General features: G+C 45.4%; 4 protein-coding genes across 8 annotated transcripts in view; 2 read left to right on the forward strand and 2 right to left on the reverse strand.

Moving 5' to 3' along the window:
* LOC109903315 (Y+L amino acid transporter 2) overlaps positions 1-15,279 on the reverse strand; it is a 21,311-nt gene extending 6,032 nt beyond the window's left edge. The window contains exons 1-5 of one of the 4 annotated variants that reach the window (XM_020499945.2): positions 15,157-15,275; positions 9,564-9,676; positions 3,249-3,586; positions 2,913-3,055; positions 177-302 (exon numbers count right to left, since the gene is read on the reverse strand). In XM_020499945.2, coding sequence (XP_020355534.1) covers positions 177-302; positions 2,913-3,055; positions 3,249-3,556 — 577 coding nt within the window. In that variant the 5' untranslated portion in view covers positions 3,557-3,586; positions 9,564-9,676; positions 15,157-15,275. Of the gene's footprint in view, positions 1-176; positions 303-2,912; positions 3,056-3,248; positions 3,698-9,563; positions 9,677-15,156 lie in introns of all 4 variants that reach the window. The other 3 variants (XM_020499946.2, XM_020499947.2, XM_020499944.1) reach the window with 3 other exon arrangements.
* Positions 15,280-17,820: 2,541 nt separating this feature from the next.
* LOC109903264 (stathmin-2-like) lies at positions 17,821-32,205 on the forward strand. Of its 2 annotated transcripts, none has more exons than XM_031788995.1 (5): positions 17,821-18,180; positions 28,463-28,558; positions 28,704-28,882; positions 29,429-29,620; positions 29,867-32,205. In XM_031788995.1, exons 1-5 carry the CDS (start codon positions 18,162-18,164, stop codon positions 29,924-29,926), a joined length of 546 nt encoding a protein of 181 aa, XP_031644855.1. In that variant the 5' UTR covers positions 17,821-18,161; the 3' UTR covers positions 29,927-32,205. The 2 variants fall into 2 exon arrangements, with proteins under 2 accessions (XP_031644855.1, XP_031644856.1); XM_031788996.1 differs by having other exon boundaries at positions 17,827-18,180; positions 28,707-28,882.
* Positions 32,206-38,436: 6,231 nt separating this feature from the next.
* On the reverse strand, positions 38,437-41,420 carry LOC109904645 (hairy/enhancer-of-split related with YRPW motif protein 1-like). The gene is made up of 5 exons (XM_020501826.2): positions 40,992-41,420; positions 40,525-40,600; positions 40,313-40,396; positions 40,006-40,087; positions 38,437-39,596 (listed from the first exon to the last, which is right to left on the reverse strand). Exons 1-5 carry the CDS (start codon positions 41,075-41,077, stop codon positions 38,872-38,874), a joined length of 1,053 nt encoding a protein of 350 aa, XP_020357415.1. The 5' UTR covers positions 41,078-41,420; the 3' UTR covers positions 38,437-38,871.
* A 6,459-nt stretch (positions 41,421-47,879) lies between these two features.
* On the forward strand, positions 47,880-52,685 carry LOC116353483 (putative proline-rich protein 21). The gene is made up of 5 exons (XM_031789267.1): positions 47,880-47,906; positions 49,913-50,206; positions 50,434-50,553; positions 51,023-51,352; positions 52,155-52,685. The coding sequence occupies exons 1-5, from the start codon at positions 47,880-47,882 to the stop codon at positions 52,683-52,685; spliced, it is 1,302 nt and encodes a 433-aa protein (XP_031645127.1).
* Positions 52,686-71,724: the final 19,039 nt, after the last annotated feature.

A 71,724-nucleotide genomic window follows, 5' to 3' on the forward strand; every position in this document is an offset into this window, starting at 1 on the left:
ACCGGTTGGCAATATGGCACACCCACACCCATATGACCGGTTGGCAATATGGCACACCCACATGACCGATTAGCAATATGGCACAACCCATATAGCCGATTAGCAAGTAAAGCTCCATCTTGACAATGCATCAGGACATTATCATGGTTACATTGGTGCATCCCCAGGGAACATACCTTGTCCCAGCTTGACCATCCCAGCGATGATGATGACGATGAGAGCCAGGACCTTAGCTACTGTAGAGACCACCTGGAGAATGGCCCCCCATTTCACCTTCATACAGTTCACACATGTCAGGAGACCTAGGAGGAGGAGAGATCAGTGTGTGTTCGACAGCGGAGTCCTCCGGTATAGAGAAGACCTGAAATTGACCGTGGCAATCCTGGTTAAAAAATCAGTTAGCCATGAGTACAACAACTGGCGGACTCACCAAGCTAGTGGAACTAGAAATGGATAGAGATTCAGATCTGATAAAACCGGCCTTGATAGTGGAACTAGAAATGCTACCAATAAAGCAGAGTACAAGTCTGATAAGGCTAATGGCTTAGGAATGAGTCCAGATAGAGTGTCTGATAAACCCATCTCTATCCACCACTACAGAGAGAGTTGATAACATTACAGTCCAGGAGGACAGGCTGCTCTCCATCATGTAAAGTCATCTGCAGGACAGTGTGCACCTGCAGGCAGAGAGAGAGTGATTTGACTCCATTTCCTCTCCACTGGTATGTACCCTGGTCCCAGAGGAGAGGTGTATGGGTTTGCATGGTCATGACAGAAAGGAAAATAAGCCTGAAGCCTCTTACTGTATTTTCAAGTTTTGAATAGCCATCCTTATTATGTTGGTCTAGGGTTTCTCAAACTTCATTGTTTCCCACTAAATCAGGGACTGATTTAGACCTGGGACACCAGGTGTGGGTAATTAATTATCATCAGGTAGACCAGAAAAGCAGCAGGCTCCGGAGCCCGTAGGGTCAGAGTTGAATACCCCTGTTCTATGATAATAGATGAATGCACACGCGAAGCAGGAATGTGGCCTGGGCCACACCACATCCAAGGTTAATGGAAGGATAGTGTAAAGAGAACATTTGCAAATTCGATGTGGAGAGAGGCTGTTCTTACTCATGTTAAGACGGCTTACAGCACAGGAGGTTGGTGGTACCTTAATTGGGGAGGACGGTCTGGTGGTAATAGGTGGAATGGTATGAAATACGTTATGGTTTCCAGGTGTTTGATACCATTCCAGTTGTGCCATTCTCCCCTCAGCAGCCTCCTGTGGCCTACAGTGTACTATGATCAAGAGATTACCGGTTGTGTGTGAATAGTTACATCGAAAATTAATCAAGGGTTTGAACAAGGACCTAATGTCGCTGGTCAGCGTTTTTATGCTTCAGGGAGAATTTCTACAGTGGTTTCACACAACAACCAAATGCTTCCATGACAAGACGATCCTGCTGTTGTTATGGCCTGTGGCATTTATGTACCAAGTCCTGTGTTTTGGCAACATGGATTCTTTGACATATAGGGTACTGTTATACACAGGCCTTCTCTGAAACCTGTCACCAATGCCTAGCATATACCATTACAATATACACTCAATCACAAAAACTAAATCTAACCTTTAGTATAGCAACTATATTTCCCTAAAACTCCAAGGATAAATACAGAAACGTAGGTTTTCCGTTCACTATAATAGGATGTCAGGTTGCCTCAGCATAGACCTCAGCCTCTTACACTAACCAGAGAATCACTTCTTTTTTACTCACACATCATTGATGAAGGAAGGAACACGTTTGAATGTGAATGTCTCCCCGGTGCCCATAGAGAGAAAGAGAACTGACAATATGGCTGAATTCCTGAGGGGATTCAACTAAACGCCACTTCAGGCTGCTTTAGTTTGTTCTGTTCCATCTGTCTGACTCAACAGAATACCTTCTCTGAGCTTTCTCCATGTTTGTTCTGTTCCATCTGTCTGACTCAACAGAATACCTTCTCTGAGCTTTCTCCATGTTTGTTCTGTTCCATCTGTCTGACTCAACAGAATAACTTCTCTGAGCTTTCTCCATGTTTGTTCTGTTCCATCTGTCTGACTCAACAGAATACCTTCTCTGAGCTTTCTCCATGTTTGTTCTGTTCCATCTGTCTGACTCAACAGAATAACTTCTCTGAGCTTTCTCCATGTTTGTTCTGTTCCATCTGTCTGACTCAACAGAATACCTTCTCTGAGCTTTCTCCATGTTTGTTCTGTTCCATCTGTCTGACTCAACAGAATAACTTCTCTGAGCTTTCTCCATGTTTGTTCTGTTCCATCTGTCTGACTCAACAGAATACCTTCTCTGAGCTTTCTCCATGTTTGTTCTGTTCCATCTGTCTGACTCAACAGAATAACTTCTCTGAGCTTTCTCCATGTTTGTTCTGTTCCATCTGTCTGACTCAACAGAATACCTTCTCTGAGCTTTCTCCATGTTTGTTCTGTTCCATCTGTCTGACTCAACAGAATAACTTCTCTGAGCTTTCTCCATGTTTGTTCTGTTCCATCTGTCTGACTCAACAGAATACCTTCTGAGCTTTCTCCATGTTTGTCAGACAAACTCATATCGGACCTTGAGGGGCTCCAACTGAACACAAACACATTTATATCCCCCTTTCAACCATAGAGATGATGCAGGATATGAAAGCAACTACTAAGTAAACACACAGGGGCACCTGCAAGGCATGTAAGCCTTAGGAGGACAGACATCAAAATAAACAGAGTAGTGATATCAAACTTCTGGGTTGAGTTCAGTAGCACGAAGTAGAAAAACATTTCGCAACAGAGAACGTAAATCTGTGTTCTTATTGGACAAGTTCAGGTAGTATGTCTGTATTTCAAAACAGGCAGAGGGAAGAAAAGTAGTGAGCTCAGCTCATCTTACCGATGATGGCTGCTGCTATGAGTCTCACAGCATCGTAAGGGGCTGTGCAGGTGGGGTAGAAGGGCTGCACCAGGTAGTTAGAGAAGGTGAGGGCTATGACAGCCTGGCAGGCTGGCTCCACGATCATCAGGGACGTCCACAGCCTGGTAATTAAAAACAAGAACTAATTCAGATTGGAGCATAAACAAGGATTTGTATAGAACTTATAGTTGCTCAAATCACTTTCCATGTAATAGTTGCTCAAATCACTTTCCATGTAATAGATTATCTCAATGAGATTCTCAATGAGAGAAACCTATATAAAAATATAAAAAGTGGAATAAGGGGGAACCTGACCTAATAAAAGCCAGAAAGCCTCCAAAGGACTCCAGGATATATGCGTAACTGGCCCCAGACTTGTGGATGGTGGTTCCCAGCTCGGCGTAGCACAGAGCCCCGAACACGGAGAAGACCCCGCCGATGGCCCACACCACGAGAGACAGGCCGAAGGAGCCGGTGTAGAGGAGAACCCCTTTGGGAGACACGAAGATGCCCGAGCCGATCATGTTGCCCACGATGAGACAGACCCCGTGGAGCAGGGAGATCTCCTGCTTCAAACGCATGGAGCCAGTCGACAAGGTGTCGGCGTCTTTCTTAATCCCCATGGTGATGGTTCGGTTTGGGTGGAGGCAGGGCTGGAGACAGGGACAGAGGGAGCAGCACGTCACCAAGCAAGGCCACGATGTCTATCGCTCTCAACGGATGGTCATCATGTTGTCTTTAAAAATCAGCTGGACACAACAAGGCTGTAGGGAAATTAAGACAGTAAAATGTTAGCGCAGGAGGCAAGACAATATAAAATGCAATGCGAAACTGTTAGGCTTCAGGCAACAACTGATTGTATTAGGTAAGTAAACTGCAGCATTTGAGGGAGACACTGGAATACCTAGGTAAACCTATGTAGGTGATAACTATTTCATTTAACTAGGCAAGTCAGCTAACAACAAATTCTTATTTACAATGACGGCCTACAAAAAGGCCTCCTGGGGACGGGGATTCAAAAACATACATCACGACAAGAGAAACAACGCTACATAAAGAGAGACCTAAGATAACACAGCAACGCAACATGGTAGCAACAACACGGTAGCAGCACAAAACATGTTACAAACATTGGGCACAGACAACAGCACAAAGGCAAGAAGGTAGAGACAACTATACATCACGCAAAGCAGCCACAACTGTCAGTAAGAGTGTTTGTTGCAGCTCGTTCCAGTCGCTAGCTGCAGCGAACTGAAAAGATGAGCGACCCAGGGATGTGTGTGCTTTGGGGACCTTTAACAGAATGTGACTGGCAGAACGGGTGTTGTATGTGGAGGATGAGGGCTGCAGTAGATATCGCAGATAACTAGGGTTGCATATTTTTGGGGAATATTCAGAGGTGGAAACTTTGTGGGAATTAACGGAAATATGCAAATGAATACAATTTAAAATGTAGATGTTTTTTTGCATTGGATTTAAACTCAGCAAAAAAAAACATCCCCTTTTCAGGACCCTGTCTTTCAAAGACAACTCGTAAAAATCCAAATAACTTCACAGATCTTCATTGTAAAGGGTTTAAACACTGTTTCCCATGCTTGTTCAATGAACAATAATTAATGAACATGCACCTGTGGAACGGTCGTTAAGACAGTAACAGCGTACAGTAGGCAATTATGGTCAGTTATGAAAACTTAGGACACCAGAGGACTTTCTACTGACTCTGAAAAACACCAAAAGAAAGATACCCAAGGTCCCTGCTCATCTGTGTGAACGTGCCTTAGGCATGAGGACTGCAGATGTGGCCAGGGGAATAAATTGCAATGTCCGTACTGTGAGACGCCTAAGACAGAGCTACAGGGAGACAGGACGGACAGCTGATCGTCCTCGCAGTGGCAGACCACGTGTAACACCTGCACAGCATCGGTACATCCGAACATCACACCTATGGGACAGGATGGCAAGAACTTCCCGAGTTACACCAGGAACGCACAATCCCCCCATCAGTGCTCAGACTCTCAGCCTATTGCTGACAGAGGCTGGACTGATGGCTTGTTGTAAGGCAGGTCCTCACCAGACATCACCGGCAACAACGTCACCTATGGGAAGAAACCCACCGTCGCAGGACCAGACTGACAAGTGCTCATCACTGACGAGTCACAGTTTTGTCTCGTGTGATGGTCGGATTCGCATTTTTCACCGAAGAAATGAGCGTTATACCGAGGCCTGTACTCTGGAGCGGGATCGATTTGGAGGTGGAGGGTCCGTCATGTTCTGGGGTGGTGTGTCACAGCATCATCGGACTGAGCTTGTTGTCATTGCAGGAAATCTCAACGCTGTGTGGTACAGGGAAGAAATCCTCCTCCCTCATGTGGTATCCTTCCTGCAGGCTCAGCCTGACATGACCCTACAGTATGACAATGCCACCAGCCATACTGCTCGTTCTGTGCGTGATTTCCTGCAAGACAGGAATATCAGTGTTCTGCCATGGCCAGTGAAGAGCCCAGATCTCATTCCCATTGAGCACGTCTGGGACCTGTTGGATCGGAGGGTGAGGGCTAGGGCCATTCTCCCCCAGAAATGTCTGGGAACTTGCAGGTGCCTTGGTGGAAGAGTGGGGTAACATCTCACAGCAAGAACTGGCAAATCTGGTGCAGTCCATGAGGAGGAGATGTACTGCAGTACTTAATGCAGCTGGTGGCCACACCAGATACTGACTGTTACTTTTGTTCAGGGACACATTCAATTTATGTTAGTCAAATGTCTATGGAACCTGTTCAGTTTGTCTCAGGTTGTTGAATATTGTTATGTTCATACATATATATTTGTATGCATGTTAAATTTGATGAAAATAAACAGTTGAACATAAATCACTCTACTATTATTCTGACATTTCACATTCTTAAAATAAAGTGGTGATCCTAACTGACCCAAGACAGGGAATTTTAACTAGGATTAAATGTCAGGAATTTTGAAAAACTGGGTTTAAATATATTTGGCTAAATTGTATGTTAACCTCCGACTTCAACTGTAAATAGTTAAGCAATTAGATTAAACATCTTTGTAAGAAATGTTTTAAAATTAAACATGTATGGAAACAGGTGACATGGTAGCAAAAACAAACGAGCATAACCTGTTAACAAGTTAAATTATTTAAACCCACTGTGGTAGGATACCATTTACTAGTTAACAAAAAACATAACATATGTCATAAAATATATTCACCCCACCCAGTAACTTACCAGAAAGCATGTAGTCCTTGGCTCAGTGTAGTAGTGTGGGCTCAATAGCATCTCATTTAGTGGGCAAGATCTTGAGAATCAGCTGCACATGTGATGGAAGAATGCACTGTGCATGCAAAGGGTTGCAATTCCATTGAATTGGGGATAGTTTAACCAAAATATTCCAAAAGGCCTAGAATTGGCTTATGTGTATCCCACAAAAAAAAAAGTTAACTTTTTTGATGAATTTAAGCAACATTTCCGGGTTTAAACTTCCCATGGAAAATGTCTGACCCTTTGCAACTCTACAGATAACATGTATGAAGTCTACAGTCGGTCTGCACCACAAGCAACAGAGGAGGAGTTCAATCATTATGCATTTCTGGGTATTTGTATGTATTATGGATCCCCATTAGCCAAGGTAGCAGCTACTTTTCCTGGGGTCCAGCAAAATTAAGGCAGTTATACAATTTAAGATATTACAATACGTTCACAACACATTAAGTGTGTGACCTCAGGACTCTACTACAACAAAATCCATGTGTACGTGTGTGTATAGTGTGTATTATATAGTGTGTTTGTATGCGTCGGTCTGTGCCTGTTCGTGTTGTGTCACAGTCCCTGCTGTACGGTGCATATTTAATCTAATTCTACTGCTTGCGTGAGCTACTTGATGTGGAATAGAGTTGCATGTAGTCATGACTACGTAGTACTGTGCTCCTCCCGTAGTCTGTTCTGGACCTGGGGACTATGAAGAGATCTCTGGTGGCAGGTCTTGTGGGGCGGGGCATGCATGCGTGTCTGAGCGATGTGCCAATAGTTCAAAAACAGACTAACTCTGTGCATTCAACATGTCAATACCTCTCACAAACACAACTAGTGATGAAGTCAATCTCTCCTCCACTTTGAGCCTGGAGAAATTGACATGCATATTATTAGTGTTCTGCTCGTTGTGGCACCTGACCACATGACTGAACAGTAGTCCAGGTGTGACAAAACTAGGGCCTGTAGGACCTGCCTTGTTGATAGTGTTGTTAAGAAGGCAGAACAACGCTTTATTATGGACAGACTTGTCCACAACTTAGCTACCGTTGTATCAATAGGATTTTGACCATGACCGTTTACAATCCAGGGTTACTCCAAGTAGTTTAGTCATCTCAACTTGCTCAATTGCCACATTATTTATTACAAGGATTTAGTTGAGGTATAGGGTTTAGTGAATTGTCCCAAATACAATGCTTTTATTTATTTTTTAATATTTAGGACAAATGTATTCCTTGCCACCCATTCTGAAACTAACTGCAGCTCTTAAGTGTTGCAGTCATTTCACTCGCTGTAGTAGCTGACGTGTAATGTGGTGTTGTGTCAACCGCATACATAGACACACTGACTTTACTCAAGGCCAGTGGCATGTCATTAGTAAAGATTGAAAAATGTAAGTGGCCTAGACAGCTGCCCTGGGGAATTCCTGATTCTACATGGATTACATTGGAGAGGCTTCCATTAAAGAACACCCTCTATGTTCTGTTAGACAGGTAACTCTTTATCCACAATATAAAGCCATAACAAGTTTCCAGCAGCAGACTATGATAGATAATGTCAAACGCCGCACTGGATTCCAACAAAACAGCTTCCATACACAATCGTTTTAATAAATTTCACTCGGGGGGCCTGTAGGACCTGCCAATCAGTCAATTGGCAGGTCCTACAGTCAATTGTGTAAGTGCTGTGCTTGTTGAATGTCCTTCCCTATAAATGTGCTGACGGTCTGTGGTCAATTTGTTTACTATAAAATAGCATTGTATCTGGTCAAACACCATTTTTCCCCTAAGTCTACTCAGGGTTGGTAACAGGCTGATTGGTCGGCTATTTGAGCCAGTAAAGGGGCTTTACTATTCTTAGGTAGGGGAATAAGGTTTGCTTCCCTCCAGGCCTGAGGCACACACTTTCTAGTAGGCTTAAAATTGAAGATATGGCAAATAGGAGTGGCAATATCGTTCGCCATTATCCTCAGTAACTTTCCATCCAAGTTGTCAGACCCCAGTGGCTTGATTGTCCTTCATAATTTAGTCAGATATACTTGGATGTGTAGTGTCAGCGTTTGTTGCTGGCATGTCATGCCCAAGTTTGCTAATCTTGCCAATTAAAACAATCATTAAAGTAGTTGGCAATATCAGTGGGTTTTGTGGTGAACGAGCCATCAGTCAATGGAGTTTTCCTTTTTGCCCAAAATGTAATTTAAGGTGCATCAAAGCGTTTTAATATAATTTCTCTTTGTTTCAGTAGTCACATGACTTCTCAATTTGCAGTACTTTTGCCCTCTCAACAATAACATTTTTCAATTCCTCATCAGACCGCAGGGATTGAACAGTTTTTACAGTTATTTTCTTAATGGGTTCGTGCTTATTAGTAACTCGGGTAAGCAATTTCATAAAATGCGTCAAGTGCAGCGCAGCGTCTGGTTGCTTCTCATTACATTTTTTAAACCTTTATTTAACTAGGCAAGTCAGTTAAGAACAAATTCTTATTTTCAATGACAGTGGGTTAACTGCCTGTTCAGGGGCAGAACGACAGATTTGTACCTTGTCAGCTCGGGGGTTTGAACTTGCAACCTTCCGGTTACTAGTCCAACGCTCTAACCACTAGGCTACCCTGCCGCCCCATACATACTAACAAATATTCTTTGCATCAACATGGGAATCACTACTAAATGTATTGTGTGACCTCTTATGCACTATATTAGGCCCAGCCTTTGGAACTTTGGTTTTCCTAGATATGGCTACAATACCAAGTTAATTTCTGAAGCAATAGTAAAGATGTGATCAATACATGATGATTTCATTCCTGTGCTGTTTGTAACTACCCTGGTACAAGTAGGTTGACTGAACCTGAACCAGGATGCAGGCACTACTTAGTTTGAAGCTCTTGAGTGAGCAGCCTGATGCTTGATAACGAATGTGATATGATGTCACATGTTATCCAGATACTGACTGTTAACACCTGGTGGTCTATAGCAGCTTCCCACCAGAATGGGCTTTTAGGTGAGGCAGATGAACCTGTAGCCATATTAACTTCAACAGTATTTAACATTAGATCCTCAAAGCTTTATAGGAATGTGGTTCTGAATATAAAAAAGACCAGACCAGCTTTGGCATATCTGTCTTTTCTTTAGACCAGCAGTTACAGTGGAGTAGTGCTGGTGAACGCTCCAGCACGGTCTGTTTTCCCACTAACAGGCATTGTGCCTGGCTAGTGGAACAAAGTAGTGGGTGCCTTAGCAAAAGCCCTGTTCTGCATTCCAGTGGAACAAAGTAGTGGGTGCCTTAGTAAAAGCCCTGTTCTGCATTCCAGTGGAACAAAGTAGTGGGTGCCTTAGCAAAAGCCTTGTTCTGCATTCTATTGGAACACTCACCTCACTGATTCTAATCTCTTCTTCTCCGCTCTCTGAAGTGTAAACAAAATGACGTAGAGGAGAGGCCCAGCTCAACTCGCTTGAGATTCAAGTCGCTGTTCTTTACTCGACCTCTGGAGCAAAGAAAGAACAAGGCGTGAATTTTTATTTTAATCTTAGTTCAAATACCTGGTATTGCTATGGGAGGATTTCCCATGGCTGCGTTTGGTTTGTTTACCGACTAGAATATCAACGTGACTGTGGAAGATTTTGCATTTCAAGGTAGATAGATGGTTATTAGAATGCAGTAATGGCGCACTATAGCTTGAACATGCACCTGCAGGATATAGCCTAATTTGTTTTTTTATCCAAGGAAAAATACATTTGTTCTCTTCAAACTTTCCCTAAATGTCTGGCCTAAAAACACTCACAGTTTAGACAAGCTCGATTTCACTGAAAATGTGCTTTGCATTTATCAACCATGTCATCAAGTTAGGACATTCTACACAGCCGAGCAAGACCTCCAAAACAGCAAGGGGGGAAGCATTTACCTGCTCCAGAACATCGTCGGTCTCCGTTTAGCTCTGTTCTTGAGCGAAGAACAGAGAAGCTTAATTTATTGTAGGACATCACATGGACTCCTATGGTTGCAGTCTACTCCAGCACAAACAACTATGGGACCAGGCTACCCTTATCAAGGAAATCCCTTATCAAACAGACATAATGGTCATGTTGCGTTTGTAATGCCTCTGTGTGTGTGTGTGTATATATTTATAATAACTGAGTGTAAGGCCTTTCTCCATTTGTGTTTGCAATACCACCGTTTGTGTGTCTTTATAATACCTCTGTTTGTAAAGCCTGTGTGTTTAATGCCTCAGGCGTTACGAACACAAACAGCCTCTCAGGAAGAGGCTTCCTCTTCTCCTTTACTAGTTCCTCTCTCATCTCCATTAATATGAAATCAGAGGGATGCCAGTCATGCAGACATGCCTATTAGATTCCAACAGCATCTGGTCTGATGGTCTGCCTTTATGCTCTGAAATACACTGCCTTCAATTAAAAAAGTATTCAGAATGCCTGGCAGTACAACATTAGGCTACGGCATGCATATGGGTTATAGGAATGACTCCTAGCATAGACTACTCACTGATTCAACAAGAATATATCAGTAGTGCCACAGCACAAGGAAGGCCATGTGGGAATTGCTTTTCCACACCTGTCAACATCAGCTTGTAGCAAGGGATGCAATAGTTTAATTAATCTGGCTTTAATATACAATTAAAAACAGGTAAATAAAGCCTAAAACTAGGCCAGAATGTTTAATAAAATTATATTTAAACTTGCTCTACCTGTCGTCTTTGCGCTTTGTCCTTCAGCTGCTCTAATTTTTTAAAATGTAATATCCAGAAGAGAGTAATGTTTACCCGACTTTTGGTTCAGTACCAAAGTCAAGTTAGTCCAATATAACTCTCGTCAATAGCTTTTGAACCAACCATGCCATGAAAATTGTATATTCTACACACAATACCCCCATAATGACGAGGCAACAACAGGCTTATACCCCGACTACACTGCTCGTGTCGCAAAATAAATGTAGGAGTCTATGTTATTCAATTATTGCGTGTGCCAACGAGCGTCTGTGTTGCCAAGGGCTAAAATAGAAGTCATTCCTATTTCTGACACAGATCACGCTGCAAGTCCTGCCTCTCCCATCTCCTCATTGGTTTATAGAAGCAGGGAGCCACGTGCCATCTCCTCATTGGTTATACCCACGTGGGTGATTGAAAGACGAACTATTGCCGGTTGTCATGGTAATACTATGAACGTTTAGATGCCAATCGCCATATAAGTTAAACGATGAAAAGGCCTGGAAGGAGGAGAGATGACTAGAAATGATTCGGTTGACCATTTTTATGTGTGGATTAATTGTTGGAGAACATCGTGCATTTCAGGTAAAATAACAACCTAATGTTTACATTAGAGGTCGACCGATTAGGATTTTCAGCGCCGATACCGATTATTGGAGGACCAAAAAAAAGCAGATACCGATTAATTGTACGATTTTTATTAATTTATAATAATGACAATTACAACAATACTGAATGAACACTTACTTTAACTTAATATAATACATCAATAAAATCAATTTAGCCTCAAATAAATAATGAAACGTGTTCAATTTGGTTTAAATAATGCAAAAACAAAGTGTTGGAGAAGAAAGTTTAAGTGCCATGTAAGAAAGCGAACGTTTAAGTTCCTTGTTCAGAACATGAGAACATATGAAAGCTGGTGGTTCCTTTTAACATGATTCTTCAATATTCCCAGGTAAGAAGTTTTAGGTTGTAGTTAATATAGGAATTATAGGACTATTTCCCCCTATACCATTTGTATTTCATTAACCTTTGACTATTGGATGTTCTTATAGGCACTTTAGTATTGCCAGTGTAACAGTATAGCTTCCGTCCCTCTCCTCGCTCCTCCCTGGGTTCGAACCTTGAAAACAATGACAACACTCACCCTCGAAGCAGCGTTACCCATGCAGAGCAAGGGAAACAACCACAGGCTCAGAGCGAGTGACATTTGAAATGCTATTAGCGCGCGCTAACTAGCTAGCCATTTCACATCGGTTACACCAACCTAATCTCGGGAGTTGATAGGCTTGAAGTCCTAAACAGCACAATGCTTGACGCACAATGAAGAGCTGCTGGCAAAACGCACGAAAGTGCTGTTTGAGTGGTTAGAGCATTGGGACAGTAACCGAAAGGTTGCTAGATCGAATCCCCGAGCGGACAAGATTATATGCACCTGCTTCTGCCTACCACTGCTCAGTCAGATACTTAGATACTTGTATGCTCAGTCAGATTATATGCAATGCAGGACACGCTAGATAATATCTAGTAATATCATCAACCATGTGTAGTTAACTAGTGATTATGATTGATTGATTGTTTTTATAAGATAAGTTTAATGCTAGCTAGCAACTTACCTTGGCTTACTGCATTCGCATAACAGGCAGTCTCCTTGTGGAGTGCACAAGGACTAGTTAACTGTAAGGTTGCAAGATTATATCCCCAGAACTGACCAGGTGAAAATCTGTCATTCTGCCCCTGAACGAGGCAGTTAACCCACCGTTCCTAGGCCGTCATTGAAAATAAGAATGTTTTAAGCTAACTGTTCTGTTGCATGGGGAATAACTATTTTTTATGTAACCTAGGCCTACTGGTTGTATGAATTTTGGATGCATCGTTCCACAACTGTCCCAGAGTCTGTTTGGACCATTTCTTTCTCAACAAGGTAAACTTTCTGGGGGCGGCCCGTCAGAGTCCAGGACCCAGTTGCACAGGGCGGGGTTGAGACCCAGGGCCTCCAGTTTGATGCTGGGCTTGGAGAGTACAATGGTGTTGCATGCTGAGCTGTTTTTTGTACAGATGGGATAAGGCAGTGTGCAGTGTAATGGCGATTGCGTCATCTGTGGACCTGTTTGGGCAGTATGCAAACTGAAGTGAGTCTAGGGTGACATGATCCTTGACTAGCCTCTCAAAGCTATTCATGATGACAGAAGTGAGTGTTATGGTAATTTAGTTCAGCCTACTTTTGTCTATACAGAATTTTTTTATTTTATTTAACTAGGCAAGTCAGTTAAGAACAAATGATTATTTACAATGACGGCCTAACCCGGACGACGCTGGGCCAATTGTGCACCACCCTATGGGACTCCCAATCACGGCTGGATGCAATACACCCATGTTTCGAACCATCGACTGTAGTGACGCATCTTGCACTGACGCATCAAGCAGTTCGTATTATTCTGTACCAGGGTTTCCTCTATGAAAATGTGGTACTGGACATTTGACTAGCAGCATTTAATTAAAACATGATTTGGTCACAGAGGATCATTAGCTTCCCCTAGCCTTAAAAAAATAATAATTGTGCATTGCCTACAGTCGGAAGGAAAGGCAACACGTACTGCAAATGCCAAATACAGGAGGACAGAAACTAGCTGTCTTCACATGGTGCTTCCCTACAGACTGCTGCAGAGGCTACTGTAGAACATTGCAAAATTGTGTGTTTTAATCAAGTATTTGGTGACATTAATCTGTGGTATAGTTTTAATTTTTAAATAAAGCTAACTTTTAAAATGTTTCACAATTTTTTTTAATGAAATTCACTGAGGATGGTCCTCCCCTTCCTCCTCTGAGGAGACTTCACTGATGCATATGGGTCCGGTACATTTCTCCAATGTCAGATCAATTAAAATACTGCCAGTCAAATGTCCAGTGCCACATGTTTATAAAGGAAACCCTGGTACAGAATAATAGGAACTGCTCTGAGACCAGGTTTTCCACAAGGACAACAGGTAGAGTAAGTTTAAAGGTAATGCAATTAAACATTCTGGCTTGTGAGGAACAGTAACACGATTTTTTGAAGGGGTAGCATTAGTTTCAAGCTGTATATAGGATACCAATTAATTGTGTAGTACAGCATGATCACATGAAGTAATTTTACTTGCTTGAAAGTCAGATATCACTGACCGTATGTTCTGGATAGATAAACTGGGAAAACGTGCGCAGGTTACATTCTTTATGCAACAATTCTCCACCACCGTTTGCGTATTTTTTGTGACAATTTTGGATGTTGGGACCCCCCATGTCTTAACGCGGTGTGTAACATCCTAAATTGTCCGAAAGTACGAAAACGGTGGTGGAAAATTGTGTTTAATTTTAAATTACGCATATTTTCCACACAATTATATTTAGTTAAGGAGGAAAATGGCCTTTGCAGTCTGAATGGAGGACACTATGTACGAGCCGGTCCACGGGTGACACGAGTGCATTAGTCGGAAATGCACTTCAAGCCTTAGTGGACTAAACTCGCCATGGAGTGGATTTTAGTCCGCCAATCAAGCCATGTGGATGGATCGGAACTATCGGCTGCCTATAAACAAGACCTACGTTTCAAGGGAAACGAATATACTTTTTTTTTTTGCCCACATCGGTCCAAAGTGCAAAACATTTCGCCCACGTCCCCAAAGTACCATACTAGGCAGTCAAGCAACAAAACGTGGACAGAGTCGCACAAGCTGGCATGCGCAAAAATTGACAAGCATATTGTCAGCCGTTTTTTGTTTTGTTTGATGCTTTATTTAGCCACACAGACTCCAGTCCGTTGAGCTGAAACTAGCTAAATAATTGACTGTAAACTGTATTGTTTTGCTAACGTTAGTAGTCACGGCAAAAGTTAGCTAGCTAGTTATAGTAGCTAAAGCTAGCAACGCTATCGTTTTTTCGGTAGCTATCTAAATATAATAATACTTGCAGCTAGAGAACTCTCAACGTACAAATGATACATTTTCCAGGTAGTTCGAGTAAATACCATAAAGTACCAGATAGTAGCTAGTTAGATGAAACTAACCACGTTTGGACCCTGTCCAACCACGACACATGCTGATGATGCTGAACTGCCGCATGTGCGTGGCAGTTAAACCCAGAAACGTTTAGCTAGCTAGCAAGTTGAGCTAAACAACTGACTAGTCAAACATCTGAAAGTGAATAAAAATGTAGGTAAGAAGCAAAAATCTAATTTTCTCTCAAAATACTTAGATATAAAGCCTTACCTTGAGAACTTCTTTCAATGAGACTGAAACACCATGTGCAAGCTTACTCAATGCTGGATGTTTGATTATCGTTGCTGGTTGCCTCTTCGTCATCACTTACTTTTCCCCGCTCCTCCTTCACTTGGAGGAGGAGGTGATTTTATTTGTATTTTATTAATGCGATACCCTGTGATGAAAATAGATGCTTCATCCTCCTATCTAAAGTCAGGTTGAGGTCAGTTGTTGAGTTTAGTTAGGATGAAATGCTTTAACTACACTGAACAAAAATATAAACGCAACATGTAAAGTGTTGGTCCATGTTTCATGAGCTGAAATAAAAGATTTCAGAAATTTTCCATACACACAAAAAGCTTATTTCTCTCAAATGTTGTGCACAAATTTGTTTACATCCCTGTTAGTGAGCATTTCTCCTTTGCCAACATAATCCATGCAGCTTACATATGCGGCATAGCAAGAATATCAAGAAGCTGATTAAACTGCATGATCATTACAAAGGTGCACTTTGTGCTGGGGACAATAAAAGGCCACTTTAAAATGTGCAGTTTTGTCACACAACACAAGGCCACAGATGGCTCAAGTTTTGAGGGAGCATGAAATGTTCATGCTGACTGCAGCAATGTCCACCAGAGCTGTTGCCAGATAATTGTTTGTTAATTTCTCTACCATAAGCCGCCTCTAACATCATTTTAGAGAATTTGGCAGTACGTCCAACCAGCCTCACAACCACAGACACGTGTAGGGCGTTGTGTGGACGAGCAGTTTGCTTATGTCAACGCGAGCAGAATTCCCCATGGTGGTGGTGGGGTTATAGTATGGGCAGGCATAAGCTACGAACAACAAACACAATTGCATTTTATCGATGGCAATTTTAATGCACAGAGACACCATGACGAGATTCTGAGGCCCATTGTCGTGCCATTAATCTGCCGTCATCACCTCATGTTTCAGCATGATAATGCACAGCCCCATGTCGCAAGGACTTGTACACAATCCCTGGAAGCTGAAAATATCCCAGTTCTTCCATGGTCTGCATACTCACCAGGCATGTCACTCGTTGAGCATGTTTGGGATGCTCTGGATCGACATGTGCAACAGCATGTTCTAGTTCCCACCATTATCCAGTAACTTCTCACAGCCATTGAAGAGAAGTGAGACAACATTTCACAGGCCACAATCAACATGCTGATCAACTCTATGCGAATGAGATGTGTTGTGCTGCTTGAGGCAAATGGTGGCCACATCAGATACTGACTGGTTTTCGGATCCACGCCTTTTTTTAAGGTACCTGTGGCCAACAGATGCATATCTGTATTACCACTCATGTGAAATCCATACATTAGGGCCTAATTAATTTATTTAAATTGACTGATTTCCTTAGGGTAGCCTAGTGGTTAGAGTGTTGGACTAGTAACTGAAAGGTTGCAAGTTCATATCCCTGAGCTGACAAGCTACAAATCTGTAATTCTGCCCCTGAACAGGCAGTTAACCCACTGTTCCTAGGCTGTCATTGAAAATAAGAATTTGTTCTTAACTGACTTGCCTAGTTAAATAAAGGTCAAATAAAAAACTCAGTAAAATCTTCGAAATTGTTCTATTGCATTTATATTTGTGTTCAATATATTCAACCATCTAACAAGGGAACCTTAGCTCATTGATTCCCTTTTCTGTGAGAAGGGGAAACCTGTGTTCCTGTGAACACTTCTGAAAATTGCCATTTCAAAAGTTTAGTTCACAATCTCACTGGATGATGATGAGGTATGAGACCAGAGTGTGTGAACTGTGAAGTGCATCTACTTCAGTTCCCCTAAATGAGTGTGTGATGCTCATTCAGACAGTCCTAAAGAGGCACATTATGGTTAATCAGTACCTCTTGGGTTGAACCAGTATCTGGGCAAAGGAGAATATGATGAGCCTTTGCCCAGATACTGGTTCACTCTTGGGTGTGATGTGGCTGGGTCTTTCTTGTTATTTTGTTGATTATTAACTTGAGATAGTAGTGCCATAGCCTCTTTAATGGGAATACCAACACTTTTTCATCAAATACTTTTTTAATATTTGGAAAAGTCACACTAATGTCTTATGTGAAATGAATGTGATCCCATGTGATCACACATGAAATAGAGTGTACCCATTCATTATAACGGTTTATTTGTCTAATAACCCACTCTGGTCGATGGCTGAAAATCTAGTAAAGAAGATCTGGGAACTAGTAATGTAACGAACTACTGCCATCTACTGGTTGGAGTGGGAACATTGTAGAGAGAGCATTCATAGTAAGATTTTTGCAGATACCATTTCAGGTTTAAATGTTGGGTAGGCTATATTTTCAGCCAGCCTTTTATCATGCAAACGTATGAATAAATTAAGTTAAAGGCCATTTAGTGCTTTACCATTTAAATAAATAATTGTATACAAATGAAATATGCTATAGACTAGAGAGGGTATTTGTCTGCATTGATACATCAATTTTAAGATTTCACTGCAGTCCTATTTGTTACTTTGTGGTAACAAGCCTTATATATTGTGGTCAAATGATGTTTAATTTACTTTCAACTTTTATTTCCATTAAGTTGAGCCTATTATTAGCCTGCCTGTCTCCCTGATGCCTTTTCAGCACCATGGACAAGAGCCATTAGGAGCGGTTCAGCTCTGCCAAGCCTTTTTCGCGGGCGTCACCCTAAAAACAACAGAGGGGCAACAGCCACCTCGTCTCCTTTAATAGGGGTGACTGAACACTCCAATACAAAGGGACATTAGAGGGAAAAGCGACCGTCTCTTGCTTTGGGGATGCGCGTCAGGGGACCACGGTAGCCAATCTGCTTGAGCACGTAGATGCTCGTAATTCACGACCCCCCTTTGCTGTCTCGCGCAGTGTTCTTGCTGACTCAGTGCCTTACAGCAGTGCTCCCTGTTCTCTCCACGCATCGACCAGAAACTGCGACGCAGGCTCCCTCCAGTAGCCTAGCCCACTTCTTTCACCACCAACGCCGCACAAACTGACAGACATGGCTAAAACAGCAATTGGTAAGCTAACGGTTTACCGTTATTTGTCTGTGTTTTTGGGACGGGTTGATAGCCGTGGTGGTTTTTGTGGTTTTGCTTGACTGTGTGTGAGGATGCTGCCTGTGTGAGATAACAGCGGCGACACCTTGGCACAAAAGACTGCCAAGCATTGAATCAGGGGAGCGGTCAAAGTCTGTCGCATGTCAAACAATATTCTTGTTTTCTACTTGTGAGTGGTGCAATCATCTTGCTTTTGTCTTCCTTGAGCCTGAACTGCATGCATTCGTTTTTGTTTTATTCCTATATCAACAGGGTTGGATGATGATTGTGGGCTACACTTTATGATTAAATAGCCTAGCCCAATAATATTGTATTATATATGATTCAATCTCCAATGTTACAGTGTGCATAAAGCGAATAAATAGCCTAGATTGAAGAAATCCAATGGCACATTAGAGATAGGTTATTCGAACGCGATAGGGAATCCATGGATGGATGTTGGATGCCGCACCTGCCGCTCTAGCCCCCGACACATGCTCATACAGCAACATAATGCAGACAGAGCGACCGCACCCAACATCCCGGTCTCTCTCCCTCTCATCATGAGCGCAGAGCAGCTCTTCAAGGTTCTAAATTAATCTAACCCGTTACAAATCCTATTATAGAGACTGGACTAGCGTTTATTAGAATGTTATGCTCAATCCATTTGAATGATGAGAGGAATTGTTGAGAATAAATTCATCTTTGTTCGTGCACTTTATATCCAAGCTAAAGCTGTCAGGTGAAGAATTACGAATTGCAATGAAAATTAATGGATGGAAGTTGAAATGTGGCATCATATTCCAGCAATTTCATGCCTGGTCTTGATATCATTTTTATTGCATGGGATGGGCCTGATTTGCTTATACAGTATGTGCATCTATTATATTGCTGCGTCAGTCACAATAAATGTTTAAAGACATGTTCGAGTTTAAAGTGTAAAAGCCTATCCAATATTCGGTAATGCGTAATGGAGCACATTCGTGCGCATTTAGGGCCCTTTTGAGTGAGGCCCGTCTCTATGGTGACGGTCAAGCGTTTACTTTTATTCTGGATGAATATGTCTGTGATGCGCCGGCAGACAGACAGCAATAAATGGAAGTGTGTCAGGTCCTGAAGTCTGTCTGCATCAGCAGCGGGCTTGTTCATCATGACCCGGCCTGGCCGCATCGCTGTTATGTTTTTATTTATTATTGAGTTGTAGACCTACACAGGGCGAGTGGGGTGGGCCAAACACCCCGGGGTACATCATCGTCATAGACGTTGTCAGTGGGTGCAAGGGCAGGTAGGTCGGCAGGCAGGATCAGCTGTGGGTTGGTTGTGTACCAAATAAATAACAATGACTGGAATAGAAATGGACATTAATATGAGAATGTGTACAGTCTGAGATCAATGCACTTTTTGCAAGGGGGCAAGCAAACAGACAGGCAGGAAGACAGACAGACAGGAAGACAGACAGACAGGAAGACAGACAGGCAGGAAGACAGACAGACAGGAAGACAGACAGGCAGGAAGACAGATTGCCAGGAAGACAGATAGGCAGGAAGACAGATTGACATGCAGGCAGACAGGAAGACAGATAGGCAGGAAGACAGACAGACAGACAGGAAGACAGATAGGCAGACAGACAGACAGACAGACAGATAGACATGCAGGAAGACAGATAGACATGCAGGCAGACAGGAAGACAGATAGACATGCAGGCAGACAAGAAGACAGATAGACATGCAGGAAGACAGGAAGACAGATAGACATGCAGGCAGACAGGAAGGCATACAGACAGGCATGATATTTGAGAGATGTGGCATACACAGCCTTCTCCCAATTGCATATAGCTGCAGGCCTATTGACCACAAGCCAAAATGCATGTTCTCGGCCCACTTGGCTTCTGATTTGTCTATTGACATCAAACATGCTTCCATTAACGTACAGATCCTCAGATCTGTTAACATAACACATCCATTAACATAACAGATCCTCATTCATTTATAATATATATTATAGGGATTGAATACATTTTCTCAGATCCTGATTATTAGGTTGTATGTGTAGGGTACAGCCTACGGTCTGATCTCTCAGGCAAGCCCATTAGTTAGGTGTGGCCACCAGATTTCTCCTCTCCAGTCTTTGTGTTCAGGGGCCAAAGCTTTCTGGGAGAATGGCGCCACCCAGAGTTCGTCATGCACAGCCTCTGCAGTGTCACTGAGTGCATCCCTGAACCAGTTCTGCCAGACTCATTCTTGTGCCTGTTGTTGCCATAGAGCTGTATTCATCACTTCTCAAGACCAATCGATAGTTGGAGAAGAAAATGTATACGACTGAAGCAAAAGATGAAATCCAATATCCCAGCCAGAGAGGAGAGGCTATCGTTAGGAACCTGATGAATGCACCTTGGTTAAACTAGTCATTATACCTTAATATATGTCCAGGTCTATGACATAACACCAAAAGGGAACATTAGTCTTTGGGTGTGGTATGAAACATAGAAACCGTTTGGGATTAGGCGTGTAAGGCCTCTTGTCTGCATTTCAGTGTTCAACAATGCATACTAATGTCTGAAACCTCCCTTGTTGGTAATATTCTCCACCTACCATCCCACTCAGTAGCCCATTTTCACTCTAACCCCTCATGAATGCTGTAATTACACTACTGATTATATTGTAGAGTAAAGGCTGGGTTGTAAACTAACTGATGAGCTTTATCCACCACACGCACACACACACACACACACACACACACACACACACACACACACACACACACACACACACACACACACACACACACACACACACACACACACACACACACACACACACACACACACACTCATGCAAATGCACACACACTCATGCACACACACAAACACACACACACACACACACACACACACACACACACACACACACACACACACACACACACACACACACACACACACACACACACACACACACACACACACACACACACACACACACACACACACACACACTCATGCAAATGCACACACACTCATGCACACACACAAACACACACACACACACACACATGCAAATGCACACACACTCATGCACACACACAAACACACACACACAGACACACGCACACACACACACACATACACACGCACACACAGTGCACTCAGGCTGCTGTTTGGGCTTATTGGGCTCTGGAAACCTGTAAGGCCCCAGTATTGACGGGAACAACAGGACAGTATTGGGTTGGGTTGGCAGGACGGGAACAACAGGACAGTATTGAGTTGGGGTGGAGGGACAGGGGACAACAGGACAGTATTGATTTGGGGTGGAGGGAGGGACAGGGGACAACAGGACAGTATTGGGTTGGGGTGGAGGGATAGGTGACAACAGGACAGTATTGGGTTGGGGTGGAGGGACGGGGGACAACAGGACAGTATTGGGTTGGGGTGGAGGGACAGGAGACAACAGGACAGTATTGGGTTTGTGTGGAGGGACAGGGGACAACAGGACAGTATTGGGTTGGGGTGGAGGGACAGGGGACAACAGGACAGTATTGGGTTTGGGTGGAGGGACAGGTGACAACAGGACAGTATTGAGTTGGGGTGGAGGGACGGGGGACAACAGGATAGTATTGGGTTGGGGTGGAGGGACAGGGGACAACAGGACAGTATTGGGTTTGGGTGGAGGGACAGGGGACAACAGGACAGTATTGGGTTTGGGTGGAGGGACAGGTGACAACAGGACAGTATTGGGTTGGGGTGGAGGGACAGCTGACAACAGGATAGTGTTGGGGTGGAGGGACAGGGGACAACAGGACAGTATTGAGTTGGGGTGGAGGGAGGGACAGGTGACAACAGGATAGTATTGGGTTGGGGTGGAGGGACGGGGAACAACAGGACAGTATTGAGTTGGGGTGGAGGGACGGGGGACAACAGGACAGTATTGAGTTGGGGTGGAGTGATAGGTAACAACAGGACAGTATTGAGTTGGGGTGGAGGGACAGGAGACAACAGGACAGTATTGGGGTGGAGGGACGGGGGACAACAGGACAGTATTGAGTTGAGGTGGAGTGATAGGTAACAACAGGACAGTATTGAGTTGGGGAGGAGGGACAGGGGACAACAGGACAGTTTTGGGTTGGGGTGGAGGGATGGGGAACAACAGCATAGGACCGGAGGGGTTATTGATTATCTGTGGTCTCATGCTAAAGGATTACAGCAGGAAGCACGCTAACTGCCTCTGTTTCCGTGGTGAGGAGGAGATCTCCATGGGAATGGAAGAGGATGCTCAGTGTAAAACTTGCTGAAAAGATGAATAAATGATTTCTCTTCGCACAGTAGAATTGTGTGTTTTTAGTGCACCCTAATAGAATAACATGTTGTTTAGAATTGGGTCAAACCGTTGAACAAATTAATTTAATATACATATCTTTTCCAGTATAAATCTGTTGACAACATTCCCTAAATACCAAAACACACAGCTGGCCAGGGCGAGAACAGGCTGACAGCTACCAGCCGCAGTCTGACCTGCTCAATAAGCACTTAACCTGCATGATCTGCTCCACTGAACCACCAATTGTTCACATCACTGACATCACTGACAAGCTGAGTTGTCCTGAAGGGAAAATGGCTGCTGCCTGTGGTTCCCAGGCACTCACAGGTCTGTTAGTGTGGTGTGTGTGTGTGAATCTACTCACACCACACACATGCATGCACTTGTATGCACACACACACACACCCACACACACACACACACACACACACACACACACACACACACACACACACACACACACACACACACACACACACACACACACACACACACACACTCACACGCCTACACACACTTCCACCACCCACCAGTAGAGATGGTCTGGTCCGGTAATTACAACTTAAAATCCCCTCCACCGCTCCACTGAACGCAGCAGCCTCCATTTGCCTTCCCTGAGGACCCTCGATCACCTGTGGGAGTTAGCCAGCCCAAATCAGCCTCCTCCTCTTCACATCCCCCTTTTCCCCTTTCTTTTTCTCCTCTATGGGAGGAGTTAACCCAGTCCCCCCTTTCTCCTCTATGGGAGGAGTTAACCCAGTCCCCCCTTTCTCCTCTATGGGAGGAGTTAACCCAGTCCCCCTTTTCTCCTCTATGGGAGGAGTTAACCCAGTCCCCCCTTTCTCCTCTATGGGAGGAGTTAACCCAGTCTCCATTTTCTCCTCTATGGGAGGGGTTAACCCAGTCCCCCTTTTCTCCTCTATGGGAGGGCTTAACCCAGTCCCCATTTTCTCCTCTATGGGAGGAGTTAACCCAGTCCCCCCTTTCTCCTCTATGGGAGGGCTTAACCCAGTCCCCATTTTCTCCTCTATGGGAGGAGTTAACCCAGTCCCCCTTTTCTCCTCTATGGGAGGGGTTAACCCAGTCCCCCTTTTCTCCTCCACATCTTCTGGAAAGGAGTTGTTAAAACGCCTATCATAGAGAGCTAACCCAGTCCTCCTCTCTGCTCTCTGCTCTCTCCTCACATTCTCTTCCCTCTCTTCTAGGAGGGGTTAACAAGCCCATCGGAGAGTCAGAGAGACAACGCTACATGTGAGAGTTCATCTGATGCACCGTGGCGTCTGCTAGGCTGAGAGCTGGCTGTTGTGGCAGACAGATAGAGACAGGGAGAGGAGAGGGGTAGTCTGGTGGTGCAGCACCACTGCTGTAGGTGCTAGAATACACTTCATTCGAACAGACAGAAAGACAGGGAGATGGTTTTGTCGGGTGTGCAACAGCAGAACGTCCATGGACACTAGCTACACTTCTCTCCTCCATGTCGAACTGTAAATCTTAGAGCTTTACTTTTCTCAGTGTTGACTCCCAGCCAGGGACATCAGTGTAGCACATTTCAGCCCTGCAGCCCACAGCGTGTGATCATATAAACTGGGTTCTACTTGGCACGTCGAGGTGCCCAGACGGTACACTGTGCCTTCAGACACTGTACTGTACACTATAAACAGCAGCCAGGAGAGGTAGAGGACATAGCCAGACTGTCTGTGGCAGTACAATATGATGGAATAGATGTCTTCTTTCTGCCGGCTCCCTGATGGGATGCTACAGTAGGTTCATATCCCACTTTGGGTGCCAGTACAGCTATGTAACATTCTAACCTGGAATCACTATTGATTCACTTAACAGTCATGATGGCACTGTTGGTCCCCTACCTTATGGAGGTACTTAAAAAAGCCGGGGAAGACAACTGCTTTCCAGAGTCTTTCTCTCAAGCAGTGATTACTGTAATCCACAAGAAAGGGAAAAACCCGCTAAAGTGCGCCTCCTATAAACCAATCTCTCTCCTTAACACCGATTGTAAACTGGTCACCAAGATGCTATCTAAGAGACTGGAGTCATGTCCCTGTTGGTCAACCCAGATCAGACTGGCTTCATAATTAATAGATTGTCCTCCAATAATCTCAGAAGGGTCTTTGATATAATTCACCTTGCTAACAAAAACAAAATACCTAGTGTTGCAGTCTCCCTCGACGCTGAAAAGGCCTTTGATAGGGTTGAATAGCCATACCTCTTTCGCGTCTTGGAAAAGTTTGGTTGAGGTAACGTGTTTGTAAACTTGATTGGAGGATTGCTACCAATGGGATTACTTCCTCTCTCTATAGGGGGAACAGACAAGGTTGCCCAATTAGCCCCCACCTCTTCGCCCTCGCCATCAAACTGTTGGCTGAGGCTATTAGAACGCGCCCTGACATACATGGCTTCGAGGTGGGCCCCCATACCCATAAGTTATCACTCTTTGCGGATGACCTTATCTTATTTCTAACAAACCCAGAACATTCCCTCTCTCTCTCACTTGCAGAACCTATTACAGTGTTATAGTTCTTTCTCTGAATATAAGGTCAATTTACCGTTGTCTGTCTTTGACCATCATACCATCAAGCACAAGTTTCCTTTTAGATGGTTGCCTATGGGCTTCACATATTTGGGCATAATGGTGGATGGTAATCTGAACAACCTCTATAAACTCAATCTGGCAAGTTTGTTGCAAAAGTTGGAGGGTGACCTATGTAAATGGATGGACTTACCTCTCACTCTACTGGGTAGAATCAATGTAATTAAAATGAATGTTCTGCCCAGACTTCTATATCTGTTTCAATCTCTCCCTATCCCTGTTCCCGCAACATTCTTTTCCTCTCTCGACAAACTGACCAGACGGTTTATCTGGCACGGCAAAACCCCTAGGGTTGGCCTGGATAAACTGACCCTTGATTACGGTCAAGGGGGCTTAAACCTCCCCAATTTTAGAATGTACTATTGGACTGCACAGTCTAGGTTTCTGGCTTTGACAATGGTCCCTCTCCCTCATGGTTGAACATTGAAAAGCTTGAGGTAAATGATGACACTGGGGCAGAATTGTTTTACAAATGGGACAGAAAAATCTATAAAAACCATCACAGACAACCCTTTAATCATACATTCTGTCCTGGCATGGTGCAAACTGTATGAGCTGTTCGGACCAGGGGGATTCCTTTCCCCTAAAACCCATCTATGGAACGATAGATTGACCCCTATGTTTTTCCAGAATAGTAACTTAAGACCACGGTCTGATATGTGGATCACTCTTCTGGAACATTGTTATGAGGAGGGAGTTCTTATGTCTTTTTGAAACATAAATACCACTTGCCTAACAGGGACTTCTTTAGCTACCTACAACTACGAAACTTTATTAGGGTGACTCTCAAGGGACAATGGAACATACCTAAGATGTCACCTATTGAACAACTCTGCCACGCAGACCAACCACTGTTCAAGACCATTTCCCGTGTATACGATGCTCTTATGTCAGGACTAACACTGCCTGAGCTAGATAAACCCTGACTTAGACGGGAAAAAGATGGGGAAAAGATCTGGGTATTGATCTTGATGAGGGTCTATGGACTGACCTTTGCAGGGATGGTGTTACATCCACATTGAACTCCAGATACAGACTGATCCAGTTTAATTTCCTCCATCAGCTCTATATCACCCCATCTAGACTGCACAAGTTCAAACCTGTTCAAACCTGATATCTCCTCTTGAGATGTGGCTCAGATGAAGGAACATTCCTCCATTCCACTTGGCAGTGTTCAAAACTACACAGTTTCTGGCAGGGGGTTTGAGATACCATATCCTCAATTCACGGAGTTGCATTCCCTTTAGACACGGAGGTCTGTCTACTGGGCAACTTTACTAACACCAATCTTAGGCAAAGCCATACTATAAAGCTAACAGAAATATTGCTAGCGATGCCAAGAAATGTATTGCCTTGAAATGGAAATTGGATTCCTCCCTGCCAGTTGTAATGTGGATATCGGAAGTTAATAGTTGTATCCCTTTGGAGAAAATCACTTACGGCTTGAGGAATAAGTTAGAGACATTTTACAGAATTTGACAACATTTTATTGACTATATGGAGAATCTCCCCCCACATCACATTGATTGAATCTCTATATAATCCTTATATAATGTTTCACACGTAGTGTATAATATGTAGCCTACGGCAGGTGACTATATGACCCAATGTCTCATTATTATAATTTTTTATTTTACTCTTTATTATGACTTATTTATTGTATGTTTGTATATATAATTATTATTATTAATTTTTTTGTTACACTTGTCTGTTACTGTCACTTAGTCCTAATGTTGTCTAATATCTTCTCACTTTTGTTTTGAATGTTCTTAATTGGAAAATGCAAAAATAAAATATTTAAAAAAAAGTAATGATGGCAGAACAATTCAATTTGGATTCTGGAAAAAGGCTAGTAAGCTTTCAGCAACATCAGCCATAATCAGTATGCCTGCAGGGGCTATCCCTACTGTTAAATGGCTGTTGGATGTTACCAGTGCTAGCGACAGACTCTGCTAGCTAAGTGAATAAATAATAGGCTAAAATGAAATGCATAGCTGATGATGAATGAATCCTGTGGGGAGGTGGTCGACCACTGTGGAGAATGAATCCTGTGGGGAGGTGGTCGACCGCTGTGGAGAATGAATCCTGTGGGGAGGTGGTTGACCACTGTGGAGAATGAATCCTGTGGGGAGGTGGTCGACCGCTGTGGAGAATGAATCCTGTGGGGAGGTGGTCGACCGCTGTGGAGAATGAATCCTGTGGGGAGGTGGTCGACCCCTGTGGGGAATGAATCCTGTGGGGAGGTGGTCGACCCCTGTGGGGAATGAATCCTGTGGGGAGGTGGTCGACCGCTGTGGAGAATGAATCCTGTGGGGAGGTGGTCGACCACTGTGGAGAATGAATCCTGTGGGGAGGTGGTCGACCGCTGTGGAGAATGAATCCTGTGGGGAGGTGGTCGACCACTGTGGAGAATGAATCCTGTGGGGAGGTGGTCGACCGCTGTGGAGAATGAATCCTGTGGGGAGGTGGTCGACCACTGTGGAGAATGAATCCTGTGGGGAGGTGGTCGACCACTGTGGAGAATGAATCCTGTGGGGAGGTGGTCGACCACTGTGGAGAATGAATCCTATGGGGAGGTGGTCGACCACTGTGGAGAATGAATCCTGTGGGGAGGTGGTCGACCCCTGTGGGGAATGAATCCTGTGGGGAGGTGGTCGACCACTGTGGGGAGGTGGTCGACCGCTGTGGAGAATGAATCCTGTGGGGAGGTGGTCGACCACTGTGGGGAATGAATCCTGTGGGGAGGTGGTCGACCACTGTGGGGAATGAATCCTGTGGGGAGGTGGTCGACCACTGTGGAGAATGAATCCTGTGGGGAGGTGGTCGACCACTGTGGGGAATGAATCCTGTGGGGAGATGGTCGACCGCTGTGGAGAATGAATCCTGTGGGGAGGTGGTCGACCACTGTGGGGAATGAATCCTGTGGGGAGGTGGTCGACCACTGTGGGGAATGAATCCTGTGGGGAGGTGGTCGACCACTGTGGGGAATGAATCCTGTGGGGAGGTGGTCGACCACTGTGAAGAATGAATCCTGTGGGGAGCAGGTCGACCGCTGTGGCGATCAGAACATAGGAGGACACACACACACACACACACACACACACACACATCCCACTTCCCTTCACAGTCTACACAAACAAAGCCCAATGAAATGGGGCTTAGAAACCTCAAGCTGATTCTTCTCACCAGACTAGACCGCCTTTGATGATCATGCGTTCTTTTATTTTTAACGATTTGCTGAATATTTATTTTCCTAAACATCTAAAGATGGCGATGCAATGTGATATGATAATTTATGAGGAGGAGAAAGTAGGATAATCTGCGTGCGTGCGTGTGTTCTCCACAGCGTACAAAGAGAAGATGAAGGAGATGTCTGTCCTGTCTCTCCTCTGCTCCTGCCTGTACCCAGAGACACGCAAGAACCTGGTGGGAGAGTTCCAAGGTAAACAGAAATATCACCTGACTTAAAAAAATAAAAAATAATTCTACTTACAGCAAAGGCAACCAAGAGGCAATTAAAAACAAAAGTGAAAGTTTGATTTCGAGTTTCCCTCTGTGGTTTTCCTCTGTCCATCCTCTTCTTCTAGTAGCAGGCATGGAGGTGAAGCCCATCAACAAGCGTGCCTCTGGCCAGGCCTTCGAGGTGATCCTGAAGCCCCCCTCCCCGGTGTCAGACGCAGCCCACTGTGTCACCTCGCCCCCTAAGAGGGAGGTCTCTCTGGAGGACATCCAGAAGAAGCTGGAGGCCGCTGAGGACCGGAGGAGAGTGAGTCCGTTAGCATAAGCGGACAACTTAATTCCGTCACTGTATCACACTGAATCATGCTAGCATATGACACTTTGTCCTATCCTTCTTAGCCTATACGTTGGCTTGGCTTAGACTTTGACTGTTATACTTACTTACTTACTAAGCAACGATCATATTCATCAGGCAAAGGAATGACACTAAAACAAATGATTACCTTGTATCTTGTATTGTTCCCACCTTGTATCTTGTATTGTTCCCACCTTGTATCTTGTATTGTTCCCACCTTGTATCTTGTATTGTTCCCACCTTGTATCTTGTATTGTTCCCACCTTGTATCTTGTATTGTTCCCACCTTGTACCTTGTATCTTGTATTGTTCCCACCTTGTATCTTGTATTGTTCCCACCTTGTATCTTGTATTGTTCCCACCTTGTATCTTGTATTGTTCCCACCTTGTATCTTGTATTGTTCCCACCTTGTATCTTGTATTGTTCCCCCCTTGTATTTCCCACCTTGGATTATCCTGCATTCTACTCTATTCTGTTCTATTCTATCACCGCTTCAGTCCCAGGAGGCCCAGGTTCTCAGGGCCTTGGCAGAAAAGCGGGACCACGAGAGAGACGTGGTGATGAAGGCCATGGAGGAGAACAGCAACTTCAGCAAGATGGCAGAGGAGAAGCTGACCATGAAGATGGAGCAGATCAAGGAGAACCGCCAGGCCTACCTGGCCTCCATCATGGAGCGCCTGCAGGAGAAGGTGAGAGGAGAGCTTGGTGGGAAAGATGGTAGGTGGAGACAGCAAGACCAGGGGAGTGGACAAGAGGTTGATATTTTTCGGTAGGTGCTTCGAGCATCATTCACGGATGAAAAACTGGCCATTGTAGTTGAATATGTCAGCTGAAAGGGAAGCGTAAATTGACAGACTTGAACCAGAGAGTCTCAGGGCCGGGTCAGTATTGAGAGGTGTCCAACATGGCAGCATCTCTCTCTGTGTTGTCCTCAGGAGAGGCATGCCCAGGTGGTGCGCAGGAACAAAGAGCTGAGGGAAGAGCTGACAGCGTGAGCAGGCGAGGGGCGCCACAAACCATCGTACCCCCCTACAGCCACCTCCCAAGGGACTCCCCTGACAACCCCACTTCTACAGCACCCCCAGCGTCAGAAGACCCCCCCCCCAGAGTGAGGAGGAGGACCCACCGGCACCCCACACCAACAGCATTAGCAAATGGGGGGATTGCAAAAAAAATGACCAAAATATCACCCACTCCTCCCTAATAAATAATGTTTTTGCTCGATTTCAAATGCTGAAAAAAGAAAAGATGAAAAGCCAACCAAGTTATAGTGGGTATTGTTTTTTGTAAATACTTATTTTTTTGTTATATACAGTAGAATAGTACAGCAGAAGTATTGCAGTGTGCCATTTTAGCATTTTCTCTATCTATGGATGTACTTTTATTGAATTTCGCCAGCTAGCCGACGTGCGTTTGCGCTGGTTATTTTCTGACCATGTCTGTTTCTGTGTCAGTCAGTTAGTCAGTCAGTCAGTGTGGGGATGATGATAATACAGGCTGCTCATTGACTTCCAGGAGAGAGACTAGCTAGACATTAGGAGAATACTATAGCTTTTATGAGCCGATTCTCTCCTGTCTGTCTGTCTGATCTCCCACTCTCTTGCATAGAGTGGTTCATTCACACACATGCACATACACAGACTGAGGAATTTGGCAAACGTGACATGTCATTTAAGAGGAGCTTGCTATATTCTGTCAGTTGGGCATCGCAGAAGTCACATGACATCCTTGGTTCATACCGTGATGTCACAGAGGGGTGTTATGGTCCTTTCTCGTTCCCAAGACCCCCTGCGTCATCTGTCAATCACTCTCTCAGCATGTACTGTATGTACCATCTTAGACGTGTAGATAATGTAATCGTGCCTAGAATGCTACAAGCTCATATAGCGGTTAACGCTTAAGCAATGGTAGATCACTAAGTAACATCCATGTCCCTAAATAGGCTAATGAGCCCTCTCAGCTCTTTCATGTTGTGCCACAGAGGAACCAAGCCAAATGCTACTACGGAGGTTTCACTCTCTATGGAGAATCATAGTTTGACTCTCTCACTATTGAGAATGAGTCATTATACCGTCGTCTCTTAACTGTGTACGGCAAACTATGGCACAGGAGAACAAGTAGGCAACATTAAGACATAAGAAAACAACCAACACACAGACATATAATAACATCTAGAAGATCCTGACATGACAATGGAAGACAAAGTGTGCATGTTTCAGTAGGGGTGGGTGGATGTGTGTGAGAGAGTGTATATGTTTCAGTAGGGGTGGGTGGATGTGTGTGAGAGAGTGTGTGTTTCAGTAAGGGTGGGTGGATGTGTGTGAGAGAGTGTATATGTTTCAGTAGGGGTGGGTGGATGTGTGTGAGAGAGTGTGTGTTTCAGTAAGGGTGGGTGGATGTGTGTGAGAGAGTGTGTATGTTTCAGTAGGGGTGGGTGGATGTGTGTGAGAGAGTGTGTATGTTTCAGTAAGGGTGGGTGGATGTGTGTGAGAGAGTGCATGTTTCGGTAAGGGTGGGTGGATGTGTGTGAGAGAGTGTGTGTTTCAGTAAGGGTGGGTGGATGTGTGTGAGAGAGTGTGTATGTTTCAGTAGGGGTGGGTGGATGTGTGTGAGAGAGTGTGTATGTTTCAATAAGGGTGGGTGGATGTGTGTGAGAGAGTGTGTATGTTTCAGTAGGGGTGGGTGGATGTGTGTGAGAGAGTGTGTATGTTTCAATAAGGGTGGGTGGATGTGTGTGAGAGAGTGTGTATGTTTCAGTAGGGGTGGGTGGATGTGTGTGAGAGAGTGTGTATGTTTCAATAAGGGTGGGTAGATGTGTGTGAGAGAGTGCATGTTTCAGTAGGGGTGGGTGGATGTGTGTGAGAGAGTGTATATGTTTCAGTAGGGGTGGGTGGATGTGTGTGAGAGAGTGTGTATGTTTCAGTAGGGGTGGGTGGATGTGCGTGCGCATGTGCTGTTTCTCTGGTTTAGAGCTTAATTATATCAACCAGGAGGTTGGAGCTGTATATCCAACCGTCCGTCACATACTAATGACATCACAGCGTCCTGTCTGAGACATCGCAACATCCTGTCTGTGACATCACACCGTCCTGTCTGCGACATCACAGGGTCCTGTCTGCGACTTCACAGCCTCCTGTCTGTGACATCACAGCGTCCTGTCTGTGGTGATGAACCTGGCTGTCTCTCTCTCTTCCTGTTTGTGTGTTTTCCCCCTCCACATATATCTTTGTGAGCAAGCTGTGGTAATTAAAGGTTTGGGGTTCTGTGAATGATATTGGCTTTGTTTGTTCTTATTCTTTTTTGTTTCATTGCCTTTGAATATGACAAAAATAATTCAAAGGACCAATGAAAAAATATATATCTGTATTATCCTAGAATGTTTATTTCTGTCTCTGAATTCGTTTTGAGAAATAAAACAAAATATGGAAGAGACAAAGGAGAATAGGTGGTCTCCCACAGTTGTAGAGTCACATATGACCAGCAGGTGGGGAGAAAAGATCACAGTTGGCAGTGCTGTAACACTGCCGTACAAGAAGGCAAGTTACAGACTCCTCTTTGAATCTGCGTATTTCTCCAAAGCTCAGTTGTCCAGTTGACTGCACAACACTACCAGGACCTAGAATCAATGGAGACACTCAAGTTTTTTAATCATATATCTCTTTACACATTCATGAAAATAGTCAAGGCCTCTAAACCTGCATACTGGACCCTATTCCAAATAAACTACTGAAAGAGCTGCTTCCTGTGCTTGGCCCTCATATGTTGAACATAATAAACGGCTCTCTATCCACCGGATGTGTACCAAACTCACTAAAAGTGGCAGTAATAAAGCCTCTCTTGAAAAAGCCGAACCTTGACCCAGAAAATGTAAAACATTATCGACCTATATCAAATCTCCCATTCCTCTCAACATTTTTTGAAAAAGCTGTTGAGCAGCAACCGACTGCCTTCCTGAAGACAAACAATGTATAAGAAACGCTTCAGTCTGGTTTTAGACCACATCACAGCACTGAGACTGCACTCGTGAAAGGTGGTAAATGACCTTTTAATGGCGTCAGACCAAGGTTCTACATCTGTCCTCGTGCTCCTAGACCTTAGTGCTGCTTTTGTTAGCATCGATCACCATTCTTTTGGAGAGATTGGAAACCCAAATCGGTCTACACAGACAAGTTCAGATCTTATCTGTCGGAAAGATATCAGTTTATCTCTGTGGATGTTTTGTCCCCTGACAAATCAACTGTACGTTTCTGTGTTCCGTTATAGGACCACTATTGTTTTCACAATATATTTCACCTCTTGGTGATGTCATTCAGAAACATCATGTTAACTTCCACTTGCTATGTGGATGACACACAGCTGTACATTTCGATGAAACATGGTGAAGCCCCAAAATTTCCCTCCCTGGAAGCCTGTGTTTCAGACAGGAAGTTGATGGCGGCAAATGTTTTACTTTTAAACTCGGACCAAACAGAGATGCTAGTTCTAGGTCCCAAAAAAACAAAGCGATCTTCTGTCAAATCTGAAAATCCATCTTGATGGTTGTACAGTCGTCTCAAATAAAACTGTGAAGGACCTTCGGGACCCTGATCTCTCTTTTGACGAACATATCAAGAATATTTCAAGGATATATCTTCGTAATATTGCAAAAATCTCAAACTTTTTGTCCACAAATGATGCAGAAAAGGTCATCTATGCGTTTGTCACTTCTAGATTGGACTACTGCAATGCTCTACTTTCTGGCTACCTGGATAAAGCACTAAATAAACGTAAGTTAGTGCTAAACATAGCTGCTAGAATCCTGACTAGAACCCAAAAATGTAATCATATTACTTGAGTGCTAGCCTCTCTACACTGGCTTCCTGTCAAAGCAAGGGCTGATTTCAAGGTTTTACTGCTAACCTACAAAGCATTACATGGGCTTGCTCCTACCTATCTCTCTGATTTGGTCCTGCCGTACATACCTACATGTACGCTACGGTCACAAGACGCAGGCCTCCTAATTGTCCCTAGAATTTCTAAGCAAACAGCTGGAAGCAGGGCTTTCTCCTATAGAGCTCGATTTTTATGGAATGGTCTGCCTATCCATGTGAGAGACGCAGACTCGGTCTCGCCCTTTAAATATTTACTGAAAACTAATCTCTTCAGTAGGTCCTATGATTGAGTGTAGTCTGGCCCAGGAGTGGGAAGGTGAACGGAAAGGCACTGGAGCAACGAACCGCCCTTGCTGTCTCTGCCTGGCCGGTTCCCCTCCGCCCTTGCTGTCTCTGCCTGGCCGGTTCCCCTCTCTCCGCTTGGATTCTCTGCCTCTGACCCTATTACAGGGGCTGAGTCACTGGGTTAATAGTGCTCTTCCAAGCCATGCCTAGGAGGGGTACGTCACTTAAGTGGGTTGAGTCACTGACGTGATCTTCCTGTCCGGTTTTGCGCCCCCTCGGTCTCGTGCAGTGGAGAAGATCTTCGTGGGCTACACTCAGCCTTGTCTCAGGGTAGTAGGTCTTGCTGCTGCTCCAGTTTCAACTGTTCTGCCTGCGGCTTTGGAACCCTGACCTGTTCTGCCTGCGGCTTTGGAACCCTGATGTGCTACCTTGTCCCAGACCTGCTGTTTTCTACTCTCTCTCTACCGCACCTGATGTCTCAGACTCTGAATGCTCAGCTATGAAAATCCAACTGACATTTACTCCTGAGGTGCTGACCTGTTGCTCCATCTACAACCACTGTGATTATTATTATTTGACCCTGCTGGTCATCTATGAACGTTTGAACATCTTGGCCATGTTCTGCTATAATCTCCACCCGGCACAGCCAGAAGAGGACTGGCCACCCCTCATAGCCTGGTTCCTCTCTAGGTTTCTTCCTAGGTTCTGGCCTTTCTAGGGAGTTTTTCCTTGCCACTGTGCTTCTACACCTGCATTGCTTGCTGTTTGGGGTTTTATGCTGGGTGTCTGTATAGCACTTTGTGACATCAGCTGATGTAAAAAGGGCTTTATAAATAAATGTGATTGATTGATTGAAGTCCATCATTGGTTTGAGGGATTACATAAGAAAACACCAGACTGTAGTGTAGACTCTTCCCCCATAGTTACTGGTGAGAATCACCTTTCAAGTCTGGCAAACGAAACACAGGAAAAACTATAATGAGGATAGATGGAGACAGAAAGAGCAAAAGAGGGAGGGAAAGGGTGTGGGAGAGAGAGGATAATTTGGCTGAGCGTCGATGAAAGGAGGAAGCTGTTTTATCATTCCTCTGACGGGCAGCCCAGCACAAGTAACTTAGCGTGGGAGTCAAGAACACCGGGAGGAGAGTGGGCTGTAATCGTGGCTCTGGGACAAAGCAGCACTGTCTGCTCTCTCTCTCCTACCTCTCCCCTCTCTCGTCTCTCCATCTCGCCATTCCCTGCCTCCCACACTACCCTCTGTCTCCCCTCCCTCTCTCCCCCTCCTCCCTCTCTTCCCACACTACCCTCTGTTTCCCCTCACTCTCTCTGTCCTCCTCTCTCCCCCTCCTCCCCCTCATCCCACTCCCACCCGGTAGGGCCCGCCAGGCTGCCATTGTTCAGGATATCCCCTCGTTGTTAATAGCTTCCTGTACACTCAGAGAGGCCACAGAGAGAGACCCAGAGGCTGTGGTTGATGCCGGGCGTTGACTCACAGCACAGCACAGCAGAGAACACCACAGGGACAGAGCCAGAGATAGAGACAGGAACAGGGATTATTCCCACTCGGCACACCACATCATTTCTACGTGGAAAATTGGATAATATTTGGTTGAGACGTTGATCAATGAGATTACAACCTATAGTCACATACTCAAAAACACAGCCCAAAGTTAGTTGAATTGACAATGTGTTATCACTATGCTTTTAAGCATCTAAAAGCACAACCAAATTCCAATGGAAAAACAATGTATGATTTTTGGTATAGTCGTCACCCAAATGTCTATCACTGCACTTTAAACCATTAAAAAGCACAGCAAAGTTCAAAATGGAATAAAATGTCAGGTATTTTGTTTATTTATACAACTGATTAATCTGTTATCACTGTGATTCCTCTAATAAGAGAGACAAATATCAACATTTAAAGGAGATGTATGTACTGCTTGCATAGTTCCATCTGAGCCACTTACTTAATCCCATTCTTTAACTTTGATTTTTGGTTGAGTTGGAGACGTGAACCCAACCTATCATTTGTTAACTTGTCGACAAGTTATCAGGATATTTACTGTATTTCAAAAGTTATATTTAATTGTGTTTGTTTGGTAACGCAACCAAAAACCAACATTTGAAGGAGATTTATCTTCTGCTTGGATAGTTCCATCTGTGCCACTGACTTAGTCTGGGTTTAATTCCAGTTTGTCTAACAAATGAATCATTTATATGTTGTATTAAAGTCTCCAACTCAACCAAAAAATCTAACTAAAAGATTAGGACTGAATCAAATCAAACTTTAAATGCTCTTTAAATAAAGTTTCATTTGATTTACTCCTATTGTTTAACTTACATTTTTTGGTTGAGATGTGAATTCAACATATCAGTTATTAAATTGTAGACCAAACGGAATTAAAGACAAACTAAGTCAGTGGCACAAATGGAGCTATCCAAGGTCCTCAACCAAAGGTAATTCAATAATACTTTTGTAATAAAGTGGGGCGGCAGCGTAGCCTAGTGGTTAGAGCGTTGGACTAGTAACCGGAAGGTTGCGAGTTCAAACCCCCGAGCTGACAAGGTACAAATCTGTCGTTCTGCCCCTGAACAGGCAGTTAACCCACTGTTCCCAGGCCGTCATTGAAAATAAGAATATGTTCTTAACTGACTTGCCTGGTTAAATAAAGGTAAAATTAAAAAAAAAATAAAAAAAATAGCCTGAAGTTAAGTTACATTAAAGTTAATGTAACATTCAACCTTTAAATGAGTAACACATCCACATTCTGAGGTTATTGGAACTATATATTGTCTTGTGTAATCATATAAAGTCAGCATGTTCACAATAATCTGTGCAGAATCTCAAACAGCACTGATCACTTGCACCATGACATTTTAATGTCTACTCAAAATTGGACTGTAATATATAGTCTATATACTGTATCTCTGAGCAAAGATACAGGGACACTGCAGTGTGTTTGAGGGATTGTTTCCATATGTTGAAGATTATATATTATTCATTCATTAATTCACAATCACAATGTTTTAATGGAGAAGAGTGTCGTGCCTCCATCACTTTTTATGGGTCATATAATATCATAGAATGTAAAAAGTGAACAGCCCGCTATACAAGCATTTGGCTAGGTATTACTGTTGGAGCTAGAAACACAAGCATTTAGCTAGGTATTACAGTACTGTTGGAGCTAGAAACACAAGCATTTAGCTAGGTATTACTGTTGGAGCTAGAAACACAAGCATTTAGCTAGGTATTACTGTTGGAGCTAGAAACACAAGCATTTAGCTAGGTATTACTGTTGGAGCTAGAAACACAAGCATTTAGCTAGGTATTACTGTTGGAGCTAGAAACACAAGCATTTAGCTAGGTATTACTGTTGGAGCTAGAAACACAAGCATTTAGCTAGGTATTACTGTTGGAGCTAGAAACACAAGCATTTAGCTAGGTATTACTGTTGGAGCTAGAAACACAAGCATTTAGCTAGGTATTACAGTACTGTTGGAGTTAGAAACACAAGCATTTAGCTAGGTATTACTGTTGGAGCTAGAAACACAAGCATTTGGCTAGGTATTACTGTTGGAGCTAGAAACACAAGCATTTAGCTAGGTATTACTGTTGGAGCTAGAAACACAAGCATTTAGCTAGGTATTACAGTACTGTTGGAGTTAGAAACACAAGCATTTAGCTAGGTATTACAGTACTGTTGGAGCTAGAAACACAAGCATTTAGCTAGGTATTACTGTTGGAGCTAGAAACACAAGCATTTAGCTAGGTATTACAGTACTGTTGGAACTAGAAACACAAGCATTTAGCTAGGTATTACTGTTGGAGCTAGAAACACAAGCATTTGGCTAGGTATTACTGTTGGAGCTAGAAACACAAGCATTTAGCTAGGTATTACAGTACTGTTGGAGCTAGAAACACAAGCATTTAGCTAGGTATTACTGTTGGAGCTAGAAACACAAGCATTTAGCTAGGTATTACTGTTGGAGCTAGAAGCACAAGCATTTGGCTAGGTATTACTGTTGGAGCTAGAAACACAAGCATTTAGCTAGGTATTACTGTTGGAGCTAGAAACACAAGCATTTAGCTAGGTATTACTGTTGGAGCTAGAAACACAAGCATTTACCTAGGTATTACTGCACTGTTGGAGCTCGAAACAAGCATTTAGCTAGGTATTACAGTACTGTTGGAGCTAGAAACACAAGCATTTAGCTAGGTATTACTGTTGGAGCTCGAAACATAAGCATTTAGCTAGGTATTACTGTTGGAGCTAGAAACACAAGCATTTAGCTAGGTATTACTGTTGGAGCTAGAAACACAAGCATTTAGCTAGATATTTCAGTACTGTTGGAGCTAGAAACAAGCATTTAGCTAGGTATTACAGTACTGTTGGAGCTAGAAACACAAGCATTTAGCTGGATATTACAGTACTGTTGGAGCTAGAAACACAAGCATGTTGCTACACCCACGATAACATCGGCAAAATATGTGTGTGTCCAACAAACTTTGATTTGAAACACAATTTCTAAGAAATCCTCTATAGGATGTGAGATAGAAAAACTCCATCTTGTCTTGGCCATGGAAGAGTCTAGAAAAACATAATCTTGTCTTGGCAATGGAAAGGTCTAGAAAAACATTGTCTTGGCCATGGAAAGGTCTAGAAAAACATTGTCTTGGAAAGGTCCTTCTCAGCTGGTGAACTGAGTTGAGTTCATAGTGATGGTGAGACCTCTATTGATCTATATGGTCAGTTTAGTCTGTGTGGAGGGGGGTTAAAGATTGTTCAGAAAGCCCCTATCTCCATGCCCCAGGGCCGGTAGGGCTGCTTCCCCAAGCTGGCCTGGCTGGAGGGGGTGTAGGCAGGGGAGCTGAGGGTGCTGGGGGACAGCAGGGGGAAGGCACTGAAGGGGAAGGGGAACGCCGACAGAGTGGAGAGGGAGGACAGAGAGAGGGGAGGGGAGAGCTTGGCGGTCACGGCGGCTGATGAGGTCATGGTGAGGTTTAGTCCCGGGGGGAGGGGGGCAGCGCTGGGGGGGACGTGGCGAGGGCCCCCCTGGGAGTGGCTGTGCTCAGAGAGGGGGTTGACACCGCTAAGCCTGCTGGGAGCATGGCCATGGGGCGAGGAACGTGGCGCTCTCTCAATCGGAGAGGAGGAGGATGAAGGCGTAGAAGAGGAGGATGACAGAGGGCTGTTGGAGGCGCTCCGTGGTAACTGTAACGTCGCCCCCTGCTGATGTTGATGGTGCTGCTGCCGGAGGAGAAGGTGGGCCAGGTGGGCGGAGGGGGGCGACGCAAAGGCAGAGCCCCAGGCCAGGTGCCCTATCCCAGAGATGGAGAGGGCCTCTCTCTGGGATGTGTAGCTATTCAGGTGGGAGACCAGGCGGATCCTCAGGGGGTCAGCGCTGTCCAGCCCCTCGATGATGCTCAGGTAGCGGGCTGTCTCAGCCAGACACTCCCTGAAACCCAGACCTCGGTAGTCCGTGGCCAGAGCACGGGCATCAAAGTAACCTAGAAGGGAGAGGGAAACAAGAACGGTTAATGAGGTGTTTTCAGCGAATAACACCAAACAAGTAGAGCTGGAATAGCAGATGTCTAAGGAAGTGTACAGAAGTCTACTAATAACAACCAATTGGCCCCAGGGTGTGTCAAGCCAGGGAGAGAGTTCAAGTAAGGCTGCCTGACCTGTTTTGACTATTGTAGACCTATTGGTGTGTTATTCAACATCAAAATAATTTATTAAAATATTTCATTAGATGTGCATAAAGTAGCTTGTACTTCCAGAACAAGTCAGTGAAATATATTATCCATATCACTAACCTTATAGTCAATCAATATTATGGCACTTAAAAACATGTTACTGTAATAATGAATTGATTATGGTTATTTATTCTAGTATTTAAAAAAAAATATGGTGTACCTTTTCCTCCAGCAGCATGAAGCATTTTCAAATGTTCCACCGTCATCTGCAGAATCTCTGCTTTCTCCAGCTTAGCTGAACCCTGCAGGATTGCAGAATGCACATTAATTAAACAAATTAAACGGCATTGAATATCTTTAAATCGTTTAATATATAAACGGGACATTTTTTATTCGTTATTTTCTGAAAACGTGCAGAAAATGTATGAACATGATTTTTCTCTACGAGTTCAAAGCACTATATGGTATCCTGTCAAACATGTTGCTGGGGCGTTGGTTTTATGAAAGACCTGCGGTTCGGATCTCACCTGCTTCTCAAACGCGCTGGGGACCAGTCTACGCAGCTCCGTGAGGCTGTTGTTGATTCTGTCGCGGCGCCGTTTTTCAATGATCTGTAAGAGAGATTGGAACATCTAGTCATTGCAGAAAGAGAACATTTAGCTAGTGTAAAAACATGCGTATTACACACTTTTATGCACAACAATTCAAATGAGATATTGGGGAAATGTAGGTTACTCACTCCTCGACGGCGCTTCCTCGCATTCACTTGAGTTTTTGTTGATGGAGACATCGGCCCAAGGGGTGAAATCACGTTCCTGAAAGAAAAACACATACAATTATTATATTAATGTGTATTATTTTTCAGTGGTTCCCAACCTTTTTAAATTACTGTACCACCAAATACATTTAGCTTTGTCTGGAGTACCCCTGAAGTACCCCCTCATGTGCATTTGAACAGTAAGTCTATGGTCTCATGAGTCTTCAAGTACCCCCTGTTGATAGGCCAAGTACCTAGTACCCCTGGTTGGGATCCACTTAGATAATGCCACGAAAATGACCAAATTGCGCAATTCAGTTTCTGCTTTTCACACGTCTTTTCTTAAACAGCACCAAAGCAAGGGGGTGAGATACTTGTAACAGGATTCGGAACGTATAATAGTAACGCAGTAAAAACGCAAATTACCCAAATATTGGACACAAACGTACCCATTTTCATCGGCACTCTCCTTCTCAACCTCAATGTTCTCGTCCAGCTCGCTGTCCGATGAGCTAAAATCGTGATTCCGTTTCATTTTAATCCGCTGCTGTTTTTCCCTCGTTCAGAGTACAGTACAGTGTATATATATATATATATATATATAAAGTCCAAGTCTCCAAATTCTCCGACTCTCTGTGCGTCTGTCAGGTACACCTCGAGTTGATCCGTTTGAAGGACCAAGCCTTCCCACGGTATCATTTCTACACGACTGCCACCCAGGAGGGGCGGGACATGGCACCATAACTTGCCAATTACGAGACAGCCATGAGTTTGAGTGACAGCACAGTTGCAAGCAAACTCTATGGCCCAGACACACCCCGTTCTATGAATAAGTTTGACAGGGGTCCAATAGACTTTCGGTTCGTGACACACTCGCTCCAGTGTCCGTCCGTCCATCCGCAAGCACTGTGGCTGTCTGTCCGGGTTGTGAGGAGTGGCTGGCGGGCTGTCAGCACGCGCTGGCCGTGGGAAAGTTTCTTAGCCCAAGGCTGATAACCAATCAGGGGCGACGCCGTCTCCGGCGTTTGGAATGAATGGGGCAATTGGTCGGGGCGACGGGCGGTCTAGAGGCTAGCGTGTGAACCTGTAATCCAATACTAACTCATCAAAAGGAGAGCCAGTGTACAAGAGCAAACTATGAAGTCTAATCCTACCCACCACGGAGCGGAGGGAGCGACGTAATGTGTTGTAAAGGAGCTTTAGGGACTGGGGAGGATGGGGACTGTGCCACAAAAAAAGTTATAACGTTTCTCCAGTGTGTCATCGCTACACCACATCCCCTGTGGGTCCCAATAATGGTCACGCTCCCAAATCAATTGACAGACATTGTTGTGCGTTTGTATATCCCCTCTCATCATGTGACAATCAGATATAACTCTTACCATTGAAGTGTTTTCATGTCACACACATTCATACTCACTCTCACACACATACCATTCCTGTGCTGCTGGTGAGAGTTCTCTGTGAGGATCTTATTGTAGAGAAGGAAGCTGGGTTTATTGACCTGGTGTAAAAGAAGACAGGTGGGTCTGGAATATCTCACTTGCAGACATCTACAAAATCCTTCAAAAATATATTTGGAAAAGATTATGTCTACATGCAGCGACTTGTTGATTCATTCAGGTATTAGACATAGAAATCAGTTGAAATATGAATTTAAAAAAAAATGTGTCTGAAAACGTAGGGTTTTATTTCCATGTTTGAAGGCTTTCTATTACACTGCAATAAGAAGAACAATGGAGTGATGCTAATATGTTCTGCTGGTCTTTTCCAAGAGTGACAGCCTGGCACGTTTCTCCGCCTCCTGCCACTGTGACCCGACCACACACATATTATAATACAAGGAGGAAACGTGAGAGGGTCACAGCTGTATGACCCCTGTCCATATGATCTTAGTCATTATGATCTGAAAGGTAAAACTGATCATAGAACAGCACTCCTACTCTGAGACTCTATATGAACTGTTGATCCTTATCTCTGTGAGTCACTGTACTAACCCCCAGGCGGCTGGACTAACCCCCAGGCGGCTGGACTAACCACCAGGCAGCTGTACTAACCCCCAGGCGGCTGTACTAACCCCCAGGCGGCTGTACTAACCCCCAGGCGGCTGTACTAACCCCCAGGCGGCTGGACTAACCCCCAGGCGGCTGTACTAACCCCAGGCGGCTGTACTAACCACAGGCAGCTGTACTAACCCCAGGCAGCTGTACTAACCCCAGGCAGCTGTACTAACCCCCAGGCAGCTGTACTAACCCCAGGCAGCTGTACTAACCCCAGGCAGCTGTACTAACCCCCAGGCAGCTGTACTAACCCCCAGGCAGCTGTACTAACCCCAGGCAGCTGTACTAACCCCCAGGCAGCTGTACTAACCCCAGGCAGCTGTACTAACCCCCAGGCGCTGTACTAACCCCAGGCAGCTGTAGTAACCCCAGGCAGCTGTACTAAACCCCAGGCAGCTGTACTAACCACAGGCAGCTGTACTAACCCCAGGCAGCTGTACTAACCCCAGGCAGCTGTACTAACCCCCAGGCAGCTGTACTAACCCCAGGCAGCTGTACTAACCCCCAGGCAGCTGTATTAACCCCAGGCAGCTGTACTAACCCCCAGGCGCTGTACTAACCCCAGGCAGCTGTAGTAACCCCAGGCAGCTGTACTAACCCCAGGCAGCTGTACTAAACCCCAGGCAGCTGTACTAACCACAGGCAGCTGTACTAACCCCAGGCAGCTGTACTAACCCCAGGCAGCTGTACTAAACCCCAGGCAGCTGTACTAACCACAGGCAGCTGTACTAACCCCCAGGCAGCTGTACTAACCCCAGGCAGCTGTACTAACCACAGGCAGCTGTACTAACCCCAGGCAGCTGTACTAACCCCAGGCAGCTGTACTAACCCCCAGGCAGCTGTACTAACCCCAGGCAGCTGTACTAACCCCCAGGCAGCTGTATTAACCCCAGGCAGCTGTACTAACCCCCAGGCGCTGTACTAACCCCAGGCAGCTGTAGTAACCCCAGGCAGCTGTACTAACCCCAGGCAGCTGTACTAAACCCCAGGCAGCTGTACTAACCACAGGCAGCTGTACTAACCCCAGGCAGCTGTACTAACCCCAGGCAGCTGTACTAAACCCCAGGCAGCTGTACTAACCACAGGCAGCTGTACTAACCCCCAGGCAGCTGTACTAACCCCAGGCAGCTGTACTAACCCCCAGGCGCTGTACTAACCCCAGGCAGCTGTAGTAACCCCAGGCAGCTGTACTAACCCCAGGCAGCTGTACTAAACCCCAGGCAGCTGTACTAACCACAGGCAGCTGTACTAACCCCAGGCAGCTGTACTAACCCCAGGCAGCTGTAGTAACCCCCAGGCAGCTGTACTAACCCCAGGCAGCTGTAGTAACCCCCAGGCAGCTGTACTAACCCCCAGGTGGCTGGACTAACCCCCAGGCAGCTGTACTAACCCCCAGGCAGCTGTACTAACCCCAGGCAGCTGTACTAACCCCCAGGCAGCTGTACTAACCCCGGGTGGCTGGACTAACCCCCAGGCGCTGTACTAACCCCAGGCAGCTGTAGTAACCCCAGGCAGCTGTACTAACCCCAGGCAGCTGTACTAAACCCCAGGCAGCTGTACTAACCACAGGCAGCTGTACTAACCCCAGGCAGCTGTACTAACCCCAGGCAGCTGTACTAAACCCCAGGCAGCTGTACTAACCACAGGCAGCTGTACTAACCCCCAGGCAGCTGTACTAACCCCAGGCAGCTGTACTAACCCCCAGGCGCTGTACTAACCCCAGGCAGCTGTAGTAACCCCAGGCAGCTGTACTAACCCCAGGCAGCTGTACTAAACCCCAGGCAGCTGTACTAACCACAGGCAGCTGTACTAACCCCAGGCAGCTGTACTAACCCCAGGCAGCTGTAGTAACCCCCAGGCAGCTGTACTAACCCCAGGCAGCTGTAGTAACCCCCAGGCAGCTGTACTAACCCCCAGGTGGCTGGACTAACCCCCAGGCAGCTGTACTAACCCCCAGGCAGCTGTACTAACCCCAGGCAGCTGTACTAACCCCCAGGCAGCTGTACTAACCCCGGGTGGCTGGACTAACCCCCAGGCAGCTGTAGTAACCCCAGGCAGCTGTACTAACCCCCAGGCAGCTGTACTAACCCCCAGGTAGCTGGACTAACCCCCAGGCAGCTGTAGTAACCCCAGGCAGCTGTACTAACCCCCAGGCGGCTGTAGTAACCCCAGGCAGCTGTACTAACCCCAGGCTGCTGTACTAACCCCCAGGCAGTTGTACTAACCCCCAGGCAGTTGGACTAACCCCCAGGCAGCTGGACTAACCCCCAGGCAGCTGTATGCATAATAGTCTTCAGGCTGGGAGAAGAGAGGAGCTGCCTTGGTTAGAAACATGAATAAGAGGAAGCTCTTAGGGCTGTTTTCATGTTGTTATTGCTGCCTGCTACCAGCTAGTCTCAGGTTCAAACATGACACAGGCACTCCCACAAACTCCCATATTCTGCTGCCTGCCGATTGTTAGTGGCTTGGCGGGCTGCGAGTCGGATGCTGGGTTCCCACGCTGCTGTTATTTTCTGCTCTGTTCTCTCTGTACTCCAGGCTCATCACATGTTGTGATTTCAGAGTGCTGCCTTTGAAGGTGACTGAGGAACACACACATGAGCGCACACACACACGAACTCACTCTTACACGCACGCCGACACATCCAAATCAAATCAAATGTTATTGGTCACATACACGTGATTAGCAGATGTTATTGAGGGTGTAGTGAAATGCTTGTGCTACTAGCTCCGGCAGTGCAGTAATATCTAACAAGTAATATCTAACAACTTTTGATTAAAGAAGCAATAAAACTGGTCTTCTTTAGACTAGTTGAGTATCTGGTGCATCAGCATTTGTGGGTTCGATTACAGGCTCAAAATGGCCAGAAACAAAGGACTTTCTTCTGAAACTTTCTGGCCATTTTTAGTCTGTAATCAAACCCACATATGCTGATGCTCCACATACTCAACTAGATACTCAACCAGTTTTATTGCTTCTTTAATCAGAACAACAGTTTTCACCTGTGCTAACATAATTGCAAAAGGGTTTCTAATGATCAATTACCCTTTTAAAATTAAAACTTAGATTAGCTAACACAACGTGCCATTGGAACAGAGAAATGATGGTTGCTAATAATGGGCCTCTGTACGCCTATGTCATTTACAACATTAACAATGTCTACACTGTATTTATGATCAATTTGATGTTATTTTAACCCCCCCCCCCCCCACACACACACACACACTAGCCAATCAGACTGAAGCTCAGACAGTCATATCCCATGGCTGGCTTGGGGTCTTGGTCCTGTGACTGTCTGCCACACGTAGGCCCTGTGTAGTCTACTGCAGAAGTTCATTACTCAAATTTTGTTATGACAAACCCTCTTTTTCCCTGCCAAGCAAAGGGGGGAATACTCTGTCTACTGATTGATTGATGAAGTAAAGGATCAGTTGAAAGGGAAAGAGTTTGGGAGACCTTGCTCTAACCAACATGGGATAAGTTGGCGACTAAAGGCGTGAGCCTTGTCGCCATCCATGCCTTGTAGACAAAGAAAAGGCTAGCTTTGTCCCCACTCACATGGAGAGGAAAGGCTAGCTTTGTCTCCACTCACATGGAGAGGAAAGGCTAGCTTTGTCTCCACTCACATGGAGAGGAAAGGCTAGCTTTGTCTCCACTCACTTGGAGAGGAAAGGCTAGCTTTGTCTCCACTCACTTGGAGAGGAAAGGCTAGCTTTGTCTCCACTCACATGGAGAGGAAAGGCTAGCTTTGTCTCCACTCACTTGGAGAGGAAAGGCTAGCTTTGTCTCCACTCACTTGGAGAGGAAAGGCTAGCTTTGTCTCCACTCACATGGAGAGGAAAGGCTAGCTTTGTCTCCACTCACTTGGAGAGGAAAGGCTAGCTTTGTCTCCACTCACTTGGAGAGGAAAGGCTAGCTTTGTCTCCACTCACATGGAGAGGAAAGGCTAGCTTTGTCTCCACTCACATGGAGAGGAAAGGCTAGCTTTGTCTCCACTCACATGGAGAGGAAAGGCTAGCTTTGTCTCCACTCACATGGAGAGGAAAGGCTAGCTTTGTCTCCACTCACATGGAGAGGAAAGGCTAGCTTTGTCTCCACTCACATGGAGAGGAAAGGCTAGCTTTGTCTCCACTCACATGGAGAGGAAAGGCTAGCTTTGTCTCCACTCACATGGAGAGGAAAGGCTAGCTTTGTCTCCACTCATATGGCTAGCTTTGTCTCCACTCACATGGAGAGGAAAGGCTAGCTTTGTCTCCACTCACATGGAGAGGAAAGGCTAGCTTTGTCCCCACTCACATGGAGAGGAAAGGCTAGCTTTGTCTCCACTCACATGGAGAGGAAAGGCTAGCTTTGTCTCCACTCACTTGGAGAGGAAAGGCTAGCTTTGTCTCCACTCACTTGGAGAGGAAAGGCTAGCTTTGTCTCCACTCACATGGAGAGGAAAGGCTAGCTTTGTCTCCACTCACATGGAGAGGAAAGGCTAGCTTTGTCTCCACTCACATGGAGAGGAAAGGCTAGCTTTGTCTCCACTCACATGGAGAGGAAGCACCGGCTAATTCTCCCTGAGACGTGTGTGACACCCGCTCATTGTGAGGGGGGTGACATTGTTTGTTTGGCCGTGTTCGGTGGTCTGTACACACACACACACACACACACACACACACACACACACACACACACACACACACACACACACACACACACACACACACACACACACTGCCCGTCCATCATCCTCCTGAGTTTGTTTCTGGCGGTCTCTCTCTCTCTCACACCGTGCTTGACTCCATTCTACACCCCTGTCCAAAATGATTACACACAGTGCATGTGTGTGTGTGTGTGTGAGCGTGTGTGTGTATATGGAGTATGTGTTCAAGTGGTAACCCACTGACCTCCATGCCTATTATTACTTTGTCCCATCCCCCAAGGGAAGCGCTCTCGGGCCCCTCTGTCTCTCACGGTCAATCCACAACACACCAGGTTTGATTGACTGAAGTCAGGAGGGTCACTTCCCATTGCCATGTATATTCAATGCATAATCATAACGCCCACTTGTTGAATCCACTTGTTGGATGGAACTATGTTAGACATTATAAGACATTTAACACGACCAAAAATGGTGCCAAAGTTCATCCCAAGGGAACACACTAGTGTACTTCTTACATCTTCATTATTTCCCAGCAATATTGGACTGTGCTTGTTGATTTTAGAATGGCGCCCTCTTGTAAATATGCAACTGCAGTAGCTATATGTGTTGTGCTGGAGGGAGTTTCTAGATGAGGAAATGGGCCGACAGGTTTAACGTGAGTCAATTTTTACTCCCGGTGGGTAGCATTGACACCTAGAGACCACAGACTCATCCCTGGGCAGGGAAGGGGGGTGTACTTTCATCTAAACTCGGGTTTGGGGGACTGGATGTATGCTTGAGGGCAAGAACAACGAACAAAAGATTGGATTGTCCGTGTTCATTTTAGCACTTTGAATGGTATGTTGACGCAAGTCAAACTGTGATGTATTGCTGGTGAAATCATTTCAGGCAAATGCATATTCAGAATACAGTGTAAAATGTATACTGAACAAAAATATAAACGCAACATGTAAAGTGTTGGTTCCATGTTTCATGAGCTAAAATAAAAGATAATTGAAATTTTCCATACTCTCAAATTTGTTTACATCCCTGTTAATGAGCATTTCTTATTTGTCAAGATAGTCCATCCACCTGACAGGTGTTGCATATAAAGAAGCTGATTAAACAGTATGATCATTACACAGGTGCACCTCGTGTTGGGGACAATAAAATGCCACTAAAATGTGCAGTGTTCTCAAACAACACAATGCCACAGATGGCTCAAGTTTTGAGGGAGCGTGCAATTTGCATGCTGGCTGCAGCAATGTCCACCAGAGCTGTTGCCAGAGAATGTTATGTTAATTTCTCTACCATAAGCCGCATTCAACGTCATTTTAGAGAATTTATATGACGTCCAAACAGTTGTGAACAGAGTGCCCCACGGTGGCAGTGGGGTTATGGTATGTTATGGTTATGGTATGGGTAGGCTTAGGCTATGGACAACGAACACTATTGCATTTTATCAATGGCAATTTGAATGCACAGAGATACCATGACGATATCCTGAGGCCCATTGTCGTGCCATTCATCCGCCGCAATCACCTCATGTTTCAGCATGATAATGCACGGTTAAATGTGGCAAAGAACTGTACTCAATCCCTAGAAGCTGAAAATATCCCAGTTCTTCCATTGCCTGCATACCAGACATGTCACCCATTGAGCACGTTTGGAATGCTCTGGACGACAGCATGTTCTGTACAATATCCAGCAACTTCTCACAGCCATTAAAGAGGAGTGGGACAACATTCCATAGGCCACAATCAACAGCCTGATCGACCCTATGCAAAGGAGATGTGTTGCGCTACATAAGGCAAGTGGTGGCAAGGTATCTGTGATGAACAGGTGCATATCTGTATTCCCAGTCATGTGAAATCCATAGATTATGGCCTAATTAATTTATTTCAAGTGACTGATTTCCAAGGCTCTCCACATCCTCCTCCACATCCTCCAAGCTCCTCCACATCCTCCAAATCCTCCAAGCTCCTCCACATTCTCCAAGCTCCTCCAAGCTCCTCCACATCCTCCACATCCTCCAAGCTCCTCCACATCCTCCAAGCTCCTCCACATCCTCCAAATCCTCCAAGCTCCTCCACATCCTCCAAGCTCCTCCACATCCTCCACATCCTCCAAGCTCCTCCACATCCTCCAAATCCTCCAAGCTCCTACACATCCTCCAAGCTCCTCCACATCCTCCAAGCTCCTCCACATCCTCCACATCCTCCAAGCTCCTCCACATCCTCCAAATCCTCCAAGCTCCTCCACATCCTCCACATCTCCATTTCCTCCATATCCTCAAAGCTCCTCCACATCCTCCAAGCTCCTCTACATCCTTCAAGCTCCTCCACATCCTCCACATCCTCCAAGCCCCTCCACATCCTCCAAGTCTCTCCACATCCTCCACGTCTCTCCACATCCTCCACATCCTCCAAGCCCCTCCACATCCTCCACATCCTCCAAGCCCCTCCACATCCTCCACATCCGCCAAGCCCCTCCACATCCTCCACATCCTCCAAGCTCCTACACATCCTACACATCTCCATATCCTCCATATCCTCCAAGCTCCTCCACATCCTCCAAGCTCCTCTACATATTTCAAGCTCCTCCACATCCTCCAAGTCTCTCCACATCCTCCAAGTCTCTCCACATCCTCCACACCCTCCAAGTCTCTCCACATCCTCCAAGCCCCTACACATCCTCCACATCCTCCACATCCTCTACATCCTTCAAGCTCCTCCACATCCATATCCTCCAAGCTCCTCCACATCCTCCAAATCCTCCAAGCTCCTCCACATCCTCCACATGCTCCATATCCTCAAAGATCCTCCACATCCTCCACATCCTCCAAGCTCCTCCACAACCTCCATATCCTCTAAGCTCTTCTACACCCTCCAAGCCTCTCCACATTCTTCAAGCTCCTCCACATCCTACACATCCTACACATCCTCCAAGCCCCTACACATCCTCCACATCCTCCAAGTCTCTCCACATCCTCCACATCCTCTACATCCTCTAAGCTCCTCTGCACCCTCCACGTCTCTCCACATCCTACACATCCTCTAAGCTCCTCTGCACCCTCCAAGTCTCTCCACATCCTCCAAGTCTCTCCACATCCTCCAAGTCTCTCCACATCCTCCAAGTCTCTCCACACCCTCCAAGTCTCTCCACACCCTCCAAGTCTCTCCACATTCTCCACATCCCCCAAGCTCCTCCACATCCTCCACATCTCCATATCCTCCATATCCTCAAAGCTCCTCCACATCCTCCACATCCTCCAAGCTCCTCCAAGTCTCTCCACATCCTTCAAGCTCCTCCACATCCTCCAAGTCTCTCCACATCCTCAACATCCTCAAAGCTCCTCCACATCCTCCACATCTCCATATCCTCCATATCCTCAAAGCTCCTCCACATCCTCCAAGTCTCTCCACATCCTCCAAGTCTCTCCACATCCTTCAAGTCTCTCCACATCCTCCAAGTCTCTCCACATCCTCCAAGTCTCTCCACATCCTCCAAGTCTCTCCACACCCTCCACATCCTCCATATCCTCAAAGCTCCTCCACATCCTCCAAGTCTCTCCACATCCTCCAAGTCTCTCCACATTTTCAAGTCTCTCCACATCCTCCAAGTCTCTCCACATCCTCCAAGTCTCTCCACATCCTCCAAGTCTCTCCACACCCTCCACATCCTCCATATCCTCCATATCCTCCAAGCTCCTCCACATCCTCCAAGCTCCTCCAAGTCTCTCCACATCCTCCAAGTCTCTCCACATCCTCCACATCCTCTACATCCTCTAAGCTCCTCTGCACCCTCCACGTCTCTCCACATCCTACAAGCTCCTCTCCACCCTCCAAGTCTCTCCACATCCTTCAAGCTCCTCCAAGTCTCTCCACATCCTACACATCCTCCAAGCCCCTACACATCCTACACATCCTCCACATCCTCCACATCCTCAAAGTCTCTCCACATCCGCCACGTCTCTCCACATCCTCCAAGCTCCTCCACATCCTCCAAGCTCCTCCACATCCTCCAAGCTCCTACACATCCTCCAAGCCCCTACACATCCTCCAAGCCCCTCCACATCCTCCAAGGCTCTCCACATCCTCTAAGCTCCTCTACACCCTCCAAGTTTCTCCACATCCTCCACATCCTCTAAGCTCCTCTACATCCTCCAAATCTCTCCACATCCTCTAAGCTCCTCCACACCTTCCAAGTCTCTCTACATCCTCCAAATCCTCCAAGCGCCTCCACATCCTCCAAGCCCCTACACATCCTCCACATCCTACAAGCCCCTACACATCCTCCACATCCTCCACATCCTCAAAGTCTCTCCACATCCTCCACGTCTCTCCACATCCTCCAAGCTCCTCCACATCCTCCAAGCTCCTCCACATCCTCCAAGCCCCTACACATCCTCCAAGCCCCTCCACATCCTCCAAGGCTCTCCACATCCTCTAAGCTCCTCTACACCCTCCAAGTTTCTCCACATCCTCCACATCCTCTAAGCTCCTCTACATCCTCCAAATCTCTCCACATCCTCTAAGCTCCTCCACACCTTCCAAGTCTCTCTACATCCTCCAAATCCTCCAAGCGCCTCCACATCCTCCAAGCCCCTACACATCCTCCACATCCTCCAAGCCCCTACACATCCTCCACATCCTACAAGCCCCTACACATCCTACACATCCTCCACATCCTCCACATCCTCAAAGTCTCTCCACATCCTCCACGTCTCTCCACATCCTCCAAGCTCCTCCACATCCTCCAAGCTCCTCCACATCCTCCAAGCCCCTACACATCCTCCAAACCCCTCCACATCCTCCAAGGCTCTCCACATCCTCTAAGCTCCTCTACACCCTCCAAGTTTCTCCACATCCTCCACATCCTCTAAGCTCCTCTACATCCTCCAAATCTCTCCACATCCTCTAAGCTCCTCCACACCTTCCAAGTCTCTCTACATCCTCCAAATCCTCCAAGCGCCTCCACATCCTCCAAGCCCCTACACATCCTCCACATCCTACAAGCCTCTACACATCCTACACATCCGCCAAGCCCCTACACATCCTACACATCCGCCAAGCCCCTACACATCCTACACATCCGCCAAGCCCCTACACATCCTACACATCCTCCAAGCCCCTACACATCCTACACATCCGCCAAGCCTCTACACATCCGCCAAGCCCCTACACATCCTACACATCCTCCAAGCCCCTACACATCCTACACATCCGCCAAGCCCCTACACATCCTCCACATCCTACAAGCCTCTACACATCCTACACATCCGCCAAGCCCCTACACATCCTACACATCCGCCAAGCCCCTACACATCCTGCACATCCTCCAAGCCCCTACACATCCTACACATCCTCCAATCCCCTACACATCCTCCAATCCCCTCCACATCCTCCACATCCTCCAAGTCTCTTGTGCAGCTGAGAACCAGCACTGCTTGTGAGATCCTGTGAAATTGATCCCTTCAGGGTCATGACAGGGGCAGGACAGGGGCAGAATTGAGGCAGGACTGGGGCATGACCGGGTTAGGACTGGGGCATGGCCGGGTTAGGACTGGGGCAGAACCGGGGCATGGCGGGGTTAGGACTGGGGCAGGACCGGGCCATGGCCGGGTTAGGACTGGGGCAGGACCGGGCCATGGCCGGGTTAGGACTGGGGCAGGACCGGGGCATGGCCAGGTTAGGACTGGGGCAGGACCGGGCCATGGCCGGGTTAGGACTGGGGCAAGACCGGGCCATGGCCGGGTTAGGACTGGGGCATGCTGTGGGCCGCCGCCTTGAAAGGACTGTCTGTCTGGAGGAGACACTGACGGAGGGGAGGAAGCAGCGACGAGGAGAGAGAGAATCAGAGAGAGAGAATCAGAGAGAGAGAATCAGAGAGAGAGAGAGAGAATCAGAGAGAGAGAGAGAATCAGAGAGAGAGAGAGAATCAGAGAGAGAGAGAGTCAGAGAGAGAGAGAGAATCAGAGAGAGAGAGAATCAGAGAGAGAGAGAGAGAATCAGAGAGAGAGAGAGAATCAGAGAGAGAGAAAGAATCAGAGAGAGAGAAAGAGAGAAAGAGAGAAAGAGAGAGAGAAAGAGAGAAAGAGAGAGAAAGACAGAGACAAAGACATAGAGAGAGAGAGAAAGAGAGAGAAAGACAGAGACATAGAGAGAGAGAGAAAGACAGAGAGCCTAAAGGGAAGGCACTCTTCTTTCATCTTGTTCTGTCTGTCTGGTGCTCTCCTGGTGCTCCCGTCTATAAACCATGACTGTCTGCTAGGCTTGTTATAATACAACCACATCAATGTTACTATCCTGACCCTAATTACAGTAGCTTCAGACCAGAACGTCTAGTCAATCACTCTGGAATCTATTCTACGCTTCTTTGTCTGCCTCCCCCTCTAAGACTGTTTATAGGAACATTCTGGAACAATCATCATTCATTTAAATATGTTTTGTAGTTAATCGAATGCCTGTTGGCCTCATAGAGAGCTGTACTGTATATTAAACCACTGCTTTTGGCATAATAAAATGTCCTTCTTGTCTAATGTAAAGTGCATTACTTCAACCTGGACTCAGAGGTAGACGTAACATAGTAAAAGTAAAATAGAGACACTCCAATTAATATGTTTTACATGTTTTCTATGGTATGTATTCATTTTGGGATGTCCATTATACATTTAGTTTGATATGTTACGAATTACAATTCATATGATATGTTAATGCAATACATACAATGTGTTACGAATTGCAATTTGCACAAAATTATATAAATTTGCTATGATTTGTCTGATATCTTACTAATTCCAATTTGTTGTGGCTAATGTTAGCTAGGTGGCAAACATTAGCTTGGCTAGGGGTTAGGGGTTAAGGTTAGGTGAAGGGTTAGCTAACATGCTATGTGGTTGCAAAGTAGCAAGTAGGTGTAAAGTTGCTAATTAGCTAAAATGCTAAAGTTGTCCATGATGAGAATCGAACACGCAACCTTTGGGTTGCTAGACGTTCGTGTTATATGCCTACACATCCACCCCGACCAACCACCCTACTTTTTTCCTTAAGTAACCGTCTGTTGTAACAATACCAAACGTAACATATCATACTAATTTGTGTGTCACGGATTTACCAATACTATGTTACGTCTAGTCTATGAGACCAGGCTGAAGTCTTATACACTTAGCTAAACTCAGCAAAAAAAGAAATGTCAACTCACTGTCAACTGCATTTATTTTCAGCAAATGTAACATGTGTAAATATTTGTATGAACATAACAAGATTCAACAACTGAGACATAAACTGAACAGGTTCCACAGACATGTGACTAACAGAAATTGAATAATGTGTCCCTGAACATAGGGGGGGTCAAAATCAAAAGTAACAGTCAGTATCTGGTGTGGCCACCAGCTGCATTAAGTACTCCAGTGCATCTCCTCCTCATGCACTGCACCAGATTTGCCAGTTCTTGCTGTGAGATGTTTACCCCACTCTTCCACCAACGCACCTGCAAGTTCCCAGACATTTCTGGGGGAGAATGGCCCTAGACCTCACCCTCCGATCCAACAGGTCCCAGACGTGCTCAATGAGTTCTGGGATCTTCGCTGGCCATGGCAGAACACTGACATTCCTGTCTTGCAAGAAATCAAGCACAGAACGAGCAGTATGGCTGGTAGCGTTGTCATGCTGGAGGATCATGTCAGGATGAGCCTGCAGGAAGGGTACCACATGAGGGAGGATGATGTCTTCCCTGTAACGCAGTGTTGAGATTGCCTGCAATGACAACAAGCTCAGTACGATGATGGTGTGACACACCGCCCCAGACCATGACGGACCCTCCACCTCCAAATCGATCCCGCTCCAGAGTACAGGCGTCGGTGTAACGCTCATTCCTTCGGCGATAAATGCGAATCGGACCATCACCCCTGGTGAGACAAAACCGCGACTCGTCAGTGAAGAGCACTTTTTGCAAGTCCTGTCTGGTCCAGTGGCGGTGGGTTTGTGCACATTGTTGCCGGTGATGTCTGGTGAGGACCTGCCTTACAACAGGCCTACAAGCCCTCAGTCCAGCCTCTCTCAGCCTATTGCGTACAGTCTGAGCACTGATGGCGGGATTGTGCGTTCCTGGTGTACCTTGGGCAGTTGTTGTTGCCATCCTGTACCTGTCCCGCAGGTGTGATGTTCAGATGTTCCGATCCTGTGCAGGTGTTGTTACACGTGGTCTGCCACTCAGCTGTCCGTCCTGTCTCACACTGAGCTACTGCACGTCCCCCTTCAGCTCTGCATGTAACAGGGCTGTCTACAGTTTACTAGACAAAAGTACCAGAGACCTCCTAAACCCAGGCCCCACCCACCAAATACCCTATTTCACAACCTGTGGGGTCTGCATGGTAAAACAGCCCCCCCCCCTCCACCCTCCTCTACTCATGGTAAAACAGCCCCCCCCCCGAGGAGCACTGAAACACACTGGACCTGCTAAAGCAATAGACTGAACAGTTCTAAAGAACCAGAAAACACCAGACAGAACCAGAAAACACTAGATTCTAAAATCACCAGGATGCACTAGATTCTAAAATCACCAGAAAACACTAGATTCTAAAATCACCAGGATGCACTAGATTCTAAAATCACCAGGATGCACTAGATTCTAAAATCACCAGGATGCACTAGATTCTAAAATCACCAGGATGCACTAGATTCTAAAAGCACCAGGATGCGCTAGATTCTAAAATCACCAGGATGCACTAGATTCTAAAAGCACCAGGATGCACTAGATTCTAAAATCACCAGAAAATACTACTTCTAAAAGCACCTGTAACGATTCTCTTCGGGTGAAAGAGAGGAGGACCAAGATGCAGCGTGATGATACAGCGTGATACGTGATACGCTAAGCACGGGTACTGGAGACACCGGGCGTTCTACCGCATAACACGGTGCCTGACCAGTATGACGCCCTCTCTCTCCACAGTAAGCACAGGGAGTTGGCTCAGGTCTCCTACCTGACTTAGCCACACTCCCCGTGTGCTCCTCCCCAATTTTTTGGGGGGGCTGCCAGCCTTGCTGCCGTGCTGCCTCTTCATACCACCGCCTCTCTGCTCTGGCTGCCTCCAGCTCTGCCTTGGGGCGGCGATATTCCCCCGGCTGCGTCCAGGGTCCATCTCCATCCAGTATCTCCTCCCAAGTCCAATAGTCCTGATTGCTCTGCTCCTCCTGCTGCTGCCCGTTACCACACTGCTTGGTCCTTTGGTGGTGGGTGATTCTGTAACGATTGTCTTCCGGTGAAAGAGAGCAGGACCAAGATGCAGCGTGATGATAATCCATATTTAATGGGAATACTTAAACACTGAACAAAACAACAAACGGAACGAAGACGAAACAGTCCTGTAACGTGAACACTGGATCAATCACCCACAAAATACTTAAAGAATATGGCTGCCTAAATATGGTTCCCAATCAGAGACAACAAAAGATAGCTGCCTCTAATTGAGAACCAATCTAGGCAACCATAGACTTACAAAAACACCTAAAAATAGAAAACACCCCCATAAACATACAAAACCCCTAGACAAGACAAAACACATGCATCACCCATGTCACACCCTGACCTAACCAAAATAACAAAGAAAACAAAGAATACTAAGGTCAGGGTGTGACAGCACCAGAAAGCACTAGATTCTAAAAGCACCAGAAAGCACTAGATTCTAAAATCACCAGAACCAGAAAGCTTTAGAATCTGCCTGTAAAATGGACCAAGTTACATTGAAGCCCACATGCACAAATTGTCTGCTAATTCAGGCAGTTTTATTTCTGTGACATTGTGTCCTTCACAGTTTATGATCTAATAACTGATCAAAGTAAACAAGGCTTGAGCCATGTGGGAAACCCCAGTAACAGTCGACAGGCAGGTTAACACTGATATTTCACATAGAACCAGTTTTACAAGCTTTATCAGGACTGTGTAGTAATTATGTTAGTCAGTCAGAAGGGATGGTGACTAAACATGCATTAAATCGTTGTTTGTTTCAGGGCCCAAGGGCTCAGATGGGCCTGGAGTGGCTGGTGAGTGATCTGAGAGAGTATGGATAGCCTCACTGTGCTGCTTCTGTTAGCCGGATTACTGTTTATTTGGCTGTTAGTCTGACAGGGTACTCAGTGGTCACACACAAACACGCACGCACGCACACACAGCATTGACAGGCTGTTTTCAGAAGGTCCCGTGGCAACACAAGAACACTGGGGTCACACCCTCACCCCTCCCACTGGAACCCTGAGACTAAAACTACAAATGTACCCGCCCAACCAGCCCTACTTAATAACTGCATAACCACATGCAGCATGAACATTTAAAAATCTTTGTTGTGTCTTCCATGGCTCCAGATACATTCTATACATGAGGGAACTTCCCCTACTCTTTTCCAGAGAAATAACTGTGGTGTAACTTTTGATATTTTTAAAACATTCGTTTTTGATGTAGACTTTTTATAATAAGCTCTTCGCACAGATGCACATGTCATGCAGAGCCTTGAAAACATCACATGCTGTCCCCCTACACATACAAACACAAACACCACACACACAAATTTACACGCAGACACATACACACACCGACTTGCTCAAGATGGTATACTATGCACAAAGTGGTGGGAAAAGTATCCAATTGTCATACTTGAGTATGTTTTGGCTGTGTAAGGGAGGCGAAGTCAGGTGCAGGAGAACAGAGTAGAGTAAACAGGCGCCTTTTTAATTCTGGTCAAAAAAATAGTGCCCCAAAAACACGGACCATATTACAAAGTATAGTGTGTGAACATACACCGTTAACAATAAACAATTACACACAATGCTTGGAGGGGAAGAGAGGACTTAAATACATGCGGTGTGACTATGGAATGAAAACCAGGTGTGTATGAAACAAGACAAAACAAATGGATATATGAGAAATGGAGCGGAGATGGCTAGAAAGCCGGTGACGTCGATCGCCGAACACTGCCCGAAAAAGGAGAGGATAGAAAACTTTGGTGGAAGTCGTGACAGTGCCCCCCCCCCCCCTCCTCCCTTGACGGAGGGGGGGGGGGCGGAGGGTCCTCCCGCACCTCAGATTCCTGGAGCGGACCAGCCACCACCGGCCTGAGGAGAGACACATGGAATGAGGGGTTAATACGGTAATCAGAGGGAAGCTGTAATCTTTAACACACCTCGTTCACCCTCCTCAGGACTTTGAATGGCCCCACATACCGCGGACCCAGCTTCCGGCAGGACAGGAGGAGGGGCAGGTTTTGGGTCGAGAGCCAGACCCGGTATCACTGCGGTGACGGTCTGCCTGGTCTTTTGGCGAAGCGTGGCTCGCTGGAGGTGAACATGGGCGGCCTCCTATGTCTCCTCCACACGCCTGAACCAATCGTCCCCCACAGGAGCCTCGGTCTGACCCTGAGGCCATGGCGCCAAAACCGGCTGGTACCCCAATACGCACTGAAAGGGGGAGAGGTTAGTGGAGGAGTGGCGAAGCGAGTTCTGTGCCATCTCGGCCCAGGGAACGAACAAAGATACAGGCATCCTTCCGAACTCCGTTGCCGGAGAGGAAGGAAAGTGCTCAGGGGTTTCACCATGAGACCCATGGTGACTTTAAAACAGAGTTTAATGGCTATGAAAGGAGAAAAGGAGGATGGATCAACAACATTGTAGTTACTCCACAATACTAACCTAATTGACAGAGTAAAAAGAAGACAGCCTTTACATTATAAAATATTCCAAAACATGCATCCTGTTTGCAACAAATCACTAAAGTAATACTGTACAAAATGTGGCAAACAATTAACTTTTTGTCCTGAATACAAAGCATTATGTTTGGGGCACATCCAATACAGCACATTACTGAGTACCACTTTTCATATTTTCAAACATAGTGGTGGCTGCATCATGTTATGGGTATGCTTGTAATCTTTAAGGACTGGGGAGTATTTCAGGATAAAAAATAAATGGATTAGAGATAAGCACAGGCAAAATCCTAGAGGAAAACCCGGTTCAGTCTGCTTTCCACCAGACACTCTGAGATCAATTCACCTTTCAGCAGGACAATAACCTAAAACAAAAGAACACATTTGCATTAGAGTTGCTTATCAAGAAGTCAGTGAATGTTCCTGAGTGACCTAGTTACAGTTTTGATATAAATCTACTTGACAATCTATGGCAAGACCTGAAAATGGTTTTCTAGCAATGATCAACAACCAATTTGACAGAGCTTGAAGACATTTGAAAAGAATAATGGCCAAATGTTGCACAATCCAGGTGGAGAAAGATCTTAGAGATTTACCCAGAAAGACTCACAGCTGTAATCGCTGCCAAAGGTGCTACTACAAAGTATTGACTTGGGGGTGTGAATACTTATGTAAATGAAATATTTTGGTATTTAATTTTTTTAATTTATTTATATAGCCCTTCGCACATCAGCTGATATCTCAAAGTGCTGTACAGAAACCCAGCCTAAAACCCCAAACAGCAAGCAATGCAGGTGTAGAAGCACGAAAACATCTCTAAAAACATGTTTTTACGTTGTGATTATGGGGTATTGTGTGTAGGTGGGTGAGAAGTAATATCAACTGGAAACATCTCTAAAAACATGTTTTTACGTTGTGATTATGGGGTATTGTGTGTAGGTGGGTGAGAAGTAATATCAACTGGAAACATCTCTAAAAACATGTTTTTACGTTGTGATTATGGGGTATTGTGTGTAGGTGGGTGAGAAGTAATATCAACTTAGTCCATTTTTAATTCAGGCTACAACACAACAAAATGTGGAATAAGTCAAGGGGTATGAATACTTTCTGAAAGTACCTTCCTTACCTTCCATGCCCTCACAGACACATAACCATACATAAATGTATTCAGGCACACACACACACTTTCCTATGACATTCTGAATTGTGCGACTTGCAGGTCATGCTCTCTCTCTCTCACACACACACACACACACACACACACACACACACACACACACACACACACACACACACACACACACACACACACACACACACACACACACACACACACACACACACACACACACACACACACGCACACACTGCTTAAGAGGTCAACGCTGTCCCATCCGCTGGTCATACACCCACACTCTTCCCTGACCCTCCCTCCTTTCTTCCCCCTTCACCTCTTTCTCTGCTCTACCCCTCCTCTTAACCCCCCACCATGTCCTACTTTCTACCCCTCCTCTTAACCCCCCACCATGTTCTACTCTACAGCAATCCCCCTGACCTCCGGAGGCCTCCTGTCTGTCAGACAGCTTGTGGGGCTCACCAGCAGGCAGTGTGGCGACTGACAGGGCAGGGGCCTGTGTGTGTGTGGGGCAGGGGCCTGTGTGTGTGTGGGGCAGGGGCCTGTGTGTGTGTGTGGCAGGGGCCTGTGTGTGTGTGGGGCAGGGGCATGTGTGTGTGTGTGGGGCAGGGGCCTGTGTGTGTGTGGGGCAGGGGCCTGTGTGTGTGTGGGGCAGGGGCCTGACGGGTCCTGCAGTAACGGCTGCTCACTGCTGGACCGACAGCTGTCTGTCTACGTTAGTTAGCCCGGCCCGGCCTGGCCTGGGACCCCCCCCTCCACTGCTTCCCAGGCCTGGAGAGGACAGAGGAGGGGCGAAAGGGAGAGGATTACTGAGGACATGTCGCCACCACCCCCAGCCTCTCCTTACTTCTACACACACAGCCTACGACCCCCCCTCCCCAACCGGCTGCTGAGACTGCCCCCTGGTCAAACTAATGTACGGTGTGACAATGTATGTGCTAATGGGGCGAGCCGGAGGGTAATCAATGGGTGTGTGTCTAGACCTGGCTAGCTACATCAGTGCCTCCACATTTCTAAGATAGTTTTAGTGGTGTCCCTCTGTGTGGTGTGAAACTGGACAGGATATAATAGTTAGCCAGAGTGAAGGTCCTCTGTGTGGTGTGAAACTCAGTCTTCGGTATGTTTGTTTTGCTCTTGTTTCCTATGCAATGAATAAATATTGTAAAATAACTTGGAAACTATTTTATTTTATAGCTGAGTCTGACCCTCTACACTGACTGAATGTGACAAGAGAGGGCTGCTATTCTCTCAGATGGGGCCGGTGTGAGTTGATGTAAAAAATATAAAATAAAATCCAAATTTGAATGAATAAATAAAAAGTTTAGCAAGTGTTTTAATTCGACAAAATAATGTTTTTGCTTTTTTTCACTGCTGATTATTTGTGAAAGCTGGGACCTTTTTTGTGGAAACGCCATGAGAAAACAGAAGAGCCTCCATTTTCTGTTTATATTGAATCTCATTTGCTCAGTATTTTTTTCCCCTCTCTGTGAAAGAGGCCAGAGAGTGTCAGAGAGGTTCACAGACACAGAAAAGTCTTTTATTTGGCAATAGCGTTGCCAAAACCACTGTCATAATGCCTGGTGTTCAGAAACCACTGTCATAATGCCTGATGTTCAGAAACCATTGTCGTAATGCCTGGTGTTCAGAATCCACTGTTGTAATGCCTGGTGTTCAGAAACCACTATCATAATGCCTGGTGTTCAGAAACCACTGTCATAATGCCTGGTGTTCAGAAACCATTGTTGTAATGCCTGGTGTTCAGAAACCACAGTCATAATGCCTGTTGTTCAGAAACCACTGTCGTAATGCCTGGTGTTCAGAAACCACTGTCATAATGCCTGGTGTTCAGAAACCACTGTCATAATGCCTGGTGTTCAGAAACCACTGTCATAATGCCTGATGTTCAGAAACCACTGTCGTAATGCCTGGTGTTCAGAAACCACTGTCATAATGTCTGGTGTTCAGAAACCACTGTCATGATGCCTGGTGTTCAGAATCCACTGTTTTAATGCCTGGTGTTCAGAAACCACTGTCATAATGAATGGTGTTCAGAAACCACTGTCATATTTTCTGGTGTTCAGAAACCACTGTTATAATGCCTGGTGTTCAGAACCAACTGTTGTAAAGCCTGGTGTTCAGAAACCACTGTCATAATGCCTGGTGTTCAGAATCCACTGTTGTAATGCCTGGTGTTCAGAATCCACTGTTGTAATGCCTGGTGTTCAGAAACCCCTGTCATAATGCCTGGTGTTCAGAAACCCCTGTCATAATGCCTGGTGTTCAGAAACCACTATCATAATGCCTGGTGTTCAGAAACCACTGTCATAATGCCTGGTGTTCAGAACCAACTGTTGTAATGCCTGGTGTTCAGAATCCACTGTTGTAATGCCTGGTGTTCAGAATCCACTGTTGTAATGCCTGGTGTTCAGAAACCACTATCATAATGCCTGGTGTTCAGAAACCACTGTCATAATGCCTGGTGTTCAGAAACCATTGTTGTAATGCCTGGTGTTCAGAAACCACTGTCATAATGCCTGGTGTTCAGAAACCACTGTTGTAATGCCTGGTGTTCAGAAACCACTGTCGTAATGCCTGGTGTTCAGAAACCACTGTTATAATGTCTCGTGTTCAGAAACCACTGTCATAATGCCTGGTGTTCAGAAACCACTGTTGTAATGCCTGGTGTTCAGAATCCACTGTCATAATGCCTGGTATTCAGAAACCACTGTCATAATGCCTGGTGTTCAGAAACCACTGTCATAATGCCCGGTGTTCAAAAACCACTGTTGTAATGCCTGGTGTTCAGAAACCAATGTTGTAATGCCTGGTGTTCAGAATCCACTGTCATAATGTCTGGTATTCAGAAACCACTGTCATAATGCCTGGTGTTCAGAAACCACTGTCATAATGCCTGGTGTTCAGAAACCACTGTCATAATGCCTGGTGTTCAGAATCCACTGTTGTAATGCCTGGTGTTCAGAATCCACTGTTGTAATGCCTGGTGTTCAGAATCCACTGTTGTAATGCCTGCTGTTCAGAATCCACTGTTGGAATGCCTGGTGTTCAGAATCCACTGTTGTAATGCCTGGTGTTCAGAAACCCCTGTCATAATGCCTGGTGTCCAGAAACCACTATCATAATGCCTGGTGTTCAGAAACCACTGTCATAATGCCTGGTGTTCAGAACCAACTGTTGGAATGCCTGGTGTTCAGAAACCACTGTCATAATGCCTGGTGTTCAGAATCCACTGTTGTAATGCCTGGTGTTCAGAAACGCCTGTCATAATGCCTGGTGTTCAGAAACCACTATCATAATGCCTGGTGTTCAGAAACCACTATCATAATGCCTGGTGTTCAGAAACCCCTGTCATAATAACTGGTGTTCAGAAACCACTATCATAATGCCTGGTGTTCAGAAACCACTGTCATAATGCCTGGTGTTCAGAACCAACTGTTGTAATGCCTGGTGTTCAGAATCCACTGTTGTAATGCCTGGTGTTCAGAATCCACTGTTGTAATGCCTGGTGTTCAGAAACCACTATCATAATGCCTGGTGTTCAGAAACCACTGTCATAATGCCTGGTGTTCAGAAACCATTGTTGTAATGCCTGGTGTTCAGAAACCACTGTCATAATGCCTGGTGTTCAGAAACCACTGTTGTAATGCCTGGTGTTCAGAAACCACTGTCGTAATGCCTGGTGTTCAGAAACCACTGTTATAATGTCTCGTGTTCAGAAACCACTGTCATAATGCCTGGTGTTCAGAAACCACTGTTGTAATGCCTGGTGTTCAGAAACCAATGTTGTAATGCCTGGTGTTCAGAATCCACTGTCATAATGCCTGGTATTCAGAAACCACTGTCATAATGCCTGGTGTTCAGAAACCACTGTCATAATGCCCGGTGTTCAAAAACCACTGTTGTAATGCCTGGTGTTCAGAAACCAATGTTGTAATGCCTGGTGTTCAGAATCCACTGTCATAATGTCTGGTATTCAGAAACCACTGTCATAATGCCTGGTGTTCAGAAACCACTGTCATAATGCCTGGTGTTCAGAATCCACTGTTGTAATGCCTGGTGTTCAGAATCCACTGTTGTAATGCCTGGTGTTCAGAATCCACTGTTGTAATGCCTGGTGTTCAGAATCCACTGTTGGAATGCCTGGTGTTCAGAATCCACTGTTGTAATGCCTGGTGTTCAGAAACCCCTGTCATAATGCCTGGTGTCCAGAAACCACTATCATAATGCCTGGTGTTCAGAAACCACTGTCATAATGCCTGGTGTTCAGAACCAACTGTTGGAATGCCTGGTGTTCAGAAACCACTGTCATAATGCCTGGTGTTCAGAATCCACTGTTGTAATGCCTGGTGTTCAGAAACGCCTGTCATAATGCCTGGTGTTCAGAAACCACTATCATAATGCCTGGTGTTCAGAAACCACTATCATAATGCCTGGTGTTCAGAAACCCCTGTCATAATAACTGGTGTTCAGAAACCACTGTCATAATGCCTGGTATTCAGAAACCCCTGTCATAATGCCTGGTGTTCAGAAACCCCTTTCATAATGTCTGATGTTCAGAAACCACTGTCATAATGCCTGGTGTTCAGAATCCACTGTTGTAATGCCTGGTGTTCAGAAACCACTGTCATAATTCCTGGTGTTCAGAACAAACTGTTGTAATGCCTGATGTTCAGAAACCACTGTCATAATGCCTGGTGTTCAGAATCCACTGTTGTAATGCCTGGTGTACAGAAACCACTGTCATAATGCCTGGTGTTCAGAAACCACTGTTGTAATGCCTGGTGTTCAGAAACCACTGTCATAATGCCTGGTGTTCAGAAACCATTGCTGTAATGCCTGGTGTTCAGAAACCACTGTCATAATGCCTGGTGTTCAGAAACCACTGTTGTAATGCCTGGTGTTCAGAAACCACTGTCATAATGCCTGGTGTTCAGAAACCACTGTTGTAATGCCTGGTGTTCAGAAACCACTGTCATGACTCCTGGTGTTCAGAATCCACTGTTTTAATGCCTGGTGTTCAGAAACCACTGTCATAATGAATAGTGTTCAGAAACCACTGTCATACTTCCTGGTGTTCAGAAACCACTGTCATAATGCCTGGTGTTCAGAACCAACTGTTGTAAAGCCTGGTGTTCAGAAACCACTGTCATAATGCCTGGTGTGCAGAATCAACTGTCATAATGCCTGGTGTTCAGAAACCACTGTCATAATGCCTGATGTTCAGAAACCACTGTCATAATACCTGGTGTTCAGAAACCACTGTCATAATGCCTGATGTTCAGAAACCACTGTCGTAATGCCTGGTGTTCAGAAACCACTGTCATAATGCCTGGTGTTCAGAAACCACTGTCATAATGCCTGATGTTCAGAAACCACTGTCATAATACCTGGTGTTCAGAAACCACTGTCGTAATGCCTGGTGTTCAGAAACCACTGTTGTAATGCCTGGTGTTCAGAAACCACTGTCATAATGCCTGGTGTTCAGAACCAACTGTTGGAATGCCTGGTGTTCAGAAACCACTGTCATAATGCCTGGTGTTCAGAATCCACTGTTGTAATGCCTGGTGTTCAGAATCCACTGTTGTAATGCCTGGTGTTCAGAAACCCCTGTCATAATGCCTGGTGTTCAGAAACCACTGTTGTAATGCCTGGTGTTCAGAAACCAATGTTGTAATGCCTGGTGTTCAGAATCCACTGTTATAATGTCTGGTGTTCAGAAACCACTGTCATAATGCCTGGTGTTCAGAATCCACTGTTGTAATGCCTGGTGTTCAGAATCCACTGTTGTAATGCCTGGTGTTCAGAATCCACTGTTGTAATGCCTGGTGTTCAGAATCCACTGTTGTAATGCCTGGTGTTCAGAAACCCCTGTCATAATGCCTGGTGTCCAGAAACCACTATCATAATGCCTGGTGTTCAGAAACCACTGTCATAATGCCTGGTGTTCAGAACCAACTGTTGGAATGCCTGGTGTTCAGAAACCACTGTCATAATGCCTGGTGTTCAGAATCCACTGTTGTAATGCCTGGTGTTCAGAAACCCCTGTCATAATGCCTGGTGTTCAGAAACCACTATCATAATGCCTGGTGTTCAGAAACCACTATCATAATGCCTGGTGTTCAGAAAACCCTGTCATAATAACTGGTGTTCAGAAACCACTGTCATAATGCCTGGTATTCAGAAACCCCTGTCATAATGCCTGGTGTTCAGAAACCCCTTTCATAATGTCTGATGTTCAGAAACCACTGTCATAATGCCTGGTGTTCAGAATCCACTGTTGTAATGCCTGGTGTTCAGAAACCACTGTCATAATTCCTGGTGTTCAGAACCAACTGTTGTAATGCCTGATGTTCAGAAACCACTGTCATAATGCCTGGTGTTCAGAATCCACTGTTGTAATGCCTGGTGTTCAGAAACCACTGTCATAATGCCTGGTGTTCAGAAACCACTGTTGTAATGCCTGGTGTTCAGAAACCACTGTCATAATGCCTGGTGTTCAGAAACCATTGTTGTAATGCCTGGTGTTCAGAAACCACTGTCATAATGCCTGGTGTTCAGAAACCACGTTGTAATGCCTGGTGTTCAGAAACCACTGTCATAATGCCTGGTGTTCAGAAACCACTGTTGTAATGCCTGGTGTTCAGAAACCACTGTCATAATGTCTGGTGTTCAGAAACCACTGTCGTAATGCCTGGTGTTCAGAAACCACTGTCATGACGCCTGGTGTTCAGAATCCACTGTTTTAATGCCTGGTGTTCAGAAACCACTGTCATAATGAATAGTGTTCAGAAACCACTGTCATACTTCCTGGTGTTCAGAAACCACTGTCATAATGCCTGGTGTTCAGAAACCACTGTCATAATGCCTGGTGTTCAGAAACCCCTGTCATAATAACTGGTGTTCAGAAACCAATGTCATAATGCCTGGTATTCAGAAACCCCTGTCATAATGCCTGGTGTTCAGAAACCCCTTTCATAATGTCTGATGTTCAGAAACCACTGTCATAATGCCTGGTGTTCAGAATCCACTGTTGTAATGCCTGGTGTTCAGAAACCACTGTCATAATTCCTGGTGTTCAGAACAAACTGTTGTAATGCCTGATGTTCAGAAACCACTGTCATAATGCCTGGTGTTCAGAATCCACTGTTGTAATGCCTGGTGTTCAGAAACCACTGTCATAATGCCTGGTGTTCAGAAACCACTGTTGTAATGCCTGGTGTTCAGAAACCACTGTCATAATGCCTGGTGTTCAGAAACCATTGCTGTAATGCCTGGTGTTCAGAAACCACTGTCATAATGCCTGGTGTTCAGAAACCACTGTTGTAATGCCTGGTGTTCAGAAACCACTGTCATAATGCCTGGTGTTCAGAAACCACTGTTGTAATGCCTGGTGTTCAGAAACCACTGTCATGACTCCTGGTGTTCAGAATCCACTGTTTTAATGCCTGGTGTTCAGAAACCACTGTCATAATGAATAGTGTTCAGAAACCACTGTCATACTTCCTGGTGTTCAGAAACCACTGTCATAATGCCTGGTGTTCAGAACCAACTGTTGTAAAGCCTGGTGTTCAGAAACCACTGTCATAATGCCTGGTGTGCAGAATCAACTGTCATAATGCCTGGTGTTCAGAAACCACTGTCATAATGCCTGATGTTCAGAAACCACTGTCATAATACCTGGTGTTCAGAAACCACTGTCATAATGCCTGGTGTTCAGAATCCACTGTTGTAATGCCTGGTGTTCAGAATCCACTGTTGTAATGCCTGGTGTTCAGAATCCACTGTTGTAATGCCTGCTGTTCAGAATCCACTGTTGGAATGCCTGGTGTTCAGAATCCACTGTTGTAATGCCTGGTGTTCAGAAACCCCTGTCATAATGCCTGGTGTCCAGAAACCACTATCATAATGCCTGGTGTTCAGAAACCACTGTCATAATGCCTGGTGTTCAGAACCAACTGTTGGAATGCCTGGTGTTCAGAAACCACTGTCATAATGCCTGGTGTTCAGAATCCACTGTTGTAATGCCTGGTGTTCAGAAACGCCTGTCATAATGCCTGGTGTTCAGAAACCACTATCATAATGCCTGGTGTTCAGAAACCACTATCATAATGCCTGGTGTTCAGAAACCCCTGTCATAATAACTGGTGTTCAGAAACCACTATCATAATGCCTGGTGTTCAGAAACCACTGTCATAATGCCTGGTGTTCAGAACCAACTGTTGTAATGCCTGGTGTTCAGAATCCACTGTTGTAATGCCTGGTGTTCAGAATCCACTGTTGTAATGCCTGGTGTTCAGAAACCACTATCATAATGCCTGGTGTTCAGAAACCACTGTCATAATGCCTGGTGTTCAGAAACCATTGTTGTAATGCCTGGTGTTCAGAAACCACTGTCATAATGCCTGGTGTTCAGAAACCACTGTTGTAATGCCTGGTGTTCAGAAACCACTGTCGTAATGCCTGGTGTTCAGAAACCACTGTTATAATGTCTCGTGTTCAGAAACCACTGTCATAATGCCTGGTGTTCAGAAACCACTGTTGTAATGCCTGGTGTTCAGAAACCAATGTTGTAATGCCTGGTGTTCAGAATCCACTGTCATAATGCCTGGTATTCAGAAACCACTGTCATAATGCCTGGTGTTCAGAAACCACTGTCATAATGCCCGGTGTTCAAAAACCACTGTTGTAATGCCTGGTGTTCAGAAACCAATGTTGTAATGCCTGGTGTTCAGAATCCACTGTCATAATGTCTGGTATTCAGAAACCACTGTCATAATGCCTGGTGTTCAGAAACCACTGTCATAATGCCTGGTGTTCAGAATCCACTGTTGTAATGCCTGGTGTTCAGAATCCACTGTTGTAATGCCTGGTGTTCAGAATCCACTGTTGTAATGCCTGGTGTTCAGAATCCACTGTTGGAATGCCTGGTGTTCAGAATCCACTGTTGTAATGCCTGGTGTTCAGAAACCCCTGTCATAATGCCTGGTGTCCAGAAACCACTATCATAATGCCTGGTGTTCAGAAACCCCTGTCATAATGCCTGGTGTCCAGAAACCACTATCATAATGCCTGGTGTTCAGAAACCACTGTCATAATGCCTGGTGTTCAGAACCAACTGTTGGAATGCCTGGTGTTCAGAAACCACTGTCATAATGCCTGGTGTTCAGAATCCACTGTTGTAATGCCTGGTGTTCAGAAACGCCTGTCATAATGCCTGGTGTTCAGAAACCACTATCATAATGCCTGGTGTTCAGAAACCACTATCATAATGCCTGGTGTTCAGAAACCCCTGTCATAATAACTGGTGTTCAGAAACCACTGTCATAATGCCTGGTATTCAGAAACCCCTGTCATAATGCCTGGTGTTCAGAAACCCCTTTCATAATGTCTGATGTTCAGAAACCACTGTCATAATGCCTGGTGTTCAGAATCCACTGTTGTAATGCCTGGTGTTCAGAAACCACTGTCATAATTCCTGGTGTTCAGAACAAACTGTTGTAATGCCTGATGTTCAGAAACCACTGTCATAATGCCTGGTGTTCAGAATCCACTGTTGTAATGCCTGGTGTTCAGAAACCACTGTCATAATGCCTGGTGTTCAGAAACCACTGTTGTAATGCCTGGTGTTCAGAAACCACTGTCATAATGCCTGGTGTTCAGAAACCATTGCTGTAATGCCTGGTGTTCAGAAACCACTGTCATAATGCCTGGTGTTCAGAAACCACTGTTGTAATGCCTGGTGTTCAGAAACCACTGTCATAATGCCTGGTGTTCAGAAACCACTGTTGTAATGCCTGGTGTTCAGAAACCACTGTCATGACTCCTGGTGTTCAGAATCCACTGTTTTAATGCCTGGTGTTCAGAAACCACTGTCATAATGAATAGTGTTCAGAAACCACTGTCATACTTCCTGGTGTTCAGAAACCACTGTCATAATGCCTGGTGTTCAGAACCAACTGTTGTAAAGCCTGGTGTTCAGAAACCACTGTCATAATGCCTGGTGTGCAGAATCAACTGTCATAATGCCTGGTGTTCAGAAACCACTGTCATAATGCCTGATGTTCAGAAACCACTGTCATAATACCTGGTGTTCAGAAACCACTGTCATAATGCCTGATGTTCAGAAACCACTGTCGTAATGCCTGGTGTTCAGAAACCACTGTCATAATGCCTGGTGTTCAGAAACCACTGTCATAATGCCTGATGTTCAGAAACCACTGTCATAATACCTGGTGTTCAGAAACCACTGTCGTAATGCCTGGTGTTCAGAAACCACTGTTGTAATGCCTGGTGTTCAGAAACCACTGTCATAATGCCTGGTGTTCAGAACCAACTGTTGGAATGCCTGGTGTTCAGAAACCACTGTCATAATGCCTGGTGTTCAGAATCCACTGTTGTAATGCCTGGTGTTCAGAATCCACTGTTGTAATGCCTGGTGTTCAGAAACCCCTGTCATAATGCCTGGTGTTCAGAAACCAATGTTGTAATGCCTGGTGTTCAGAATCCACTGTTATAATGTCTGGTGTTCAGAAACCACTGTCATAATGCCTGGTGTTCAGAATCCACTGTTGTAATGCCTGGTGTTCAGAATCCACTGTTGTAATGCCTGGTGTTCAGAATCCACTGTTGTAATGCCTGGTGTTCAGAATCCACTGTTGTAATGCCTGGTGTTCAGAAACCCCTGTCATAATGCCTGGTGTCCAGAAACCACTATCATAATGCCTGGTGTTCAGAAACCACTGTCATAATGCCTGGTGTTCAGAACCAACTGTTGGAATGCCTGGTGTTCAGAAACCACTGTCATAATGCCTGGTGTTCAGAATCCACTGTTGTAATGCCTGGTGTTCAGAAACCCCTGTCATAATGCCTGGTGTTCAGAAACCACTATCATAATGCCTGGTGTTCAGAAACCACTGTTGTAATGCCTGGTGTTCAGAAACCACTGTCATAATGCCTGGTGTTCAGAAACCATTGCTGTAATGCCTGGTGTTCAGAAACCACTGTCATAATGCCTGGTGTTCAGAAACCACTGTTGTAATGCCTGGTGTTCAGAAACCACTGTCATAATGCCTGGTGTTCAGAAACCACTGTTGTAATGCCTGGTGTTCAGAAACCACTGTCATGACTCCTGGTGTTCAGAATCCACTGTTTTAATGCCTGGTGTTCAGAAACCACTGTCATAATGAATAGTGTTCAGAAACCACTGTCATACTTCCTGGTGTTCAGAAACCACTGTCATAATGCCTGGTGTTCAGAACCAACTGTTGTAAAGCCTGGTGTTCAGAAACCACTGTCATAATGCCTGGTGTGCAGAATCAACTGTCATAATGCCTGGTGTTCAGAAACCACTGTCATAATGCCTGATGTTCAGAAACCACTGTCATAATACCTGGTGTTCAGAAACCACTGTCATAATGCCTGGTGTTCAGAATCCACTGTTGTAATGCCTGGTGTTCAGAATCCACTGTTGTAATGCCTGGTGTTCAGAATCCACTGTTGTAATGCCTGCTGTTCAGAATCCACTGTTGGAATGCCTGGTGTTCAGAATCCACTGTTGTAATGCCTGGTGTTCAGAAACCCCTGTCATAATGCCTGGTGTCCAGAAACCACTATCATAATGCCTGGTGTTCAGAAACCACTGTCATA

The sequence above is a fragment of the Oncorhynchus kisutch genome, linkage group LG14 (assembly GCF_002021735.2).
Source record: "Oncorhynchus kisutch isolate 150728-3 linkage group LG14, Okis_V2, whole genome shotgun sequence".
Taxonomy (NCBI): Eukaryota; Metazoa; Chordata; class Actinopteri; order Salmoniformes; family Salmonidae; genus Oncorhynchus; species Oncorhynchus kisutch.

What these genes read in the sequence shown, in the direction of transcription:
- LOC109903264 (XM_031788995.1), top strand. An exon ending in CCGCTGAGGACCGGAGGAGA is followed by an intron (nt 28,883 to 29,428) that starts GTGAGTCCGTTA and finishes TCACCGCTTCAG; the next exon opens with TCCCAGGAGGCCCAGGTTCT. An exon ending in TGGAGCGCCTGCAGGAGAAG is followed by an intron (nt 29,621 to 29,866) that starts GTGAGAGGAGAG and finishes TGTTGTCCTCAG; the next exon opens with GAGAGGCATGCCCAGGTGGT.
- LOC109904645 (XM_020501826.2), bottom strand. Translation starts at nt 41,077, where the DNA reads ATGAAACGGAATCACGATTTTAGCTCATCGGACAGCGAGCTGGACGAG. An exon ending in GAGAGTGCCGATGAAAATGG is followed by an intron (nt 40,601 to 40,991) that starts GTACGTTTGTGT and finishes TTTTTCTTTCAG; the next exon opens with GAACGTGATTTCACCCCTTG. An exon ending in CCAGCGCGTTTGAGAAGCAG is followed by an intron (nt 40,088 to 40,312) that starts GTGAGATCCGAA and finishes GCAATCCTGCAG; the next exon opens with GGTTCAGCTAAGCTGGAGAA.
- LOC116353483 (XM_031789267.1), top strand. Translation starts at nt 47,880, where the DNA reads ATGAGGAAATGGGCCGACAGGTTTAAC. An exon ending in ACATCCTCCACATCCTCCAA is followed by an intron (nt 50,207 to 50,433) that starts GTCTCTCCACAT and finishes ACATCCCCCAAG; the next exon opens with CTCCTCCACATCCTCCACAT. An exon ending in AGCTCCTCTACACCCTCCAA is followed by an intron (nt 51,353 to 52,154) that starts GTTTCTCCACAT and finishes ACATCCTCTAAG; the next exon opens with CTCCTCCACACCTTCCAAGT.